We start from the raw sequence: 72089 nt of genomic DNA on the forward strand, positions 1-72089 counted from the left end.
AAATTACTATTTCAGCCATTATAAGTATAAACCAAATATAAAATTCTAAGACCCCAACCAACTGAAAGAACCCCCTTAAGAAGCCAAGAGGATCCCAAAGAAACCTGACAAACTGGTTCACGCCACGATGGGAAAGGAGGCAATGAACAAGCCTCACTAGATTCTCCTCCTTTTGGAGTTTGGCCACAAATGACCATCGTTAACATTAAAATAGAGATCATAAGAGACAAAACAGATTATTTGTAGAAATAAGAGACTCAACTCCAGCCTAACTCTGGTATAGTATCACATGACAGAAAGCAGACCCTGAAGGAAATTGAAGTATTTTACCTCAACATATATTTTCTTTGACATATTTTGAAATGGCCCTGCAAAGCCATTTCTTTGGGAAACGTATAGTCTCCTTTCCTTAGTAGGTCTTTTCCAGAGGGTCTGACATCTTTTAAGTTCAGATAAGAGACATTTACCATCTATTATCTCTGAAGCCTCTTATTTAGAGGCTTATTCTATATAACAAGAAACTTGGCTTTCACAATCCCCATTATTTTAACTCAAGCATTTCTTTATGCTGACTTCAACTGTTTCGGCAAAGCTTAATTCTTTCAACCAATTGCCAATCAGGAAATCTTTGAAGCCACCTATGACCTGTAAGCCCCTTCCCCCATCCCCAGCTTCAAGGCGCTCTGCCATTCTGGACCGAACCAATATATACATATACATATTGACTTATGTCTTTGCCTGTAACTTGTGTCTCTTTAAAATGTGTAAAACCAAGCTATAACCCAACCACCTGGACACATGTTCTCAGCACCTCCCTAGGCTGTGTTATGAGCCATAATCATTCAAAGATGAGGCTCAGAATAAACTTGTTTAAATGCTTTACAGAGTTTGGCATTTTTTGTCAACAGTAGATAGCAAATAGATGCACATTAGTAAAATATAAGGACAATAAAGACATGGTGGCGGCGATGCTGGCAGAGGAGGAGGAGGAGGAGAAGAAGAAGAAGAGGCAGCTCCCTTGAGCGTCCCCAGCAGCAGTAGTCACCGCGGCGACGGTGGGAGCGGCGGCTTCTTCCTCTCACCTGCGCTCCAGGGCTTGCTGCTCCCAGCCTGTGCGGGCTCCCCGGTTTCCCCGCCGCCATGTGGCGGCGGCCAAACTCCGCGGCGTCCCCTGGGCTCCGGCTTCGCCCTCTCCGCCGTGGCCGCGCGGCTTTTCGGCTCCGACATGGAAGACGGACCTTCTAATAATGCGAGCTGCTTCCGAAGGCTGACCGAGTGCTTCCTGAGCACCAAAGCTAATGGTATAGATACAGAAATCATGTAGAATGAGGATAGAAAGGAGGAAATCCCAACATTTACAAGGCTTGACCGATGAAAAAGTGAAGGCATGTCTCTCTCTTCACCCCCAGGTATTAGATGAATTTGTATCTGAAAGTGTTAGTGCAGAGACAGTAGAGAAATGGCTGAAGAGGAAGAACAACAAATCAGAAGATGAATCGGCTCCTAAGGAAGTCAGCAGGTACCAAGATACGAATCTGCAGGGAGTTGTATATGAACTAAACAGCTACATAGAACAATGGCTGGATGCAGGAGGAGACAACCAGCTACTCCTCTATGAACTGAGCAGCATCATAAAAATAGCCACGAACGCTGATGGATTTGCACTGTATTTCCTTGGAGAGTGCAATAATAGCCTGTGCATATTCACACCACCTGGGATAAAGGAAGGAAAACCCCGCCTCATCCCTGCTGGGCCCATCACCCAGGGCACCATCATCTCTGCTTATGTGGTCAAGTCCAGGAAAACACTGCTAGTAGAAGACATCCCTGGGGATGTCTTCCACGAGGTATTGGACTGGAATCAGGGACTCACATCCAGTCTGTTCTTTGCCTGTCTTAGTCACCAAGAGGTTGCAACAGCAAATCTTGCCTGGGCTTCAGTATCAGGTGCAGTATCAGGTGCAGGTATGCAGAGGCCTTGCCAAACAGACTGAATTGAATGACTTTCTACTCGATGTATCAAAAATGTATTTTGATAACATAGTTGCAATAGATTCTCTACTTGAACACATAATGATATATGCAAAAAACCTGGTGAATGCCGATCATTGTGCACTTTTCCAGGTAGACCATAAGAACAAGGAGTTATATTCAGACCTTTTTGATACTGGAGAGGAAAAGGAAGGAATACCTGTCTTCAGGAAGACCAGAGAGATAACATATGCTGACAATACTTGTCATACTGTGATATCATTCCCACCGGGACCCGCCTCCTGAAGGTAGAACTTCTGGGAATGACATCGCAGTCAGTGCCAGCGAAGCAGCGCCTAGGAAGCTTTAGCATCACTCCTGGAAATGCCGTCTTCCAGAGGCAGTCCTTTTGGAAATCATGTTGGAAAAACTTTCTAGTGCTCCCAGATTTTCAATAGAGAAAGGAATTACTGGTCAAGTAGCAAGAACAGGGGAAGTCCTGAACATTTGAGATGCCTATGCAGACCCACACTGTAACATAGAGTAGTAGACTTGTACACAGGCTACACCACGCGGAACATCCTGTGCATGCCCATCGTCAGCCGAGGAAGTGTGATAGGTATTGTGCAAATGGTCAGTAAAATAAGTGGCAGTGCCTTCTCTATAACAGATGAAAACAACTTAAAAATGTTTGTCGTCTTTTGTGCTTTAGCGTAACACCGTGTAATATGTATCATAGAATTCGTCACTCAGAGTGCATTTACCAGGTAACAATGGAAAAGCTGTCCTACCATAGCATTTGTACTGCAGAAGAGTGGCAAGGCCTCATGCGATTCACCCTTCCCGTGCATCTCTGCAAAGAAACTGAATTATTCCACGTTGACATTGGTCCTTTTCAAAACATGTGGCCTGGAATTTTTGTCTGTATGGTTCATCGGTCCTGGTTGAGCTTGAAAGGTTGTGTCGTTTTATTATGTCTGTGAAGAAGAACTACTGGCGAGTTCCCTATCACAACTAGAAGCATGCAGTCACTGTGGCGCAGAGCATGTACACCATACTTCAGACCTTGAGCGCAAAGGACTGTTGATTGCGTGTCTGTGCCATGACCTGGACCACAGGGGCTTTAGTAACAGCTACCTGCAGAAGTTAGACCACCCTCTGGCAGCTCTCTACACCTCCAACATGGAGCAGCACCACTTCTCCCAGACGGTGTCCATCCTCCAATTGGAAGGGCACAATATCTTCTCCACCTTGAGCTCCAGTGAATATGAGCGGATGCTTGAGATCATCCACAAAACCATCATTGCCACAGACCTTGCTTTATACTTTGGAAACAGGAAACAGTTGGAGGAGCCCTACCAGACTGGATCGCTAAACCTTAATAATCAATCACATAGAGACCGTGTAATTGGTTTGATGATGACTGCCTGTGATCTTTGTTCTGTGACAAAACTGTGGCCTGCTACAAAATTGACGGGAAATGATACATATGCAGAATTCTGGGCTCAGGGTGATGAAATGGAGAAATCGTGAAGACAGCCTGTTCCTCTGATGGACAGAGACAAGAAGGATGAAGTCCCACAAGGCCAGCGTGGGTTCTACAATGCCGTAGCCATTCCCTGCTGTACAACCCTTACCCAGATCCTGCCTCCCACGAAGCCTCTCCTGAAAGCATGCAGATATAATCTCAGTCAGTGGGGGAAGGTGATTCGAGGGGAGGAGACTGCAACTTGGATTTCATCCCCTTCCGTGGCTCAGAAGGCAGCTACATGTGAAGACTGAGCTCTGATCACCTGACACGCCATCCCACCCACAGATCCTCATCTTGCTTCTTTGACATTTTTTCCTTTTTTTGGGGGGGGTGGGGGGAACCTACACCTGGTAACTGGGGTGTAGACCTCTTCGAGAAGGTAACATCAAGTAAATAAGTCAAGCAAAGGACTTCCTGCCAGTCTCTTCTGTGAGGCGTCATAGACACTGAACAACCAGGACTACCCCATGTTCAGAAATCAGCTGGCCAAGTGACTTGCAAGCCAGCCTTTTCTAATAGGCTGATATTGTTGAGGCTTTAATGGAAGTGGACAAAAATTCAGAAGGGCAGGCATGCGCGCTCCCTTCTGGGCTAGCAGTTGCGGGGCGCGCGCCTGGGCCAGCCGTTAGCTGTTTCGGTTTGAGCATAAACGGCCAGTCTTGAATACCCAATGCAGGATTTCCAGCGGGGGCGCACAAACCTGGGGAGGGCAGATGGAAGCCGCAGGGACTCTAAAGGCAGCCCCAGGCTGGCTAAAGCGGCCGCTGGTTCAGAAACCCAGGCCTGAGTGCTCGGGCTCCACCTGGCCTGGTTCAGCTCACGACCCACGCAGCTCTGGATTCCAGGCAGGAAGCTCAAGGGTCAGGGAAACACCTCTGCTGGTGAATTATTCACCCCGCATTGAGTTATCGTGACGCCCTGTGGCTTTGGGAAACCTCTCCACAACCAAGTGGAGCCACAGCTCTCCGCTAACGAGACGTCTCACTCTCGCCCAGGATGGAGTGCAGTAGAGCGACCTCGGCTTACTGCAACATCCGCCTCCCGGGTTCAAGTGATTCTCCTGCCTCAGCTTCCCAGGTAGCTGGGACTACAGTCGTCGGCCACTACATCCGGCTGGCCTAGAATTTCTGAGTGAAACGATTGCTTAAGATTTTAGAATCAGTTCCCCTTATTCTTGTTCTCTCTGCAGTTAGAAAAACAATGTCTAACCCAGCAATGAGCTTTTGACGGAATGTCTCATTTTAAAAGGAATATGAGATCATTGAGTTGGACCCAGAGAAACAACTCAAAGAAAACTTCCATTAATGAGAACCCAAAAGCTGATGGCCAGACAAAAGGATGAGAGGAAATGCTGGATCTCCAGTTTCTTATTAATGGCTCAGTTTTTGATGTTGTTGGTGGTGGTTTGTTTGTTTTTGAGCTTTCAAAATGTATTTTAATCTCATTCCAAAAAGAAAATTTCTAGAGACTATATATATATATGTCAGAAGGGGTACTTCTCCATTGTATCTTTCTACTAAGGATTGGTACTATTATGGTATTGTACTCGGGCTCTGACATCAATGTTGCTTTGATGTTGTTGGTTATAAATAGGAATTTTTACACGTTACTATCGTGAATGTTCATGTGTGACCTACTTGTAATTAACTTGAGATGTAACCCAAAGCCTCAGGACAAATGTCCTTTGGTTTGAGGTTATAGAGTAAGCAGTGATGGGAAAACGTCAAATTCTTATTTCAGAGCTTCATGAATTTAGACAGTCAGACTATAAGTTAAAACTAAAGGGCTGAGATGAATACATTTAACACTAAAAGAAGTAGACCTTAAGAGATGAGGTATGCGTTACAACAAATCTCAGAACTTCAAGCATCAGTTCAAAAGATGACAATTTTTAAATTTTTTTCATTGATGTCTTGGCAATTTTACTGAACCCTTTGCGTAAAGAACAAAATAAAAGCAAGGCATTGTAAAATTTTTTTAATAGACAACTCTTATGGATATAAAGTGTAAATTTTTCATAATGATTTCTTTATATTTTCACTGTGTCATTGCAGAATTTTAGACTCATATTCACAATGAAAGGTTTATTCGTAACGTTGTTTAATTAAAGTATCACACATTTCTTTTTTAAACATCAAACCATAAAATGTGTCTTGTGATTTTACTTTGACCTGCTGCATTCACCTCTCATGTATCTCTTTCCACATGCTGCATGGTCATATTTCATGAGCTTTCTGTCCATAGCACAGAAACAAAAGCAGGAAGTAGTACAGTCATGTTGGACCTTCCTTCCGTTCTCTTTACTCTTCTCGCAGATCAAATCATTCCATAGAAACCTGTGGTTTCTTCTATATGGCTTTTGGGTTGACTAGCATTACTATACAATGTAAGTGTTTTGAACAATACAAAAATAATACTCTGCACCCCTTCCTACAGAGATTGTAAGGTAGTCACTTCTGGTGCGTATTAATACTTTAAAGATTTTTAGCACAATGACACAGTAACTTCCAACCCTGTTCTAACCTGAAGGAATCAGAGACTCAGGAAGTGAAAGGCCAATCATAACAGATAACTTACTCACTTTTCATGTGGCAGGAAACTGGAATATCACTTTTAATAAAATAAAATTGAAAAAATGCTTCTACATATTTAATACCATAGGCATTTTGTTCAGATGAGCCTGGTTTGTGCAAAATTAAATCAGAGGCTTCTACAACATGGTTTATTTATGTTGGCTCTACATAAGCACTGTTCTTATTTTAAAATTAACACTATGTGTTCAGTTTTCTTCTGGGCTTCTGAAAGTTGCCATCTTCCCTACATGGAGCTCCATTTGCTATTTTAATTATACACTATGACATAAAATGTAATAACTAAAGAAAGAGAAATACCACTGTGGCTAGATGTATACACACACACATATATATGGAAGGATGTAATATATGTAAAACACATACATAGATGTATATAGGATGCACAGTCATATGTACGTAGACATATACATACGTGTATATATGATACACACATGGATGAGAGACAGAAGGAAAGGAAGAGAGAAGCAAACATGTTGGAAAAAATATAAATCAGCCTGTTCTTCCATTCCTTAAAAACAATGACTTTGCTTGATAGAAAATACATATTACTTGATAGTTGACAAGGAAGTGTCATTTTTTGTTAGTGTATTCATATAATTGAATTTGAACAAGTTACATATTTTTCTGCATACAAATTTATGAAGCTGGATTCTACCAAATACATCTTAATTCACAAAAGTTAATTTAGTCATCTAATTTAACTTGGGAAAGGATATGTTATTTAATATTATTGTTTAATTACAAAAATCTTTAAAGAATATATGAATTCTGTTTTTTAATGTAGAAATAATTATGGAGTTAGGACTCTCATGGCTACTTTTACATTTTTAGGTTGATTATTACAGAAAATTCTCTTAATTTATTATAGGCAAGTGTATTATATAATCTCTGTTTTGAACAGTTTCCCAAAGGAATGTGATTGGATTTACTGGTTGGTTAATTTCTTGTGAAATATTGTCATAGTAGAAGCACAGCTTGAACGAAAGACTGTATTTTGATATAAACTGTCAGTATTGCTTTTACCATGTGTAAGATTTACTTAATAATCACAGATGTATGTAAAATAAAAGGACCCAGGATGCAGGAATATTTAATAATTTGTTTTGAAAAACATGCAGTTAGGAATATTTTTGTATTTTATCAGATATGTTTAGCAGACAAACATCTGAGTTCTATTTCTTGTCTTTTTCCCAGATCTTTTCTTAAAAGAAAAATATGACACCAGAAGCCAAGAGATGGTTTTTACTAACAACAGCTTTGATGAGTTGTTATTAAGGTCATACTGTGTATTGTGCCAAATTTTCCACCAGTGTAAATTTAGTAACCAGCTATGAGGATATGTAGGATATTCAATTTGCAGAAATTTATATTGGCTATGTTGATTTGTAATAGACAAGTTTTATAGTCATATGCAATTATTTTATTACCTTTTGGACATAGCGAATATGTTTTTTATCTAAAAATGTCCTTAGAAACATAAATGCCTGCCAATAACATGAAATATTGAATTTGGGAAATGTGAATTAATTAATTAGAAAAGGGTCAAAGAAAATGCAATGGATGTGGAAACTAATTCTTAAAAACAGCCCTATTAGTAGGGCAGGAACTCTGATCCATTTCCCACCTGTGCTTCTCTCTAAGAGGTGTAGGAAAAACCCATCTTGCAAAATAGACCAAAATATTAAGACACACAAAAAATAAATAAAGACATGGCTAATATTTCTACTGATAAAGACTCTTCCTTTAAAAAGAGCTTAGTAATATGGCAGAATGAACTTTAAACAGTTAGAATCAAGAATTGATGTCCACATATTATATTTGCCCAATACTGGCCTCTATTTCCTGGGACCCCCTAGCTCGGAACTTTGACTCACATTGCTGCAGCTTGGCTTTCTTTCATTTAACAGGAAGTCAGCTCCTTGGTTATTTTCCTAAGCTACAAAGGAGGGCAGATAGCTCTGCTTCCTACTGCCTTAAGTCTTCAACTTGTTCAAATTCCTATATCTAGTTGATGGCATCCTAGGCAAATATTGTATTGTACAACAACCGTTTTGCGTTCACTGTTGGATGAGAGAAACAAACAAAAATCCCACAAAAACAAACAAACAATGCATCATATGACAAGCTGCCCTCCAAAATGTTTTCCCTTTTCTCCAGCAGTAAAATGGGGATAATACCCATACACATCTACCACACTGGGTATTTTCAGATAAAAGACACAATAAATATAAAGGGATTTTGGAATTAGAAGAGATATATAAACACAAAAATTATTATATCACCAGCAGGTGATAGGATGTGCATTAGAAATATCTGCATCTTTATCAAGATAGTAGATACTGGCGATAGTAAATGAGGTTAGTTGGTTGGACCAGCTGAACTTCTAAAAGGTGATAGAGTAAAAAATCAGAGTTTTGGTATACTCAGTTTAGATTAATAAGAGACACTTTTATTTATCTCATAAAATTAATGTATTCAAATTGAATAGGTAACCCTAGCAAACTACTTAAAATACTGGTGCAGGCCAAAAAAGATAGGCAAGAATCTGTGTATAGTTCGTTCACTGTTCATCCTCACTTCCGTAAAGGAGATTCAGAGCTCATTCATTAATTTTTCCATTCATCCAACAACTATATATATTTCAGGAGCTAGTGCTATGTGACAGACTTTCTGCCTTGTCCCAGAGACAGAGTAGTGAGCAGAAAGAGCCACATCCCTTCCATCATGAAAAGTGTAGTCCAAGAGGAAAGCAGACATTAATTAAATAGTCATACTAATGAATTAATTATTTCAAATGGAGTTAAGTGCTTTCAAAAAGAGGGGAATGTGGTACTGTAAGAATTGGTAGCACAGTACATAATGTAGAGGTTGGGAAAGATTTCCCTAAGGAAATGAATGATCAATTCAAAGGCTAATGAACAAGACTTGGCTAGGGAAAGGAGGTGTGTAGGGAGCATTCTAAGCAGGGAAAACGGACATTACTTTCGTACTGGCATTCTTGCCATCCCGAGAGCCAGAGGGTATGTGGGTTAAGATAAGAATGAAGAGAGGCAGAGATGACAGACTGTAAAATACCTTCAAGGCTCTGCCAAAGATTTCAGTCTTTCTCATAAGAGAAATGGAAAGGCATTGAATGGTTTAAGGGTTTGGTGGTGATAGGATGAAGGAGTAATCACTTGGTTTGTGATTTAAAATATCTTCTGATTTGGGGGACAAAATGAATTCGATTGAGCCCAGTAGACATAAGGAAATCAAAAATAAGACTGTTATAGGCAAGAGGTGACAGTAGCTTAGACTAAGGTATTAGCAGGTCATTCAGAGACTAGTTGCCAGATTTCAGGGTTACCTGTGATTTGCTGCTGCATGTTGGATGTAGATTTCAGGAGGAAGATTAAGGAAGCTTCCCAGACCTCAAACACCTCAAGTCCACCGAGGTGCTCATATGATATTATTCTACAAAGAGTGAACATTTGCTGATAGACCTGATTTCTTTGCTACCTGTTTTATAGATTTAATACACAGTAGTGTGCTCTCTCTATGCCAATGTTTGTGACAGTTAAATAAATTTGGTCCTTGCCTACCAACTGCTTAGTTCCATTGGGCCATCATCTTTAAAGTAGTCTCATCTATGTTCCGAGGAAGGTGCACAGAATTCTATTTTGTGTGCACAAGATAGCTATTTCTTCTTCTGGGGGAACACTTTATTTTCAGAGAAAGCCTTATATCTCTTATGCTTTTCACTGAAAAAAACTAAATATGTTCTGATTTTGTAGAAAACTCAGCTACTATTACTGTCTTCAGAAAAGTGCCCAATTTTGTGGTTTATTTCGCAGAAAGGCATAGCTGGATGTAGGAAATGATTATAGAAGTGTAATGTGCCCACTATCAAATTCCAGACCTAAACAGAATTCAAGACATCCACAAAGCAACAGGACTTTTTTATCACTACACCTGATAAGGAAGCAAATTCCCATTTAAGTCTACAAATGCAGGTGTTCCTTGCCTGGTTTTGATTATTTCCAGAAACATAAATAACTATTTACTGGGATATTCATGCTTTGCTATGCCTTGCCAGTGATTTGTGTTGATAAGTAAAGATACACAGTTGGCCATTTGTACTAGATAATTCCTCCTGAATAAGAGTATCTGTTCTTGATATCCAATATGAAGAGACTGTAATAAGTACGAACTAACCATAGGCTACCAACGACAATGAACCAAGTTGTCAAAGACTAGAGTAATTTTATCTTTCCTTGAGAATTACAAATGCTTTTCATAAGAAAAACTATTTTTTATTTACAAACCTGAATTTGTTTGGCGATTTTTGAGGACGTCTGTATGTGCCTCATGAAAAACAGCTGGTATATGTTGAAATAAATGTCAAAATACAATATTTTATTGCTGTTTTAGCATACATGATTGTTTGCCAAAAAATCATGTTTTTCATTTGACAAAATTAACCTTCTTATTATAAATGGAAGATGCTATGATTCCAGATATTTGTTAGATTCAATTCAATAAATACTCAAAATTATTTATGTTATTCAGGGAAGGAGATCTAGGACAGAACTTTAAAAGAAGTTAGGCCTTTGTGCTGAGAGCGCTACTGTCTAAATGAGAATCACTTCAGTAGCAGTTAGGTGAATATTAAGGATGAACTTCACTTCTCTGGCCCCAAAATGAAATATTCTCAAAAGGAAGGCTAACTAAAATGATTCAAATTTCGAAGAAGATTTATTTATGTATATATTAAGGTTTGTGTGTGTGTGTTTCGGGGATATTTTAATATAAATATGCATTTCTAGTGGTGAGAGTTAATTGCAACTAGTACAAACTTCCATTTTAAAGAATATTATGCAGAGAGCACATGGGCACAGGGAGGGGAACATCACACACTGGGACCTGTTGGGGGTGGGGGTTTAGGGGAGGGATAGCATTAGGAGAAATATCTAATGTAGATAAAGGGGTGATGGATACAGCAAACCACCATGGCACATGTATACCTGTGTAACAAACCTGCACTTTCTACACATGTTCCCCAGAATTTAAAAAAAAAAGAATATTATTCAATAACTATTTCTGTGTAACAGTATTATAATATCCGGTATAATTTACAGTAGTTGGCTCTTATGAATATTAGTACATCTATCACATATAGATATGATAAGATCTGTTTAGATTGAATCCTATAACAAATGCTTTCATAAGTCACTGTATGCTTAGCAGTTATCTTTTTATTTGAAGATTTGTATAATATTGAATATTCCCAATGAAATTAGATTTTTGCTAAGTGGCATTTTGATGATACTCTGGTGCCTGCTTGATCTGTTTTTATCTGTTGGCATTCCTTTATTTAAAAAAAGATATCAATTTGATCTTGTGTACCTCCCAAACTTTTGGAGTTATAAGGTGGCCAGGTATGATCTTTAAATAAGTACTCATTCCTAATAATGAAATTTGCATTAATTTTCTTGCATGGCATACTTTGATGTAATTAGTTACACATGTCAAGACATAAGTGGAATATCCAGTTAGTTTCAAATATAGAATAAAGTTGCTATCACCAAAATAAATCACCTACTAATGAAAATGTTTCACTGTTTCAGAGAGCAGATGATTACTGAAACACATTTCATCAACATAGTGCCGGTTAATTTTTCTTAAAAGTTACCAGATAGAAAATAAATCTTTAATTTAAATGAAAAACAAAGGAGCTGAATATTAGCTAGCAAATGCTCTGTTGAATCTGTTTTTTCTTTAGCTCAAAAAAAAACAAAAAAAAAACTCCCAGAAGGTAATAGTGATTTTTCACTTTTTATGAGGTTAGGATCTTTTTCTGAGTACTGTACAATATTCCCTTCTCTTGGATGCCTTCCACTTGTATTCAAATTAAAAATAATGTTAATAATAAATTATTAACATTGGCTGTGATAAGAAAATTACACGATTATCTTTGCCTTGGAGCAATTTATAAATCCATGAAGTAGATTGTCTTGTCAACAGAGTAAAAATCATCAGTTAATGTTTTGTCATCACACGTAAGAGACAGAATATACTTTCTATTCTAAACACACTTGAAAAATCTCAGTGAAACCAAATAAAATAGTAGCACCAATTTGTCATTGAATAGAATTACATGATAAATAAGTTTGTAGTTGGAAATAAGCTTAGTGCTACAAACATCCCAAACAATGTATTTTGGAAATTTTCATTTTAACTTTAAATATTAATTTTTGTTTTTGTTTTCCTCCATGAGACTCAAAATGAAGTAGCTTAGGGGTTTTAGTTCTTGATTCACTTTTCTTTAAGTTATTGTTTTTCACTTAACCCAATTCTGATGATTCCTTCTTCCTTCTCTTAACAATCGCTTCTCTCTGGTCAGATTCTGGCACTCTGTTACATGCATAGTGCCAAAGGAACCATTTTTGGTATTTACAATAAATATTTCCTGTATTTCTCTATTCCTTTTTTAAGATTAAAAAAATATTTTTAACAACTTTGGTCTTGCAGGGGCAGAAAGGTGTGATACTTTTTCTCACCCATCATTAAGTGGGTTAATGTTCCACATCCAACACTCCCATAAACTGAACACAAGTTAACAAGAGAAAAGCACAATTAATTTATTAATCAAAATTTTATGTAGCACTAGAGCCTTCAGAAATGAAGACCCAAAATTCCAGGGAAAACTCTACATTTATGCTTGGATTCTATGACTGGATTGTATCTAAGGGTAATACACTAAGAGGGGGAACCCAGCTAGGCTTGTCTGGTCATATTCTCTCTGGCTTCTCTGTCACAATTCTTTCTTCTGGGTGTGACGTACTACCCCGCTGGAATGAGGGTCTTCAAGAAAGAAGGGAGAGAATGACCTTTCTAGGATTTCTGCTATGCTTTGGGGAAGAGGAGTTCTAGCTTCTGTAACCTGCCTTGGAGAAAAGAAATAACTGATTTCTATGTTTCATTTCCAAGGAGAGAGAGAGGTGGGAGACAGGCCTGGAGAAGATCAGAAAGTCCTCACTTCTGAGGTCTTCCGATCTACTTCAGTTTAAAACAGTCAGTATGCCAAAGTATCATAATTTGGGGTAGCAGGTTCTAATCCCTGACAGTTGTCTAATATGTTCTATTGCATATACTGCAAACAAACAAACAAAATCCTGACAGACTAAGATGAAAAATCTGATGTAGAAGAAAGGTATGAAGGAAAGATAAAACTAAGAAAGAGGTTATGCAAACAGAAAAATAAAATAAAATCTCAGTGTGATGAAACATTAGTAAATGAGAAACTATTTTAAGCCAGAAAGAATATTAGTTTACCTATTAGAAACCTATGTTAGGATGTTTTAATATAAATTAATATTATTAATACTATGAAGTTTACAATACCTGCTTTGAGTTTTTAAAGAAGTTATTTAATAGAGAATAAACCTCACACAACAAGAAAGAAATAGGTGGGGAGGTATTCAGAAAATAAATAAGAGAAACATTACTTCCCCTCTATTGTTACTTTGTTATCCTTTCATTTATGGGTAAAGTACTCCCAAGTCTTTGAGTAGTAGCACCTTCTCAGACACAAAGGATACGCCCAGACCCTGCTTCTAGGCCATCAAGGGATGTAGCCCAAGTCCGAGCAGAGAATTTCTCTTCCCACACAGTATCCAGCCAACATACCAGCCAACATCTGCAGGATATATGATTTTACTCTTCAGCCTTCTTCTATTTCTCAAACACCTTATCAGTGATCTTAAACTCAGTGTCTTTATAGTTCACCACCAACTATTGTATATTTTTAACAGAATCTGAACTCAGAACTTAGTGTCTTCTAAATCGATCTGCCAGAAAGTAGTTACGTTTAGTAGATAATTTTCTCCTCTGTCTATTCAAAAACAAACTGGTTGACACATCTGAATGCATTTATGGAAAGGATAAAATACTTGCAGATACCAAAGGAAACTCATTACTAGGCAACTAACCTAGAACACCAAACCCATGTATTCTTGATAATTAATTTAAATTACCTAAACTTTCCAATATTAATAAAACTTTATTAGCATCATCCATTATTTGTTCTTGTCCCTTATAATTTGTTTTACATTAAGAAATAGGCATATTAATATTGATATGGTTTGGCTGTTTCTCCACTCAAATCTCATTCTGAATTGTAGCTCCCATAATTTCCACATATTGTGGGAGGAACCTGGTGAGAGATAATTAAATTATGGAGAGGTTTCCCCTATAATGTTCTCTTGGTAGTCAGTAAGTCTCAAGACGTCTGATGGCTGGAAAATAAATTTCCCTTTTTGCTTGGCCCTCATTCTCTCTTGCCTGCAACTATGTAAAGACGTGCCTTTTGCCATGATTGTAAGGCCTCCCCAGCCACGTGGAACTGAGTCCATGAAACCTCTTTTTCTTTAGAAATTACCCAGTCTCAGGTATGTCTTTATCAGCAGTGTGAAAATGGACTAATACAAATATTAACCTTATGAAGAAGCCCATTTTGCAAAACAGGCCTATTGTTATGCATTTCCTGAAGCAGTTAAATTGAACATTCACCAGTTAAGTGAGCATGTTGGCAGGTCATATAGTCAGCTCATAAAGTCTTAGTTAAACAAGCATTGTGATTTTTAAAATTCTAGTGTCCTAAAATCTGCGGCATCCTTTAGGAACTTTTGAAATCCTCAGCTGAGTCTTAGCACCTCGTTTAGCAACCACTGACTTAGGCCAGTGATTTGGATGGATAGTGTTTGGATTCAATTACTTTGATATAAGGAAACAAACAGAAGTCAGGTTAATTTTTATATTGCGTATGTTGGGATTCTTTTTTAATTTAGAAAAAAGGGATGGGAACAATCTATGATCAACTCCATTTGGTAGACTTTCAGATACCATGGCTTTCACATAGTAAAGAGTGATTTTGTCTCTGGAATCATCTCCGTGCCCAGGAACAATGGTCTCATCATTCATAACACCCATAACATCCTTCTAAAAGAAGATCCCTGGAGTGAAACACTGTCACGGTTTTCATAAAATCCTGTCCAGTAATAGCAGAATAAGTAAGGAACTTATGAATATAACAAACTGTTGGGTGTGAATTGGACTGAATTATTTACAGGTGTACAGGAAAATACTTGGTTGTAAGATCAAACAGACCAAGTTCAAGTTTCAGTTCCTCTCCTTCCTAGTTACATGCCGAGAAAATTACTGGATATCTACGGCCCTTAGAGTATCTTTCTTCTGTACAATTGGGTTAATCAGACCTCAGGAGTATTGTTTAAGGATTAATATAATGGCAGACGGTCTCAGTAATATCACAGGCACCCAAGATCACAGCTTTTGAGGTTAGCAGTATAAGCAGTAAGGGGAGACATTTTAAATACTATCACAACGTTTTTTGGTACTGAAAAAAAAAAAACAAACAAACTTCACATTCAGCTGTGTACTCAGAGATTTGGTGAGATAAAACAGAAAGCATGCTAATCATTTACACAGTTGAGAACTTGGGGATCATGTACCGTTAGAGGCAAATTAGAGGTTAGAATTGCAAATAACCATCTTGATAAATAGAATGTGGGACTGAAATCAATAAAATAGGATTCAAAGAAAACAAATATAAACTGCACAAACAATTGTTCCACAGGGATGGAGATAGAAGCCGTAATGGAAGATAAATTGACAATAAGTCAACAGTATGATGGTGCCACATAAAATCCTAGACACTGCTTTGGGGTATACTAATAGGAAGAACATGGATAAAATGAGAGGTAATTATTTTGTTCTACAATCACACGTTAGGCCTCAATTGGATAACTGTGTTTAGTATTTGTTCCTCAGTTGAAAAAGAATCATAGATAAGTTTAAATCAGTTCAGAAGAGAGCAACAAAAATGATAAAAGCCCTGGAAAATGAGATCTATAAGGAAACATTAAGGGAACTAGGCATAGACAGAAGGAAAGATAACAGAGAAGCAGAGTAACTGTTTTCATCGAGGATAGAAATACTACAAACGAGATCGTGATTCCCACTAGATACCTGGAGCTGAGTGGATTGGGCTTGAACTACAATAGATACAGCTTAGTTTAAATATTAAAGACAACTTTGTGAATAAAGAGTAGTTTAATGTGGAAATCAGTTACCTTTGGTGATTATGAAACCTGGTTAAGAAATCAATTTGAAGTGTCAAACTCGGAAATATTATTTTGTAGTTTTTATACAGTGGCAAGGAGATGACTCAGCTCATACCCAACCCTGTTTATACTAATCACAGCTCAACAAATATGTCTATTTTATTCCTCCCCTGACATAATTATAGATATAACAATCAATCTGCTTTTTTAGAAAGGGGTTCTTTATTATTTAAATATGTTATTTTGTTAGATGTTTTGTCATGATTTGTGTGGTGGTATGTCTTTTTGCCTTCAATATTCCATTTTTTTATTCTTCATATTCTTATTAGATTCTGATATACTTCTTTTTGCCATCATAAGTGATTTAAAGCTATAATGATACTATGTGACAAGAATACACTTTCGGACTCAAAAACTGTATGACAATGCTTGCTTGTATTTTATAACTTCTTGGTTTGGCAGGTTCAGTAAACTAAGGTAGAGGCAGACAGTGAACTTCCAAAGGCAAGACAATCAATCCTTTTGTATTCATCTTAATTATACTTATGACTGCCATAGAACTAAATAAGCACAGCCATTTATTATGTGAACTTAGACACTGTTTTAGCAAGCTGAATTCAGTCACTTTTTTTTTCATAAAATGAGGATAATACCAGAACTAATAAGAATAAATGAGACTATTTATGCTGAGCTCCTGGTATAAAGTAGGTATTTAATAAACAAATCTTCCCTGTGTTTGCCCTCCTTAAACAGTTCTTAAATGGCACTTCTCTGCACTAATTCAGTAGTAGCCCTCTGTACCCTAAATACATTTTAGTCTCAATGGAGCTGCATTCAAGGCCTCCAGCTGTATTCTTCCTTTCCAGTCTTAGTTCCATTGCTTCTTGGTTAAATAGGTGTTGAATTGCCAGCAGATGGGACCATATGTGAACCAGTAAAAACCTAAAACTATCCAGAGAGCTGGTTATTAAACAATGGCCAACAGGAAAGCGGGGAGTTTTATATACAGATGGCACAGGGGATGCTTAGACACAAGATTTAGGTGTTATTCATAAATCTTTATTTTTTTCTATCGGAATGTTTATACACATTAACTTAAAGATATTGACTTCAGTATTCCACCTAGCTTTTTCAATTAACACCACAAACAGTAACAATGAAACGTTAATTTCAGATTGTAAGTTTTATAAGATTTTGGTACTAACATCACTGATAGGTAAAATTGATGTTTTAATTTTATCTCGCAACTCAAATCTCATTTTCCAGCAGCTGTTAACTGACTGCCTCAGTGGCTCTGTTTCCCATGCTTACAAGGACCATTTCCTACTCTCACTTTGACCACTAAGAAAGGTATCCTGACGCTGAAAACTCTGATAACACAGTATGGGGTCAGTTAACTCACCTCAAAGGATAGATTGAAACACCTAGAAGTCAGTTAAGTTATTTCAGAGCTGGGTTACGTCTTTAAAACAGGAAAGCCATCTTTAGGGGAGATAGGAGAAGTGGGAGGGGAGACAGGGAAGAGGAATAAGTGGAAAAATAGATCCCTTTCTGACTGGACAAATGACAATGGCCTATTCGCTGATCATTCTGCTTCCACTTTACCCAACTGTATTCGGTCCTTAGCAAAACATCCAGTTTTTAGTCTATCCTTCTGTAGCCCTAAATATTTCACTTCCCTGTAAACAATTCCAAATTCCTTACTATAGTCTAAACTTTCTTTATCATTTGGATCCTGTACATTCAAATTTATTTAAAAACACTCCCCTCATTGCTGCCAAACTTTAGCACATGTTGCCTAAACCTCAATTCCTCAAACACACAAAGCTCTTCCCAGAGACAATGTGCTTTTCGTATTTTCCTCTGGAATGCTTTCTGTTGGCCTTGGCATGCTATCTCCTTTTTATCATTTTAGACTCAGATTAGACATTACTTTCTGAAAGTATCCTCTTTTTTTTTCTTAACCTTTCTCTTCAGGTATGTTTTTTCCCTTAATCTCTAACACAGTATGAAAATGTCTACCTTCATAGTACTCCTTTTAAGTTAAATATTTATTGATTGGTTTATCTCTTTATCATCTACCTCTTCAACCAATTTGTAAACTCTATAAGAATGAGGTATAAGTTTTCAGTTGCCCTATTACATTCTAAGTGTCACGTATGGTACCTGGCTATAGATGGAAACAAAATATACGTCTGGATGACTGAATGAATCTCTGAAACTCTTATCCTCACATCCAAGCCCTTGGTCTCTATTCTATGTGGTATGCCTGAACTAGTATTAATTGGCTATTAAGGCTTTTACTTTTTTTTGACTCTGGGCTTTGTCACATTTTATTTCATTAGTCTTTCTCTAATACAGGTGGCCAAATTAAGAGTAAGAAACAAACTCGATGTCTCATCTTGTTTTAAAAATCCTTCACCCACTAATTAAGTACCTATTTCTTCACTGTAGGACTTTCAACTTATTTTTGAAGTGGAAGTGGCTCACATGACCTAGATTCAGTAAATAATTCAAATTATCCATTTAAAAAAATTATGCAAGCTACCAGTTGCATCACTTTTCCAGGTTTTTTTCTGATGGCTCATCATTTGCAAATGTACAGTAACCATAAGAGATGCAATTTGTTCTGCAGTAAGAAGAAATTCTCACTAGAAACCCTCAAATTCTGCTGAAGTTATAAAACCATTTCATTGCAGTGCTAATAATGAACTGATGCTGTGGAAGCTTCTGGTTCTTATTACTTGGAAAGGCTTATGAAACTTAAAAGGAAAAAAGATATTTGCAAATAATTTATCAGTTTGTTTTCTTATCATTTTTCAGTTCAGACATAAACCCTTCTTATTCTTATATTATTCAGTCTAAATAGAAATCTGCAGTATAAACAAGCAAAAAACAAGACCAGCGAGATGCTCAGATAATTCTTGGTATACGAGGTGGTATGGTATGGGCAGTAGTAAATAAAAGTATATTTACTCATTATATATAGCATCTGAGAACTAAAATGTGTTAATGAGTATTTGTTAAATTAAAAAAATCATATATGTGACTTATGTAAGTTCTAATTAAAGGTGTGTAGCAGAAATTTTAGTAGCACTTGTTCACCAAACAATAATAGTAATACGAATATTGGTATATATTTCCATGTACATTTTTTTCTACATATTTTGCATACATACAAAAAAGTTGGCTTGAGTATTCTCTGAATTTTAGAAATGAAGAAATAGGCCGGGCGCGGTGGTTCACGCCTGTAATCCCAGCACTTTGGGAGGCTGAGGCGGGTGGATCAGGAGGTCAAGAGATCGAGACCATCCTGGTCAACATGGTGAAACCCCGTCTCTACAACAAATACAAAAAATTAGCTGGGCATGGTGGCTCATGCCTGTAATCCCAGCTACTCAGGAGGCTGAGGCAGGAGAATTGCCTGAACCCAGGAGGCGGAGGTTGCAGTGAGCCGAGATCGTGCCATTGCACTCCAGCCTGGGTAACAAGAGCGAAACTCCTCTCAAGAAAAAAAAAGAAAAAGAAATGAAGAAATAGAGGAAAAAGAATTGCTAAGAACTTCTCTCAAATCATGTGGCAACATAGTTAAAGTGATTAAACTAGAGGTTTTTCTTGTTCATATTTAAACCGTTGTCTTTTATCTGGCATGAAGAGAGTTCAATTCCTTTTATCTTTTGTTTTAAAAATGTGTAATTATGTATAAACTATGCTGCTATAAGAATGATAGAATTGGTAACTTGGCCAAAATGTATAATATTTAGTATTTTATACTCTTCTCATACATCATAGTTTGCAGTAGAACTAGGACTATAATTTCTAGGATTGAGGCTAACTTGAGTATGAGAGAACACAGATGGATTTGTAGTTAAATAGTAAACCTACTTTATTCAAATGTAAAATAAAATAGAAGAAAGTAAAGCCAATTTATTAAAAATGAGTGAGTCTCTATAAACCAACTAATTGAGCACAAGAGTCGCCACTTGTTTAAAACTGCTAGAAATAGGTGTATTTCCTTTACTCTGTTTAGATTCATTGGACTTGGGGATGAAAAATTTAAACTAAAGTAGCATTTGCATGAGAAATCACCAGAAATGAAGAGATAATAATGGCCAGTCACCACTGCCAATAATAATTATTCATATTTATTATTTCTGCAGCACTATGTATTAGCAAAGTGCTTTATAAACAGTTACAACTCCTTTTGTCTATAAGAGACCTTAGAAGTCCTCAGTTCCCTCCTCAGTGCATGAGGCATGAGTGGTCACAGTACTGGGCAGGTGTCAGTAACATAACAGAACAGTTAAGTCCTAAATTGGTTTGGCTGAGTCCCCACCCAAATCTTACTTTGAGTTGTAATCCCCACAATCCCCAGGTGTCTAGGGAGAGACCTGGTGGGAGGTAATTGGATCATGGGGGCAGTTTCCCCGTGCTGTTCTTGTGATAGTGAGTTCTCAGGAGATCTGATTGTTTTATCAGGAACTCTTACCCCTTTGCTCCTCATTCCTCTTTCTCCTGCAGCAGTCACATGAGAAGGTCCAAGCTTGCTTCCCCTTTGCCTTCTGCCATGATTGTAAGTTTCCTGAGGCCTTCCCAGCCATGTGGAAATGTGAGTTAATTAAACATCTTTCCTTTATAAATTACACAGTCTCAGGTAGTATTTTTATAGCAGTGTGAGAATGGACTAATACAAGTCCCAATCAGAATGTCAGGACTTTTCCTCCATTGCCAAAAAAAAAAAAAAAAGAAAAAGAAAAAACCTTACAGACTGGGAAGGAAATAAAAAGCCCTAGTAAACATCAATAAGGCAATGATCCCTGGTGGTGGTGATGAAGACAGCAAAGAAGAATAAGAAGAGGAACCAGAGAAACAAAAAGTGAGCTTTAAAAAAAATAAATAAAAGCATGGAAGCCAGACAGTTACAGAATAAAACAGTTCAGATGAGAGCAAATATCCTATCAAAGGTATGTACCTAATGAAAAAATAGAATCAAGTAGCAACACCCTCCCACAAAAATGCTGGAAAATATATTTGTACAATAAGTCAGATGATACATAATGCTTTCAAAAAGATATTCTTCTGGCTAGGTACTGTGGCTCATGCCTGTAATCTTAGCACTTGGGAAGGCCAAGGCAAAAGGATCCCTTGAGGTCAGGAGTTCAAGACCAGCCTGAGCAACATAGGGAGACTGTATTTCTACAAAAAAAAAATTTTTTTTTAATTAGCTGGGCATGATGGTGTGCACTGGTAGTCCCAGCCATCCAGGAGACTGAGGTGAGTGGATCACTTGAGCCCGGGAGGTTAAGGCTGCAGTGAGCTGTGATTGCAACACTGCACTCCAGCCTGGGCAAGAGAGTGAGACACCATCTCTAACAAAAAAGAAAAGAAAGGCCGGGCGCGGTGGCTCAAGCCTGTAATCCCAGCACTTTGGGAGGTCGAGGTGGGGGGATCACGAGGTCAAGATATCGAGACCATCCTGGTCAACATGGTGAAACCCCATCTCTACTAAAAATACAAAAAAATTAGCTGGGCGTGGTGGTGTGTGCCTGTAATCCCAGCTACTCGGGAAGCTGAGGCAGGAGAATTGCCTGAACCCAGGAGGCGGAGGTAGCGATGAGCCGAGATTGCGCCATTGCACTCCAGCCTGGGTAACAAAAGCAAAACTCCGTCTAAAAAAAAAAAAAAAAGAAAAGAAAAGAAAAAACAAAACAAAAAGAAATCCTTCCAAAGATGGCTAAAAACTTTTTACTTACTTGTGTTCAAGTTGTCAACTGTTCATTAGGAAGCACGGGAGAGCCTTAAAAAAATAATGAGGAACCTGTATGTTTCTCTTGTCTAAGGAAATCAGCTAGCATTGTCTTCCTAAACAATTACTAAGATATGTTACAATCAGTTACAATAAAATGTGTTTAAACTTCACATGTGTATTATTCCATTCTCACACTGCTGAAAAAATACCCGAGCCTCTGTAAATTATAAAGAAAAGAGGTTTAATTGATTCACAGTCCCACATGGCTGGGGAGGCCTCAGGAGACATAATCATGGAGGAAGGTGAAGGGGAAGAGAGGCAACTTCTCCACAGGGTAGAAGGAGAAAAGCTGAGTAAAGGGAAAAAAGCCCCTGATAAAACCATCAGATCTTGTGAGAACTCAGTTACTATCATGAGAACCACATGAGGGTAACCACCCTCATGATTCAATTACCACCCATTGGGTCCCTCCGAGGACACAGAGAGATTATGGGAACTATAATTCAAGATGAGATTTGGGTGGGGACACAAGCAAACCATTATCAATGGTACATTTGAATTTTTCTTTCCTCAGTAGGATTTATGTTTTAAAAATCTTCCTACTCTCATATAAACAATTAAGAGTATAAAAGTATATGAAATTAACTGCTTTCACCATGAACAGATGAAACAGGATCATCTTGGTGACATGAACTGGACCATCAAGAAAAATTGTGTTTCAGTTCTGCTTAGGGTACTTCTTAGTTTTATGACCATCAATAAGAAAACACTTTTGGGTCTCAGTTGGCCCGTATTTAGAAGAGATGATCTGTAAAATTCTTTCTGCTCTGATATGCCTTTCTTCTCTTATACTCATCTACACTAGTTATTAACTTGCTATTGTCTTTAGGTATAAAAAAATCTGCATGTTTGCCTCTTCAGTTTAAATTCTGTACATTCTACATAACAAGTAAATATTATAAGTACACATGTACTTATAACATTTCAAACACTTTATGTGTAACTCAAGTTTGCTTAAAGTGGTATGTGAAATAATTTGAAATAGGTCATGACATAGCATGGTATCACATAGCACTGAAGGATGTGGTGAAAAAGCTATTCTCTTTTCACCTCTCTTCAACCATTTGATTACACCAAGAAGAGCCTTAAGTTTGGTGCTAAAAAGGCTTTAACACCTTTATAAACAGTTGGTAAATTTCTCTTTAAAAAGAAAAAATAAACAATTGCAGTACAGGACTAAGGCTCAGAGGTTTCAACTGAATCCAAACAAATGATAATGCTATTCTTTTGTTTTTACAGGTTTTTTTCTATTTATTTATAATAAGTGATAATTATTTTTTATATATAACAGTAATGTAATTTTACAATTATGGTATATATGTTAAAAAGTATGTATTTAAAGGAAAATATTAGTTGAGACAGTGTGTGAATGTTGCAAAAATTTGAAAAACATTATTAAATTTGAGCAAAACTGGGCCGCACGCAATGTTCCTCAAAATGGCCTGTTGTGTCACCTCCTGTCAAACACCCTGGATATTTTGAAAGTCTGCTTTTTAAGTTTAATGAGCACATTCTTTCAGAATCCAAAGTGTTTTAACTCAGTGTGGTTGTGAAGTCATTGATTTAGTGTTAAATAAGCTAAGTTTTTCAGAGCCCATGTACCTTATAATCTTGTTCTGATGACAACCATTTACATTCTGAAATCTATAACTATATTTCAAACTGTGACAGCTTTATACCACACAATTTTGGCACAACTGTCTCCTCCTTATAATTTCAAAAGCCTTCACAGCCTAGAAAGTTGATGTCTGTAAATTACTTTATAATCAGTGGGCTCTGCCAGACATGGAGGAATTATGTAAATTAATACACCCGTAGCAAGTAAACTTTCAAAGGCTTAGGTATTTTTACTTATAATAGTCAACTATTTTTAGTAATTGATTCATTTTAAATATATACTATTTATTACATTTAAATAATACATTGTCAATCTTTTTTAATTTTAAACTTTTTATTGAAAATGACTATGGCCAAAGTAAAATTGAATAAGACTATATTTATTCAAGTATTCTTTAGTATGCATATTTCAAAACATCATGTGCACATAAATGCATATAATTTTTGCTTGTCAATTAAAAAAATAAATTTCAAAAAAATTTAAATACTGATGCTGAGAATATAGGAATGACAAAAATATAACCCTGCCTTCATAAGTGCTTATGGTGTAGTGAAGGAACCCAGATAAGTAAGAGGTAAGAAACAATTTGAGAAGTGCTTAGAAGCACATAATGGTGATATCCAAATTTGTCCATTAATGACAAGGCTCTGAAATACTTTTCATATACGTAATTTTCATGCTAGGTCAGACTGTGAAGCTAGTAAAAACATAATGATCTGAATACCCCCAGGCAAACTAAAACTTCCCCAGACAAGTCTGACGTACGCTGAATGGACATTCAGCGACTCTTACTCTCTACAATATGGGATGGGAAAGGAGACCATGAGATTACAGAATGTGACCTTACTGCTCTATTTTTATCTTCTTTCGACCACTTTAAACCTTCTAACATGTTTCCATATGTTATTTCATTTCATCCCTGTAATGACTCGGTGAAAGAGATATCACTCCATTTCTCGTTTTTAAAATGAAACCTAGTAAAGTTAAGTAAATTGGCCAATATGACATACATAGAAACTGACAATAGCTGGACTTAACCTTTTCACTCTTCTGATGCTGATTCTCTTGGTTTAAAATGTCAGGACTAAATAAAGATTCATTTATTTTTTAAATGAAGAAACTTAATCTCAAAAAGATGAATGATATATCCAAATTCATATCCCTGCATTTTAGAAAAAAACATCGTATTTAGATAAGAAACATTGGGAGGAATTATCTGGCCTGCTAACTCAACTGCATAGAAACAATGTCTGGATGGAACTCTGGATGTGACTGGCGTCGAAAGACCTGGGTTCTGTGCTCTGCTGGATTGCAAGTTATTTGTGGAAGATTGAGCACAATCATTGCTTTTCTATTTATCTACCTATCTATCTATATCTATCTATCTATCATCTATCTATCTATCTATCTATCATCTGTCTATTTATCTGTGGAGACAGAGTCTCGCTCTGTTGCCCAGGCTGGTGTGATCTCAGCTCACTGCAACATCCACCTCCCAGGTTCAAGAGATTCTCATGACTCAGTTTTCTGAGTAGCTGGGATTACAGGCATGCGCCACCATGCCCGGCCATTGCTTTCACTCTTACAGAATATCTATTAACTTCATTTGCTAGAAGAGGGGATGGGGTACCAGGTGGTGATTGTTAGCTTTTGCTGTAAGACAAGATTGAAGAGCTACACTCCAGGAGGGCACAAATAGAGAGATGAATGGTTATAGAGGGTTCTACAACATCCGTTATCCAAAAAGAGACCAGAATACAGGAATTTAAAAGAACTACTTTCAGAAATTTCTGGAACATTTGTACATCTTTGTGATTGTCTTTTTAATCATCCAGGTCTCTTCTTGGGTAGCTATTGTCAATAAAATCATTATGTATAAAAGGGGATAAGTTTGTATTTCAAAAGCAGTAAGAAAATGGAGCTTTCTGTAATTCTTAATGTCCAAGATGAAGGTGGCAGCACGGTTGGTTCCTTCTGAGGGCTGCGGGGGAGGATGTGTTCTCTGCCTCTCTTCTTTCTGCCTGTGGTTTGCTAACGATCTCTGGTGCGCCTTGGCTTGTAGAGCATTGCTCTCTGCCTTCATCTTCACATGGCATTCTCCTTTTGTGTATGTGTGTCTCCAACCTTTCACTTTTCATAAGGACACTCATCATATAGGATTTGAACCCATTCTAATGACTTCAACTTAATTAATTATATTTACAATGATACTACTTTCAAATAAGGTGATAATCTGAGGTACTGGAGATTAAGAATTCAGTTTATAGATTTTGAGGGGATTATGACAAATCTAACCATAACATATTCACTTAGCTGAGCAAATTACTGCACAGGTACTTGACCAATTTCACAGTCAGATTTCCACCAGAGAAACTGAACAAATAGGAGTGTGTGTGTGTGTGTGTGTGTGTGTGTGTGTATGTATGTGTATGTGAACGCACATGTGCGTGTGTGTGCATGTGCATGTGAGTGGAGAGAGAGAGAGAAAGAGAGAGACAGAGACAGAGATTGATTTGTTGCAAGGAATTTTAATGTGCTTGTGAGGGCTAACTAGGTAAGTCCAAAATCCACAGGACAGGCCATTGGAAGGACAATTTGGAAAGACTGGTAGGAGCTGATGTCCACCAGGGAGATTTTTTCTTCCTCAGGGAAGCATCAATTCTGTTCTTAAGGCCTTTGAACTGATTAGAACAGACTCTCCAAGATCATCCAGGATCATCCCCTTAACATAAGCCAACTGATTGTAGAGGTTAAGCACATCGACAAAACACTTTTACAGCAACATCTAGATTAATGTGTAACTGGGTAATTGAGCCCTACAGCCTAGCCAAGTTAACGTATAGAACCAACCATTTCATAAATAACAAGGAAGGGGGCAAGGGGTATTTACTGTATTATATCTTGAACCCAAATGAACTGAAGGAAACAATCTTGGATATATATATTAAGTATCACTGGGCTGACTGATTCCTGTTGGAGGGGCTAGGTGTGCACAGAGTTTTCCTGCTCCTTTGCCACAGCCCAGCACCATTGGTATATTTCTCCTTTCACCGCCACCTTAACCTCCTCTCTTCCAGTGTGCATTGTGGAGCTCCAGCTTCATTCATCCAATTCAATCCCGTGCTCTCTAAAGAAAAAAATGCCCAAAGCAATTTTCACCCCATCACACACTGGTAATCATTTTATTTTTCTGATTATGTTTCCCTCTCTCTTTCAGCCCTTTCGTAAATTACGCGGGACCCTTTTTTCTCATTCTCTCTTTTTCTGTCTCTCTGTGTGTCTATGCTAAGTGCCAGCTGTCATTGCTTGGCAGATAATTACCATTTTACAAACAGTATTTAGGGAAATGACATCAGTTTCTGAATGTAGGGCTGTCATAGCTTATTCATGGGGCTTTCCTCTGTTAACCACCTTCTCTGTGTGCAGGCAGGGTGGAATCAGTGGGGAGTAAGGGGAGGGGACAAGGGAAGACTTCTGTGCTCCAAGCTTTCGGAAAACAATTGCATCCCATTTGTCACTGTTAGTCTGACAACCCTTATTTCACTCCTCCCAAATTCCCCTTGTCATATTCTGCTTTTTTTGGATAAATAAATGAATGCTTGCATGAGTTCAGTGGACTAGCGCTCGCATTTGCAGTGTTTAATGCAAAGCTGGTTGGTAGAAAGGCAGAAGCAGCTGATTTCTTTCTGTCCTGGATGGTAGCTTCAGTTGAGCGATGTGGGGCTTATTCTCTTTTAATGTTCTCAATTGTTCTGTTGAGCAAAACCTCCTAAAATATTATGAGGTACAAACTATAATAGTTTAAATTTCTTAAAGTAGTTCAATAATCTACCTCCCAGTCATGCTGGTAAAAAATCCTGTTAAATGTATAACTTCAATTAGTTACAAGCAGGCTAAGAAAATGAGAAACCCATGTATTAACTTTAGTTTGAGAGTCGACTGGTGTCATAAAGAGCACTAGATTTCAACTTAGGTAATCTGCATTCTATTCTGAGCCCTAAGTTAAGAAAGATAAGTCATTTGGCCTATCCGGCCTTCAGTTTCTTACCATAAAATAATGACAACAGCAGCATGCTTTATATGTGTCAGATACTCTTTTAAGCACAGATACTTCTCAACTTATGATGGAGTTACATCCTGATGTAAGTTCAAAATACTGTAAGTTGCAAGTGCATGTGATAGACCTAATGTACTGAACATCATATCTGAGCCTCACCTACCTTAAATATACTCAGAATGCTCACATTAGCCTACAGCACGCTGTGGAGGATAAGTTGTTTATCCTTGGGATCACATGGCTAGGAGCTGTGGCTCACTGCTGCTGCACAGCATCGTAAGACAGTATTCTACTGCATATTGGTAGTTTAGGAAAAGATCAAAATTGAAAGTACAGTTTCTACTGAATGCATATCACTTTTGCACCAGAACAAAGCTGAAAAATCCTAAGTCAAACCATCGTAAGTCAGGCCATCTGTACTTTATTTATGTTAATTAGTTACCACTATATAATGTTATGAATATATTATCCATATTTTACAAACCAGGAAGTGAAAACACAGGGAGGTTTACTGGGTTGGATGTTCAGGTCTTTGGCTACAGTAGGGGATGACTAGTTCAGTGTTTTCGACAAGCAGAGAAATTGATGAGAGTGGTATAAGAGATCTTGCGTATTAGTTGTCAGAGGATACTGTAACATTAGGTAGCATGCCTGTATCTGCGTCACCTGGCATCTCTGTGATTCTTCCCCAAGTGAAGTATCACTAAGAGGGGAAGGCTATAGAATTCGGAAATGCTTACCAGGTTGATAACTACTGACCTAGATGGTTCCTGGCCTTTCTGAGACCTAAGGAAAAAGATTCTGTGCTGGCAGAAAAATGGGCTGAATAGCTAATACTTTGTGAAGTTGAATTACAATTTTTACTGAATCAGAGAAGTGATATGAATGAACAAGTATTGTGAGTTCAAGCTTGTGGCAAGTCATTTGGGGCATTTTTACAGTAGGAAATCATAAGCAGTCTCTGACTCATTAATTACCAATTTTCCCACGAAGATCTCTTTAGTAAGAACAGCCCCTTAGTGTATAAAGCTGCAGCCATGGTTGCCTGGTTCCTCCTCACTACAGCTGAAGATGCTTTTACCATTTTTGATTCTACTGGAATTCCACATTTGCTTTCATTCCTACAACAGTTATATCCTTTCTTCCCTTCCTCTTTCCCCTTTCTTCAATGTTACTTAAGTGTAGCCAGAATTGCATCAAGGGTAGACGTGTTTCTGTCACTGTAGCTACAACTGAGAATGAGATTGATATAGAATAAATCTGATACGCTTGGCTTAGGATTTATGATTTTATAAACATTATGACTTAGTGATGTGATATTAAATCAGATTGTACGGGCAGAACTGCAACCCCAAGGAAGCCTCTGGTTTGGTGGACAAAACACAGACCTGTTAGACCTGGGAGACTTCCTTTTAAATGCTGACTCTGCCAGTGTTCGGTCACACAGCATTAAGAAAGTCATGTAATGTTAACTTTCCTCATTCATAAAATGGAGATAATAATAATTTCTCTGCAGTATTGTTAAGACATAAAGAGAAAATATGCCACACATATGTTGAAATTTTGTGAATGGTAACCATTATTATCAATTATGCTCTCATAAATTACTTCTATGAGGGACTATAGATCCACATCCCAATACACAGCTTTCTCTCATGGTATTTGTAACTAGTTTTTTTAATTTTAAATTTTCAAAATTATTTGTAGATTACTACAAAACATTCCCCTTTAATTTTATATTTATGAGTAAAAGATAAAAACAGGAAATAATTTATACTTGTCTTAGCAACTAAGCTAAATACAATGATTCAGAGTTTGTATTTATTCTACATAAAAATAAGTCACATTGAACATTGTGGTAGATATTTGGTGAAACGACCACAGTAGACATAAGCATACACAAACACACATACACACATACATGCAGGGACACACAGATACACACACACACCCTGTGCTGAAATAAGGCTGTCCTAAATCCGTCCATTTATGGCCTATCTTAATGCAACTTCTCTCTGTTCTTGATGTAAAGTTTTCATTTAACATCACTTTATCAACTGAAGAGCGAAGAGGTTCATAGATTTGGAGAGGAGAGCTTTATTTCTTATGAAGGGCTGTAGCCTGCAGGGTGGCCATTCTCACAGGCTGGGAAGCACAGCCTCCAGGCCAAAAGCCAGAAACAGGCACTTCCCTTTTTCTTTTTCTTTTCCTTTTTTTTTTTTTTTATTTTGATTTTTTGAGACAGGGTCTTACTCTGTTGCCCAGGCCAGAGTACAGTGGCATAAGTCTCGCCCTTGACTTCCCAGGCTCAGGTGATTCTCCCACCTCAGCCTCCCACGTTGCAGGAACTACACGCAGGCACCACCATGACCAGCTAATTTGTGTATATTTTGCAAAGACAGGATCTCACCATGTTTCCCAGGCTGGTATCAAACTCCTAGGCTCAAGTAGTCTACCCGCCCAGGTCTTCCAAAGTACTGGGATTACAGGCATGAGCCACGGTGCTTAGTCCACTTCCCATTTTTCTATTAGATCACAAAAGCAAAGAAAATGGCTCCACAACAAACAAACAAACACACACTCTCAAATATCTTTTGACAGTTAGAACCTAGGAAAACAGAGATAGCCCACAAATAAGCTTTTCTAGACTTTTTCCATTAACACGTAAACAGGTGTGGGTTTATCAGATTAGCTATTTATATGGAAGTGTTGAAATGTGAGGCAGTTAAAAAAAGGGGGGGAATTGGGCATTGAAAAAAAGGATTAGCACAGAATACAAACGGCCTTCCCTTACACTCATGCCTCGGGTAGAGAGACTGCCAGCCTGAGTCTAGTGCGTTAGACATTTTTTATCCACTGATTCAAATTTTCTCTTTATAACTTTTCATATTATTAATATATGGCTCAATAACAGAAGGTCACAAGGTGTTTTGGCTAAAAAAATTCTCTCTGATAAAATAAGGCATTCATGTTCCACCGAAATATTTTATTGAGTAGATAGAGTTTTTACACTAATCCTGTGACTGCAGGGGGAAATGAGATATAAAAATAAAGTTATTATTTATTTATAGTCCACCTTGTTCTACAGAAAATACGGAATAAAAACTGAGGTAATTATCCTAATATGCAAGCAAAAGCAACAAAAAGTAAATAATCCAAATTTTATGAAACTAAGCTTTATATGTGTATTTACACATACACATTAATCTATATATCTCTCTATACATATATATTTGTATTTTAAACTTAAAATTTTGGGTTTATATTTCATACACTTAGTTTAGAAGTAATAAAATTAGATAAAGAAGAAGAACTAATGAGATGATAAATTATCCCTGTGATTTGAAGTAGAACGTTTATGTAAAAAGTTGGCAGAGATAAAGTTACAGTAGGGTGAGGAAATCTGAGGGTGTAAGAACAGTTTATCTTGGCCAGGCATGGTGGCTCACACCTGTAATCTCAGCACTTTGAGAGGCAGATGGATCATTTGAGGTCAGGAGTTCAAGATTAACCTGGCCAACATAGTGAAACACTGTCTCTACTAAAAAAAAAAAAAAAAAAAAAAAATCCAAAAATTTACAAAAATATTAGCCAGGCAGTAGTGGCCTGCACCTGTAATCCCAGCTACTCAGGATGCTGAGCCAAGATGAAGGAGAATTGCTTGAGCCTGCGAGGCGGAGGTTGCGGTGAGCTGAGATGTTGCCACTGCACTCCAGCCTGGGCGACAGAGTGAGAGTTTTCCTCAAAAAAAAAAAGAGTTCATTTTTTCTTCCTCTTCCTCTCAAGACTCACAGGCATTGTGTCCTTACACTCTAGACCCCTCTGCCCAATACAATAATCACTTGCCACATGTGACTCATGGACTGTTGAAATGTGGTTAGTCCAGTTGAGGTGTACTATAACTGTAATATGCATACCACATTTCTTCATCTTGTATAAAAATGTATAATAGCTCATTAATGTTTTTTATTGATTATTAGAATAATATTTTATATATATTAAGTAAAATATGCTTATGAAAATTAATTTGTCTGCTTATTTTTACTTTTTGTAAAATGTGGCTAACAGGGTCTTAAAAATTACATATGTCCCTTTCATTCATTGCTTGCATTACGTTCCAATTGGAGAGTATTAGACTAGACATGCAGTTCTAAGCACAGAACTCCATAAAGGGTCATAAGCAAATGATGGAGTTAAAGAGAATGAGAACATTCCTGTTGTGGATTTGGTGTGGGCAAGCTTCTAGCTTGACGGTAGAGTGGAAATCAATTTCCTCACTGTTATCATACTGATCTAATTAGTGAAAACACTTTCACCAGCTCCAGGCCCATAGTGAGACTCGCTGAAAAGGATGAAAGTGAGCATTGTTCCTTTCCTACTGCGCTGGGCATCTCCACAAAGGTTAAAGGAAAGTGCAGCAAGTAATTCCACCTCCAGCTCTACTTCCTACGTTAGAAGGTTTTTACTGTGTTGAAACACAATTATGTTGGTGTGTTATTGTAAACTTCGGGCTGCGTTTGGGACACAATTGCATTAGTTAGTAGAGAGGCAAGATCGTTTATTTCCTGTACCAGATCTGCTGTTGCTTGCTAGATAGGTCACTTAACCTCTCTCAGCCTCAACTTCCGCATGTGTTCCAGAGTCCAACATTTGATGATTCTATGAAGCACATTGGGGTAGTTTTGTGCTCCCTTGTAACTTACTCTCCGCCTTGTTCAGCGCAAGAGCCTATACCTGAATTTTCCCACCTACCTATTTTCTGCTTGTTCTACATCTTAAAACCACAAAGACAGTGGGAATCTAATTCACTCAGAGCTTTTATGGTTGAGGAAAACATATCTAGTAGTCTCTTGTTAGCCCCCAATTCCCCTTCTCCAAACTAGGCCTCAATGGTTGCTATAGCAACTCAAGCCCTGGAAACTTGATATGTCTTCTTTAATACATCTTACTTTGAGAAACTTATAAAAACAATATTTCTATGTGATGCCAGTATCCAATTCATTTTAATTTAAGGCTGATGCCAGTTAGGAAAGAAAGATTCATCAAAATAATATTAAATACACACACACACACTCTCCTAGGAAACAAGGCCCTAGATACAGTAAAAAGTCAGAAAGGAACAGCTGTATTAGAGAAATACCTGCAGAGCTGTCAATCTACAAGTGTCTGGCAGTGGGAAATTTTCTTGGCAAAGAGAAAAATCGAGAGATTTAAAGATTCTATTGAAATTCACACTGTGAATTGCCATTTCCCACAAAGGCCCCTTAAGCTGAGACAGTGAATGAACACAAGCCTCCCTAACTGGGCCAGTGCTGACAGCCTTGGCACCACTCTTCATATTCCAGCTGCCTCTCCTGTCAGCTGCTGAGTGTGCGGGATCCGCAAAGGCCTGGGGAGACGCAGGCAGGTTTGTTCAGGACCTTGTGGACTCCTGGCTGGGCTACAAGCTAAGATGTTCACTCAATCAGATTCCCGCTGTGCTTCAAAAATAATAATAATAATAAAACAGATTTCAAAATCACTTTAGAATTTAAAATCTAGTATATCTTCCGTTTGAGTTCTCTGCACACCTACCTGATACTCCCTTTCTTTAATCATCTTTCCCCAGCATTCAAATACCACTGGTGGATTGACCAGCAAGATTGTTCTTTGTAGCTAATGCCACCTGAGTGTCTTGTTTTTATTGCTTTTCTCATCAACTCTGTATTTTCAACTCTCACCTGATTCCCTTCACATACACACCCTTTCAGGTTTCATCTTTTGTTTTCTTTTCACTCTGTGTTGTTGTTCACAGTGTATATGAAAGCACTAGATTGAGAACCCAATCAAGAACAGATCTGGGTTCTGTGTCTTGATTTTCTGCATTCTCTATCCATGACCTTGAAAAAGAGTGCTTTTGTTTTTCTCCCTCTGCTCAAGATTTAGGAAAGATTGATGCAATATAAGTGATTATATCTGAGATGGTAGTAAAATTGGGCAGGACTAAGTCCTTGCAGAGACCTCCCTCATTAGGGATTAGAAGACCTGGTTACTATTACTAGCCTCAAACCAAAATGAGGGACATGCTAGCAGTTGAAATAATATAAGAATGAATATATAAACTTTGCTACTATGATAGAGATTAAATTTAAGGGAGAATTATAAATAGCATGTGTACACATAAATAGTATGTGTAGATATATATATAATTCTACTATTTATACATATATATATAATTTGTATAGCATTTATGTAAGATTTTACACACGTATCATTGTTAATGCTTTGGTATTATTAAAAGACCTTGTTTAAAATATAGTTATACTTTAAATCCTCTCACCTGCTTGGCCAGAGTTCTTTTATTGAGGCTGAAAACTGGCAAGTATAATAATCCATGGCCCCAGGAAAAGGCAGATATGGCAAGTATCAGGGCTTTGTGCATTCTTACTTAGTGAGGGATTCCATGCAAAGCTCTAAGCCAGTCTCCCTTAGCAGCACTCTAGAGCTTCGGAGCAGAAAGACATCCCTGAAGACAGACATGTCTTACAGGTTATAGATTATGTCAAGATGTGCGTAGCCCACCCAACAGTTGCTGCAGAAATTGCCAGCTACTTCCCTCCACAAGAACAAATTGCAAACACTCTAGAGACTTAATTTTTTTTCCCTGTCATGCTTACTGAAAGGAAAGCAACATCCTGCTCAATATCAATAGTTCTGTGCAAAATCTCGCCCTTTTGAAGTCATTTTGAAAGTACAGAAGTTAAGTTTGTGTGTATAGCAGACCTAATTATTTCCTTTTGCACTGGGAGTGTTGAAGCATCTCATTTTGGGAATAGATATGCCTCTAAACAGTTGTCTCTAAAGTGAGTTTGCCAATCCTATATATGAAATATTATTTTTCTCATTATGTATCATTTAAATTAAGTTTAATTCAGCAAACATTTGCTGAGGGCTTATTATATGCCCAGTACTGTGCTTAATGTATAGGTTTTGGAGATGAATGAGCTGCAGCTGTTGCCTTCAAGAAGCTAGCAATCTAGCTAGTGAATCAGACCTCTCAGAAATTAACTCTGGAAGAATGTGATGCATGTTATAATGGTTGGATGAAAAAAGTATAGAAGCAAAAAATAAAGAGTAATTGATTCTCCTCGGATGGGTCAGGGAAAGGTTCACAGAAATGAACTAGATCTGGGCTTTCAAAGATGTTGTAAGATTTTTTTCAAGAGTGAAGAGTTAAAGGAGTGTAGTCCAGGCAAAAAGACTGCAGATCAGAAGTCAAAGACAAATTATAGATAGTGTTCATAGAATGGAAAAATTATAAAAAAGAAAAAAGTTCTGTATCTGCACTGTATGGTAAAGGATTAGCAGAATAGTGGAAAAGTACTAAGTGGCCATATCTTGAGCATCCTTGCTATGTCCTGTTAGCTGGTACCAAATGAATCTTTTAAAATGGGGGATGTCATATTAGATTGTTTTTAGAAACATAACTCTGATGGCATATGGCGAAAGCACCAGATGAGGGAAGAGACTGGAACCAGAGAAACTAATTTGTAGTGACGCTGTGGATCAAAGCTAAAGACAGGAATGGTAGTGTGGATGAAGACTGGTGAATGAAAGGCAAGAGCCATTTTAGAAGCAGTGTGGAGAGGACCTGGTGTCTGATTTTGTGAGTAAAAGAGAGACAGGCAAAGAGCAACCTCTTCAAGATTTCCTGACTAGAATAACTGGGAGAATGACAACTTTTTGACAGAAATTTAAAACACTGGAGGATAGAATAATCAGAGAGAAAAGACACTTATTCTAGCTATGGATATTTGCAGTTTGAGAAGTTTGTGAAACACCCGAGTAAGAAGTCCAGTAAGAAGGTATAAGGCCGGGCGCAGTGGCTCACACCTATAATCCCAGCACTTTGGGAGGCTGAGGCGGGTGGATCACGAGGTCAAGAGATCGAGACCATCCTGGTCAACAAGGTGAAACCCCATCTCTACTAAAAATACAAAAATTAGCTGGGATGGTGGCACATGCCTGTAGTCCCAGCTACTCGGGAGGCTGAGGCTGGAGAATTGCCTGAACCCAGGAGGCAGAGGTCGCGGTGAGCCGAGATCACGCCATTGCACTCCAGCCTGAGTAACAAGAGCAAAACTATGTCTCAAAAAAAAAAAAAGAAGGTATGGAATTCATGAGAAAAGTCAGGACTAAAGACACACGTTTTTAAATCATCAGCATCAGCATGTAGGTGAGAGTTGCAACTCTGGTAACAAATGGCATTACTAAGGATGATCTTCTCATAAGGTAAAAAGCGATGAAGACATCCAGACCTCTGGTGTATACACCACCCTTTAAGGAGCAGGTAGGGGAAGAGGAGGAGGGAATATGATGTAAGACAATAAGCAAAAATATAAAAACTCAGAAGAAGTATGATTATTGAAGCCAGTTAAGGAGAGAATATCACAAAACTAGAAGGCAAGAGATGTGGAGTCTGTTTTGTATTTTGTTGGATCAGCCTAGATAACCAAAGCCGTGCAAATTCAGGGGAGGGGAATGGCTCAGGAGCATCCAAATATGGCTTCTGTTTTTCCATCTACCACTTGTTCTCTGTGGGATCTTAGAAAATTGCATAAGCTTTCTGAGCCTCGTTTTCCTCTTCTGTAAAGAAGAGTTTGTTATGGATATGATTGTTTTTAATCTACATAAGTCACCAGGAATAGGTGGCATACAAGAAGGCAGTTGACAAATGATAGTTCCTCCCAGTACCAGGCAAACAGCAGAGGTCATGGTGTGAAGCAGGTAAGTCTGAGCATCCCAGTCAGGGAAGTACTGCAGCAAGAATCCTGGTGGGAAACCTAATCTCTTGGAGTTTCAGGAAAAGGCAGTAAGCTAGAAAGGCTGCTGCTTTTGCTCATAGCTGCAGAGGGTACCTTCTAGTCAGTCTTTTCTTAGAAACTGGGACATTTGTTGACCTTATGAGCCAGAGTGCATGGTTATGTCAGTACCTGCAAAAGTTATTGAATAAGGCAGCAGATATGACTAAGACACTAAGTGCTTCGTATTGGGCTAGGTACCAAGGACACAGTGAAGTTAAGGAGTTAAGGCAATGTTCTGCCCTTGAAGAACTTAGGAGCTAGTAAAGATGTGAATACAGAAAACAATTAGGAAATGGTACTATGCCCAGTGGTTAGATACTATAGGGAATTTGGATGTGGTTAGATACTATAGGGAATTTGAAATGTGGAGTAGTCAAGTGAGAAACAGGAAGTATCTGAAGGCTACCTTATACTTGAAGAAGACAATTTTCAAAAGTTCAGAAGGAAAGGTCTGTGCATCGCCAACTCAGAGACATTAAAATGGAAGACCAAATAGGAGAGTTCTGAAATTCATATTCTATACCTATAATCACAAATCTCAGTGAGGCAGAAAATGAAGGCACCAAAAGAAACCAAAATGGCAGATTTCTCTTTAGAAGGCACTGTTTCCAGTTTACCTGTCAGAACCTTCTTTTACCCTGATATAAGGTCCAGCTGCCTTGAGTTTTCCTCTCTATGAAGATTCAGAGGCAATGAGCCTTGTGCAGTTCTGAATAAGCCTGAGTGGGTGCAGCTCAGGGAGACCAGTGTTTCACAGTGCACTTTACAGCACTTGGGAACAGGAAGGACATTTACATCACATGGGAAGCGGACCCACAGCCGTGCCACCGAGTGCTCAGACCCACTGAAAGCAAAATGCCAGGCAGGTCACCTTCAATACCTCCTGTGTCAACTCATCTATGAGGTCCTGAAGTCACTGAGGATAAATTTAGTCCCCATTTTATGACATAAGTATCTTGAGTGTTAGATACCCAGGATTTATGAGGCCTATGAGGATAAGCAGATGTAGATACCCCTAGAGTGATAAAAATGAGGTGACGAAGCAAGCAATAGTTCGAATCTTCGCTTCATAACATGCTAATTTTGCTACTTTAGAAAAGCTTGTCTACTTTTTCAAAGCTCACTTTCTTATGTCTTTTCTTATGTAAAACTTCATCATGGGTTTATGTAAGGGTGAAAAAAAATATTCGAAGGTGCCTAGCATAGAGCTTGGCATATGGTAGGTGCTTAATCAATATTCATTGACTCTGACTCTGAAATAACGTTTCCAAGACCTTGCTGTGCTGACATTTGCTGTCTGGCTCATGTGTCCATCTAAAATGCCAGTGAATCCCAAATTTCAATTTCCAGCCTAGACTTCTCTCCGACATCCAGATTTATATATTTCAATGCCTACTTAATATCTCTGTTGGGTTGTCTTCACACATGCTTCAGACTTAAAATATCAAAACGTGAACTTCCGATCTTCCCCCAAACCTTTTTGTTCCATATCTGTTCCCATCATAGTTGGTGGCAAGTCTCTCCTTCCAGTTGTCTGCCCCTAAGGTCTCTGAATAGCCTGGCTCCTCTCTTCCCCTCATGCCCTACGTGTGAGAGAGCCCACAATATCTTGTGGCTTTCCCTTCAGTGTATGTCCAGAATTTGACCACCTCTCTCTACTTTTACTGATAGAATCTTTATCAGAGCTACTGTGAACACTAGGCTGTAGTACTTATTGCAAGGTCTTCCTAACGAGGTTGTTGGCTTCCTATAGTTATTCTCAGCAGAGCAGCCAGAGTGGTTCCATGAAACCTGTAAGAATATGGATTAATCATTTCGGGTCACAATGCAAGCTCATAAATGTGTGCTCTTTTTTTGCTTTCTTTTTGTCATTTGGTGAAGATCTTCAATAAGTGAACAGAGAGAAAGATGGAAGCCAAAGTAGTATGGGTGAGATTTGAGAAAAGGGGTAACATAACTACAACTGAATGTTGCAGAAATTTAAGAGGCATGAAGCTAAAAAAGGGTCACTGAATCTGGCTACTATGGAGTTACTAATGACACTGAAGAATGCAATCTCGAAGGAGAAGTAAATGTTTACAGGCTATGTGACCAGAAATGGAAAAAAGAGCTATTGGTAAATTGTTTAGCTAGTTTGGTGGTGAAGGGCAATGGCAAAAATGTGATAATATTTCAAACATTCCCTGAATGAACAGTCACCAATCTTCATAAAAATTGTGACTATGGATAAATGCCAGGTCAGAACTCTCTAGGCTTTGCCTGCTACCCCATGCTCCAGAGGATCTTTATCTTTGTTTTATTCTGTTCTTTTTGTGTTTTTATGCCTTGGTGGCTGTCTGCATGTGATTCAGTCTGCATGTGGTTCGGTTCATCCCTCAAATTACCTTGCTCCATTTTGTGTGACCTGTTTACAAATTGAGTATTGCTTGTTCAAAATGCTTGGGGGGGAGCAGAAATATTTCTGATTTCAATTTTTTTTCCAAATTTTGTAAAGCTGCACTATACATAAACATTCCCTAACCCAAGGATCCAAAATCTAAAATACTCCAGTGAACATTTCCTTTGAACATGTCAGTTCTCAAAAAGTTTCTGATTTTAGAGCATTTCAAATTTGAGATTTTAGAATTAGGGATAATCAACCTATATTAGGTCCACCCACCATGCTTTGCTTAATTCCACACCTCAGCACCTGTAACTAGTGCAGGCACTCAGGACTTCAGCCCTTGCCCAATGCCTTAGATCCTGCTAGTGGGATAATTCAGTCAGGAGGGGGATAATATAATTATTTATATTTTATCTTTTGAGAAAGTGAAGGCCAAAGAAAGTACCTAGGAAAACCAGACAAAATGAAGATGCAGGAAACAGCAAGTTATTGATAGCAGATGACAGAGGAAGTGGGGGATGGGATCAGGAATGCAGGTAGAAAATGCACTTTTCCCAGCTGAGAAATTAAGTTCATTCTGGCATTTGAGCATAAACTGCAGCAGGGAAGGCAGCTCATGATGACTCCTTGGTTAAATCTCCAGGGTCCTTCCAGCTGCCAGACCACTTCTTCAGGACGATACACCTACTGATTTGACTCTTCTCTTTCACTCTCCCTCCTTCCAAATACCTGACTCAAGCTTGCCTGGCTGTACTGTGGCTCAGCTTGTTCTTCTAATTGGAAGCAGAAGGTTACCAAAGTCCCGGGTCCAGCAACACAGACATCTTTTGTAGTTTGTGTTTGCTATGCCATTAGTGGCAGCTTCAAGCTGAGGCAAAGGCTTTCTAGAGTCACTGTTCCTCTCCTAGAAATATTTTAAACCTGGGAAGAGGTGAGATTATGATATCTTTTTTTCCTACCCCCACAGCAAAGGCTTCGTTTCACATAAACTGAGCTTCAGACAAAGAAAACTAAACAAAGAACAACAATAACTCCCCTTGGCAGCTACTCCCGGACCATTTTATTGCCAGGCCATTATCTAAAGCCTCCTGTGATTATAAAATAGCTTTTGAGTTGAAATCTTTTTTCATATTTCTCTTCTTTCATTAAGTGATTGTTGCTGCCAATATAATTTTTGTTCTGGACACACTTCTACAAAAGACACTTGAGCTTCCTTGTCCTCTCCTCTCAATGAACACTTCCAGTAAATGCCATAATTAAAATGCAGAAATTAGTCTCATCAGACATGATCATATCTCAAGATTCAAGTTCAAAGGCATTATGCTTTGAGAATTGCAAAGTGTTTTTCTTACTGTTATGTATTTCTCTATCAAATTTTTGTTGCAATTTGTAGCTTACATCAAAATATAAGCCTCACTGCATTGTAAGCAACTTTGAATTAGGTTAACTTTTTTTTTTGAATGCCCACAATATTTCATGTATAGTACATTTCTAGTATTGGATCAAATGTTTGTTTCATTCATAGAAAAGATCTACTTCTCCTGAGAATTCCTTCAAGCATTGGCTGTCCCATCAATAAAGTCTAGTGACCCTGGCCATGCAACTACTTTTCTTTTCCCTGCACTGTTTTGCCTCACTGGATACAGAAGCCTTCCTAACATGGCAAAGGTGCCCCATTTGACTACGTTCTTTATTAGCTTACATGCAATTGGACATTTGTTGCTGTCTTTTGAGAGGCAATTCTATTGCCATGAAACCTCAATGCAATATTGAATCAATATAAACTCTGCATTTGCTGAATTTATAGTTCCAGTTGTATGTTTGTGATAATAAAGACACTCAGCTCTTGGAAATGCTTTAGACTCTCAATTCTGTTCTAATAGTTGTGAGGTGGATGATTACTGGCAGAGAGTCATTTTTCATTTTCTCTGTGAAAATATAATAGAGGAAGGACAACTTTATGGAAGTATGCTGTAGAATAAATGCAGGAAACATCAAGGACAATTAAGGTAACAGGATATGTTCAAGGTGTGGCAAGATTAAGAGTGGAAGATGAATAGAGATTCTGCAGAAATAGACACAGAACTCTCAGTTGAGCCAAAATTCTTCATATATGGTGCTTCCAGGTGGTCAAACAAAAGTTTTCTTTCATAAAATTTTCCAAACATCAAATATTAGAGAAAATATAAGAGGTCTAACAAAGGTATTTCTCACATGTCACAATTCAGAGCTCTAGTTAAGTTTGTGACCACAGCATTAAAACAAAGTATTTGTTTAGAAAATTAATGCTTTAACCAAGACTATTAGGGAAACTTTTGTAAATTATTTTTAAAATGGTTTATAAGGATTTTAACATATCCATAAAATGGAAATTCAACTCCTAATTATAAATTAGGCTTCCCTATACAATAAACCAAAGTCAAGTGAGATCTGTAATTTGAAAATGCCTTAGTAGTCATTAGTTGAATTATTATGACTTCTTCTAAACCAAAACTGCCTTTCATTTTAAGGACATGTCTAATTTAGACATGATCTAATTTTGATGAGCTTCCTCTCCTGAGGTCAAATTCATGATTCTTAACTTTTTTCCCCATCATCATCAACTTACTTATCAGTTAATACTTATCAATGTCACTGATATCCATGTCTTTGCTCATTTGTTTACCGAAGAGAACTTGATATGGCTCATCACATTTAAAACTGATTTCAGATCATGTACAGATATTAAGGGTTCTTAATTGATGTTGAGTATTGAATTTTTCTATTTTTTAAATATGGTATTAATTGGAAGAGAGATTTCCACTGTAGCTTCTCCCTAACCCTTTGGCATTAAAAAATAAGATTATTAACTTTTAAAACATTTATGTATCTGTGTTCTGTTCAGTTATACAACATCATAGGTAGGTAGATAGATAGATAGATAGATAGATAGGTAGATATAGATGTATATTTTAAGGCTTTTTTCATATATGAAATTTCAATGTGTAATTTTTTAAAAATTGGGTTATATTTACACAATGGTATACTATGCAGCAATTAGAACAATCTATGACTACATGCAATAATATTAATTAATTGTGAAACGTAATATTGAACAAAATAGCACCAGGTACGGTGGCTCATGCCTGTAATCCCAGCACTTTGGGAGGCCGAGGCAGGTGGATCATGAGGTCGGGAGATCCAGACCATCCCGGCCAACATGATGAAACTCCATCTCTACTAAAAATACAAAAATATTAGCTAGGTGTGGTGGTGCATGCCTGTAATCCCAGCTATTCGGGAGGCTAAGGCAGGAGAATCACTTGAACTAGGGAGTCAGAGGTTGCAGTGAGCCAAGAATTAGCCACTGCACTCCAGCCTGGATGACACAGTGAGACTCTGTCTCAAAAAAAGAAAAAAAATTGAGCAAAATAAGCCAGCTTCTACTGCTTTTAAACACATATGAGACAAAATTAATATATGCTGCTGGAAGTCAGAAGAGAGGGATAATGACTGTAAGAAAACATGAGGGAGATTCTGAGGGAGGTAATGTGCTGTTTCCATATTGGTGCTAATTCAAATAGGTATGTCAAATTTGTGAGAATTCATCAAGTGGTATAATTATGATCTTTGCACTTTTGTGTATATTATGCTTTGAGGAAACCATTTAAAATGTAATTTTAGTAGGAATATAAAGATTTCTGATCCTGTAGCCTCAGTCAGGTCCCTTAGAACTTTATTCAGATGCTGCTGGGAATCAGAAAAATAAGAAGTAAAATACAATTTTTAAATGTGTTTTCGTGTGTCTGGAGACTTTAGTTAGAGAAAATAGTTTATACATCTAATAGATGGTGTGAAGCAAAAATAGAAATATATTCCAATTGTCTCTCACCATCAAACCTTGATTATTTTGACCTCTCTCCTCTAAAATGAGGTTATATCCCCTCAAATATGCATCTTTTCTATTAAAATATATTCACTAAGAAAAATGTAATTATCAGATTTAATTAATATTTCCTCATTACTCTTGAAGAATTGAGACAATTTGTTGGTTTGAAAAGAAAAAATACCTTACATAAATATAATTAACATAGTTAAATATACATAAGCTTATCATTTACAATCATATTTCATATGCCTATAACCTGTTATATATCAAACTTGGTTTTGACCTAATTCCACTCTTGGTTTGGTATTTGTTTTTAATCCCGAGCATCATAAATTATTCTTTGACATGACCACATTTATTGAGTTCTCTTTACTTAGGGGATAAGACTGGGTTGGGCAGTTTGAAGACCAAAGCCTTTATTTTAGAGATAGAGCAAGGACTAGGGAAAAACAGCCATACTATCAGCTTCTCATACATATCTCTGTACTAGTGTCCTGTCTCTGAGAGTACCGTTGAAGAAAGACCTAGCTAAATTGGTTAAATAAGTGCACTCAAAGAAAAAATATTTGACATTTGCTCCTGGTTGCTAGCCCCCAAAGTTACTTTAAATCTTAAATAGGGCACAGAATATCAAACAGATGATTTTCCACAGATTCTTCACTCAGATGTGCTAACTTAGGGGATGCTACACTTGTCATTTAGCTCAGAGAGGCTGCTTCCCAATAAGATTTGCTCCGTACCCTAGCTACAAGGTCTTCATACAAGTCTCTACACGTTTCCACCTCTACTCAAAGCGGATCAAGTAAGAAACCTGCAAATAGTCTGTATCCCCAAATCTATCTATTATCTCTATATGCAAAAAAAACCACATTTAAGATCACGTCAAGAATTAGCATACTTGTGTCTCTTTGGTAGCGTATCCATTGTATTGATTCGTTGATTGGTTTTGCCTGAAGTATAATATCAAACAAATTAATATTACCAACAAATTTAAAAAATCGTGAATAACTATATAATTACTATGTTTTAGTTAAATGGCAGTCATTTAGAAGGAGTGGGCTTGTATCAGAATCATAGTTCCTGATCCAGACCTGAAATCTTATAAATACATGAAGATGTCTTATTGAAAATGAAGTTTCTATTGTTTTCAAATATATTGACATTGATTTCTTGCTATTATATTTGTTATTAAAATTTAGCTATTTTCCTAGTAGAAACAAGTAAATGTCCATAAGACACATGAAATAATAATACAGTTTCACAAATTGCAAAACTTAGGTCTATCTGTTGTCTTAAACTTTCAGTTATTCAATGATTTTGCATCTATATAATTTAAACATTTAAAATGTAATTTTAGTAGAAATATAGATTTCTGATCCTGTAGCCTAAGTCAGATCCCTTAGGTGCTATCCAAGTTTCTGACAGAATTTAAGTGTTTTCTTTTATGCAAGTGAATTTTCTTCCTATGTAGGTCAACTATGCTATCAGTATCTCAAATAAAGCAAAAATGAAAAAGTCAAAAGAGGAAAAGATGATTATTTATTATTTTATTTCTTCCTTGATAGTTTATTATCTAGGTCAACCTCAGGAGGGAATTAGAAGTAGGTCCAGCCTCCTTGGGGTCTGATTTTTCTGTAATTACACAGCCTTTATCCTTGGTTCTAGGTACAACTCTGAGACTCTCACTTAAGGCTCAGGCAGTCCCCCATGTGTCTTACATCTCTTGACTTATATAAAAGCACTGTGTGGTGTGAGAAGGTTATAAGAAACATGTCAATTTAAAAAATAAAATTAAAAACTGTAAAAAAAAAACTTAAGAAACATAACACCTATTAAAGTGCTACCTCAAAACATCTCCCTGATGAGTATATTAATGTGGTCTTATGATACCAATGGTTTAAACAAATAATTTTAAACCAAGTTGTAGGTACCTTAAGAACTAATAGAAAAATATTTATAACTCAGGAAACTTTTCAAGCAACAGAGATCCCATCATGTAGATAGCTGGTTTCTGCCCATGGCTACAGTCAATCCATTTTACTAAAAATTTAATCTTAATGCTATTCATCATCATTAACTCCAGCAATTGGCCAATATATTTAAATGAAACAAATTTTGAAGATTTAGGAAGCAATGACAGTTCACGACACCAAGAATAATATTTGCAGTTTAAGAAAATTTGTGTACATCCAATTTACAAGGAATAAAAATGTCATGAGTCAGATTATTTCATATAAAGTATTTTATGTCATCCTGAACCCAAAGACTTGCAGTGGCTTAATAGAGAAAATAAATTAAGGTTTATCATTAACAAATGAAAACATTATTTCAGTCTCTTAATGAGTCCTTTGCATAAATTGAGATTTCAATAAGACCCTACCTTTAAGAATATAAAATATACTTTTTAAGTATTCCCCTGTGAAATGTTTTTGACATATATTCTGGATGGGCTGATTGCTAGACTAATGCTTGTGTGGGAAGAATGGCATGTTTCACCTGTTTATTTCTCTGAGATTTCCATTTTGACTTTCTCTCTTATGCTCTGGTTAATGGGTTCTTAAAATAAAGTGGTACCCATTTTGCTTTATTACTTTAATTTCTTTAAGAGTGAGTTCTATTCCTTCTCTATTTCCAGTTCAAAGGCAGCACAGAGTCTTAATAAACTTTAAATGTATTTGGGTAGCTAATAAATTTAATGATCTCATCAACTTAAAAAATAGCAAGTAAAAGTAAGTGATCTTGAGAATAATTAGCAGGGCAATGATGGGAGAGGAGAGAATAGATGACAGTGCCCTTATTTCTGTCTAACTTTTCATGGAGAAAATGTCATCATTATTTTGCCTCTGTTATCTATAGCTTGAAATGTACTCTATATATACAGTATATTTTATCTTAGCAGTTGAAAATAATTTATGAATATAACATTGTCTGTCCTATTTATATCTCACTAAACCAGAAAGAAAATGCTTGAACTGAGAGTTGGCAGAGAGAAAACAGAGTCAAGGATGGGTGCATAGCAGTTTAATGATGGCGAAGGAATAATTAACGTGGAAGTGATACTGTTTTCCTATATGAGATCAATAGTGAACCTAAAGAGACTATTAGTCTTTCTACAAATGTCTATGGTTTTATTTCAAACAATGTTGGTATGATAAATTAGAAAGGATATAAATGTCCTTTATTTAATGCATGATAATTCTTAGCACATTTTTATCATGTGAATTCAGTGTTATATGCTAAGAGGTGGTGGCTGGGAGTTTCTGCCTCTGAGTGCAAGAGTGCTTTATCACTGGCTCTGTTTTGAATTAACTATTACATGTTTATAGCAAAAAGTTGACCAACTTTTTGTTGATTTCACAATTGTTTTTTTTTTTTTAATTCTTTGAAGATAACCCCCTTATTCTCTGCCCTTGTGAAAGAATCCTCCTACTATGTTGGCCTTGGCCCATCAAGGACAAGGCTGACATTTCTTGAGGTGCCTAGTAATCCGGTGAGAAAGAGGATATTGTCTGTATTATTTAACAGATGATAACACAGATAGAACATTTTAACTGGTACAATATCTTGTTGCTTGTAAGTTGTGAAAGGAAACAATCTGATTTCAGACCTTATTCAGAAGTGCCACATTCTGCTGTCAACATAAACATGTAGTGTCCTCACTGGATTATGGCATATTCAGCCAAGGTTAGCCTTATTTTCCATTTTCCTTTAAATTGATAGTTTTCAAGATATGTGCATATTTCAAAGGTAAATTACAAATTGTAGTACATTAATACAGGTTTATACATTTCATTTAACTGATTTTCTCATTTTTTTTTACATCATTTAATGAGATTCTTATGGACTTGTGTTTTCTGTCACCAACTCATTAGTATGGTAAATTGAGTACAGTATACAGTACATCAGGCTCATATAAGCAAGCCCTTTGGTCAGATGACGTCAAGTGGTCTTAAAGTTTGAAACTACCCCAACAAAAACTTCAGTGATACCAACAAGTAGTCATTTTATTGGGCAGATATTTGCCATTAACTTATAAAAGTTGTCAACTTGTCTTCTGGATCAGGTTTTAGGGCACACACAGAGGGTGGAAAGAATTCTCATTTTTCATTGTAAACTTGGTTTCTATCAAATTGTATCTGTGCTGCCACGTACCAGTTTATATCATTTCAGCCGCTATTTCATGGTCTCGTTATCATCATCATCAATACCGTTCATACCCTTTCTATATGCTTTAAATTCTGTTCCTATTTTGTATTTCAGGAGATTTTTTAAGATATCTTGAAAATCTAAAGTAAAAAAAAAATACTCTGAATAAAAGATTTAAGTCCCTTGTTTAATTGGTTTTGTGGATACTTAGGTGGTTTTAAAAACTTAGAGAATGCCATTGAAATGAATATTAATTAATGCATTTAGCATTTATTGAGCACTTCCTGTTAACCAATAATCTATTAGGTCTTACGTACAGAGCCCAAGTTAGAATCTTTGCATGAAGATCAGGAGTAGTGAAGTAGAGTGAGAGCAGTGCACAGATGTTAAACATGACACGGTGCTCTTAAAGGACCAAGCCGCAGAAAGGTTTCTGGACACTAAGACCATGAATTCAAGATGTCTTGGATTATCTATTGATGTTATAACCATGAGAGAAGAAAAAAAATGATTCCCATTTGTCCGTTTGGTGTGGTCTTAGGGTTTTCTTGCTACAAAGGACAGAGTATAGGGTCCTTTAGCCTTACCTGTAACCAAGTGTAAGGCCTAGGTCAGCAGTGAATCTTCTCCTGTATTACTTGTAGAATTTCTACTGAAACACTTAATAGCATTGCATTCAGTTGTCTAGAAAGTGAAGCCTGGGAGTGAGGAGTATAAAAGTACAGTAGAATTGTAACCGCAGTGTTGGCAGAGGAGAGAGAAGGCACTGAAACCATCAAATGGTCTGCCAACTGCAGAGTTTATGGAAGAGCAAACACTGCCTATATCACTACTTCCTGCACTCATGTTTCTTTCCTTCTCACATTAAGAGTAGATAAGACCATTGGCTTCAGCAACTTATTATTTGAGAAACAGAGACTCTTTCCCTTCCATATGTATAATACTAGGATGACTCTTCTTTGTTTTTTTTTTCTTAAATGGTAGTTACTTTTTGTCTATAGATGGTACCTAAAATCATCTCTACCTGAGGAATAGATATTATGCAATGCTCGCAGCCAAAGTCCTGGGACCATTAAAAATAGAAATTACTGTTGCTTCACTAAGCAGTGTTTGTTTGTTTGTTTGTTTGTTTGTTTGTTTGTTTCTGTCTTCTTTTGTTATTTCTTTCTTTTTTTTTTTTTTTTTTTGAGACAGAGTCTTGCTATGTTGCACAGACTGGAATGCAGTGGTGCTATCTCAGCTCACTGCAACCTCTACCTCCCAAGTTCAAGTGATTCTCCTGTCTTAGCCTCTGGAATAGCTGGAATTACAGGCATACATCACCATGCCCAACTAATTTTTATACTTTGGTACAGATGGGGTTTCACCATGTTGGTCAGGCTGGTCTCGAACTCCTGACCTGAAGGGATCCGCCCACCTCAGCTTCCCAAAGTGCTGGAATTACAGGTGTGAGCCACCACACCCGGCCCCACTAAGTACTTTTTATTACTGATAGTGTTGCTTCTCCTTTCAAATTTTACTCCATCAGCAAGACTTGTCCCGGGACTGTTCATGGTGAAGACAATTTGTATAGCACACTTCTACTCCAGTATTGACACTTTGGTACAGAAATAAGCCATCTAAAAGCATTTTAACAACTAGAATTCTGGTTAATTTTAAATGTCTAATTTTTTTATGCTTTGGATATCCCAAAGTTGGTTTTTGACTATCTCCTGTTTTTTCAAAGCCGATGTAACCCACTTATATTTTTCCAGACTTTATGAGCATCTTCTCCTTCTATTTCTTTACCATGACTATAATACAAAAGTAAGAAAAATGAGATTTCATCCTGGTCCTTGATGCCAAACATAATCAGTTTCCAAAATGATCCAGATGTTCTAATGATGTTCCACTGTCCATTTTCACTTTGATTATAAGCATAGATCAGATTTTATGCCCTGAACCTATGTTTCATTACCTTACTTTAACTTAAATTTCTTGACATTTCATTATATGAAGTATTATTTTTTTGTCACCACAGTTCCATTTCACAGTATTGGGATTCTAAACAACTAGCAGAACGGAGATATATCACCATGAAAGTAGGCCATAAATAGGTTTGTGTTCATGGTGGACTATTATAAAAAGCAATTGTGTAGATATATGGCCAATATTGCTATAGTCATAGTGTAGGCAGGCCTCCTAATCTTCAATTTGAAATGATTTTTTTCTTTTCTTACTCCTAAGACTGCTGATATCAGTCTCATATAATATCTTTTTTCCTAATATGGAACATCGATTTTCTTATATTTTTAATTGAATGCTGAGTCACCATCATTTTGCAGCAGGTGATAGGTATACCACATAGAAGATTTGCATGTTATATATCTGGTGGATATTACTTCTTTGGCCGTGCAGCTATTACAGAGAATGTAGGCATTCCTAGGATACCATTAGAGAATGTCTTGTGAACTAACCATGGGTATCAGCGTTTAGAAAGCACACAGTGACTCCAGAAATACAGGTCACTTCAGAGCATGATATGAATGTATTGCAAAGTGACAGGAATTTCCTTCTTTTTTTTTTCAGCCGCTACTGAATATTGATTTCTTTTCCCTGCAGCTCTTTTACCTATATCCTCTGATTTTCTCACAGCTTCTAACAACCTCCAGTGTTAAAGTAGGGGAGAAAGTACATTTGTATTTATGTTTTTGGAAGAATGTGCCTACATTATTATATATAAATATAGACTTCTAATATTCATACAGAGACATTTGCATATTATTTGCTGCAGCCTCTGCTAAACACTGTAGCTTACTTTAAAACCTAACTGATGTAGCTCAATATGACTTATCATGTGACAAGAATCTCAGCAGGTTATTGAGAAATATTTGTCTAAAATGTTTTCCTTCTAGAGGGCCTGAGGTACTCTTTTTGGCTATCCCATCTGATGCCATTCTTTCAACTTATCCCAGTGATACCCAATGGGTCAATGTAGGCAAATGGATGAGTGCTGGAAAATAATTATAATTTTACCATCTTCTTCTAACTGTGTACGCCCTCAGGCCAAGTGGTAAAATACCACCTCCGCCAGCCCGGACATCCATCATTGTAATGAGCTACAAAATCAATCTGTAATTGACAAAAGCATTTTTAATCAAAGTATGAGGCATTTAGAGTCTCCAGATACTGCTATTTTGTCTTACGTCAGTATTTACTTTATAGCAGGATGGGAGATATCTGATTTTGTTCAAGAGCATGAGCTATTACTGCAAAGAAACAAATATATGCTTTTCAGAAATTCCTCCCACCCACGTCCCCTTCTACCCCCACAAACATAAGATAGCATTATCCCTGAGTTCTGTCACAAAACATCATGTTGAGAAGATCATAATTTCCTGTTTTAGAGGAAAGAAAGACTTGTTTTTGTGAATGATTCTGCCGGTGCTTTCTGCCAATTGCCTCTCTACAATAAATTACTACTCTTTGTCTTAAACTACCACCATACATGGAGAAACTGTAATCCAAAAGGCTACTTTTTTTGGTCCCTACCTCCCAGTTACTTGGATTTGTTTTTAGGAGTTTGCAGGCATCACAAAAGATTCCTTTTAGTAGTACTGTTTTCCCTTGGTCAGGTGAAACTCCCCAAAGCATAATGATATTTGGATATTTTAGATAACTACCCATGAAAAGTTTTAATATGTTTCCAAGCGGCGGTAATTATAGCCAAAGGCAACATATTTATGGGTGCATGCAATGCTTTTCTGGGCATGAGTTCTTATGCTTTTATGGGATGTGTTCCAGATATTTAGTATCAACTCTTCAGTTTGGGAACCACATTAGTATCATCTGTTGGAAAGCAAAATTCTTGGATACTGAACCATGCCCAGAATCTCCTGGATACTTTGGCCTTGCTGTTTATATATGCAAGAGAAGCTACCTCACTATCTGGCACAGAGACCAGTGTGTTTTCAAGGAAAATTTTCCAGAGGTTGCAAGAATAGCTGCACCAAAGTTTGTATAATCTGATGTTCTCAGGTACAGATGTTATCATTAATTTTGTCTGTGTGTGTGTAAGTCTGAGCTAGCAATTTAAAATCTAACAAATCTTATCTAAATGGTTTGAACATTCCTGGAAACTTAAATTAACTATTTAGACCTTTCTTCTTTTTTTTCTTACTTCTTTTTTCTTTTTCTACTTTTACTTCAGGTTCGGGGGTACATGTGCAGGTTTGTACATGAGTAAATTGCACATCACTGAGGCTTGGTGTATGAATGATCTCATCACTCAGGTTGTGAAGATAGTATCTGATAGGTATAGCCTTTCAACCCACAGTCCTCTCCCATCACCCTCCTGCTTCAAGTAGTCCCCAGTGTCTATATGGTACCCATATACCATGGAATACTATGCAGTCATAAAAAAGAACACATTTGTGTCATTTACCACAATATGGATACAGCTGGAGGCCATTATCCTAAGCAAACTAACACAGTGACAGAAACCTAAATATTGCCTGTTCTCACTTATAAGTGGGAATTAAACATTGAACATACTGATTTTTTTTAGAATATGTTACCTCTATGTAAATTAATAAATATTGCTTATAATGTAATATATAAGGAGTGCTTACTCAGTGTCAAGCATTATGCTGAGTACATTTGACTAATACTACATATAATTTTCTCAACAATTCTCTGAGCTATCTCTTACCATTGTTCCCACTTTATAGGTATGGAAACTGAGGGTTAGGGAAGTGTTATAATTTGTTCAAGGTCTCATAGCTTAGAAGTAGTGAAAATATGGTTGAACACAGACTATGTGACTCCAAGGCCCAAACTTTTATCTCCTACTTTGATAAAGGATTAGTAGACGTATCACCTCATGTTATTTGTGGGTGACACCCCCCCGGGGCACCGAAGAAGAACTGTACAGACCCCAGGCACAATTAGTGCCTGAGGTATAGCTCACTGCTTACTTATATCTAGCTCATATATATAATCATACTTAGTCCCATGTAATCTTTCTATATCATCATGTAATAACTTATTGCTTACTATACTAGCTTATATATACATATATAATCATACTTAGTCCCATGTAATCTTTCTATATCATCATATAACTTACTGCTTACTATACTAGCTTATATATATATAATCATACTTAGTCCCATGTAATCTTTCTATATCATCATATAATAACTTATTGCTTACTATACTAGCTTATATATACATATATAATCATACTTAGTCCCATGTAATCTTTCTATATAATCATATAACTTACTGCTTACTATACTAGCTTATATATATATATAATCATACTTAGTCCCATGTAATCTTTCTATATCATCATATAATAACTTATTGCTTACTATACTAGCTTATATATACATATATAATCATACTTAGTCCCATGTAATCTTTCTATATAATCATATAACTTACTGCTTACTATACTAGCTTATATATATATAATCATACTTAGTCCCATGTAATCTTTCTATATAATCATATAACTTACTGCTTACTATACTAGCTTATATATACATATATAATCATACTTAGTCCCATGTAATCCTTCTATATCATCAGGTAATAACTTACTGCTTACTATACTAGCTTATATATATATATATATATATAAAATCATATTTAGTCCCATGTAATCTTTCTATATAATCATATAGGTATTGTAGTCATAGCTGTACTGACACATTTTGTGCTGATTTATATAATCCTTCCATATAACCATATAGTAGCTTGTAGTAGGAGGAATGCCTAGAGCAGTCACAGAACAGAAGCAGTACATGGGAAAACAGCCAGACCAGGACAAGAACCAAAGACCCAGGCGTTCACGTCCCTGCCTAAAAGGGCATATGCTGTATGGCAGGCTTGGAGCAAGAGCCTCTCCTCCTGATAAAGGAGTTGTAGTACCTTGCATCCAGTTCCTTTGAAAAGTAGGCCTCAGGCCTGAGATTCTGGAAATAACCGAGGGAGAAGAACCCCTCTGGTGTCACCAGTCACGGAGACTGTACACCCGGTCAGGCTTTTCTCACTCCTGTGCTAGCTCAAATCATCCTCCCATAAATATGTTAAGAGAAGAGCACAAGTCTGTCAATTCCCACTGCATTGGCTTACAGTATCCTTCTATTAGAAATCCTTTGAAGTGTCCAGACCCCAGATAAGAAGTGTTGTGCACGACACCTGTTACACACAGCCCACCTCCTTGCCTTGGTGACCTAATGGGGGTGGAACCCTTTTCTGTACATGACCCTCTACTATTGCACATGGCAGGGCCCCCGACTGCACATGGCTCACCTCTCTGCCCAGGTGACATAATGGGGTGGCCCCCTTGCTTGTGACTCAGGTGATTATGTATGCCCTATCACTAAGCCTATAGATGATCCCCTCACTTACGACCCTTCCTCCTGCCTATACCTAATAATTACAGACGCTTCTGCACATTCAGGGCCTCGCTGATCTCCACTCAGGTTGGTGGCCCCCCAAGTCCAGCTGCTCTTCACCAGTTCTTCAGTGTCCTGTTTCTTTACTTCTTGGATCCTGCACCTCAGCATGGCATAAGGAACACCCCACGACCCTGTGGGGCCCAACGGCTCTACAGTTATTCATCATCTTACACCTTCTTATTGGTTTCAAGAAAGCCCATTCTGTTATACATTTTCTGTAATTTTGTTCATGGAAGCACTAACCGATTTATTTCCATTTGTTTTCAGTTTACTTAAACTTGTGCAGATATCAGTAAAGAAACCATTTTACATCCTGGGTTTTAGTTGGGTTTTAAACCTAAGAGATAAATATTAATTATTAAAATTAGAACTGTGTTGCTGGTGCAAATATACTAATGAATCTACTTTTGGTCTATTGATGCTTTCACTTAAGAGAGAAGCCACATCAAAGAAAACTCACATTAGACTAATAAATCTTAACTTTTCCTTGGAAAGAGCAGCCATTAAAGGGAAGTAGATGTGAAAGTAGAGTTGCAGCATAGAATGCCCTTGCTGTGATAGCTCCGCTAATGTGTTTGGGAGCAGTTTGGTGAGCTCTTAAATGAAAAGTGAGATTCAGTATGTCCTTCAGTCTATGAGTTTATGAGATACACTTAGTAGCAAGGATGGCAGCTTTCGCCTGGAAGTTCATGTTGTATAACACCTTGTTCTCACTTACATAGCTATTGCTTATTAATAGATAACTGTTATTTTTAAACATATGTTATTCTAATAAATATGTGTCGTAAGTGCAGCATGGGTAATTTACACAGTCATTCACACCTGAAAATTCCTAACTCCTGAACATTCACCAGAGTAACAGATACCACAGTCTCACATTAATGAATACTTATTTTATTCTGATGCTGTCATTAAGATAAAAATATGCCTTTATACCATTTGATGCACATTTGGAGAAGTATTGATTGACCCAAATCAATCAATTGACTGATTGACTTGCTAATTAATATTTAACAGTATTCTATGGTGCATATGGACTACATTTTCTTTATTCAGTCTATCATTGATGGGCATTTGGGTTGGCTCCATGTCTTTGCTATTGTGAACGATGCTGCAGTGAACATACCTGTGCATGAGTCTTTATAATAGAATGGTTTATATATTTTGGGGTATATACCCAGTAATGAGACTGCTGGGTTGAATGATAGTTCTGTTTTTAGGTCTTTGAGGAATTGCCACAGTCTTCCACCACAGTTGAACAAATTTACACTCCTACCAACAGTGTAAAGGTGTTCCCCTTTCACCACAGCCTCACCAGCATGTTATTATTTGAAGTTTTAAAAATAGGCATTCTGACTGATGTGAGATGGTGTCTCATTGAGGTTTTGATTTGCATTTCCCTAATGATCAGTGATGTTGAGTTTTTTTTTAATATGATTGCTGGACACAGGTTTGTCTTCTTTTGAGAAGTGTCTGTTCATGTTCTTTGCCCTCTTTATAGTGAGGTTGATTTTTTCTTGTAAATTTGTTTAAGTTCCTTTTCTATGATGTATGTTAGATCTTTGTCAGATGCATAGTTTGCAAAAAATTTCTCCCATTCTGTAGGTTGTCTGTTTATTCTATTGATAGTTTCCTTTGCTATGCAGAAGCTCTTTAGTTTAATTAAATCTCATTTGTCAATTTTTGCTTTTGTTGCAGTTGTTTTTGGTGTCTTCATCATGGAATCTTTGTCTGGGCCTATGTCCTGACTGGTATTGCCTAAGTTGTCTTCCAGGGTTTTTATAGTTTTGGATTTTACTTTTAAGTCTTTGATCCTCCTTGAGTTAACTCTTGTATATGCCTTGGTTATTCTGGCTCTTTTTTGGTTCCATATGAATTTTCAAATAGATTTTTCTAGTTCTTCAAAGAATGTCAGTCCACACACAGGCTTAAAATAAAGGGATGGAGAAAAATCTACCAAGTAAATGGAAAACAGAAAAAAAGCAGAGGTTGTAATCCTAGTTTGAAATAAAATAGACTTTAAACCAACAAAGACTTTATATAATGGAAAAGGGTTCAATTTCACAGGAAGAGCTAATTGTTCTAAATATATATGCACCCAACACAGGAGCACCCAGATTCATAAAGCAAGTTCTTAGAGACCTTCTAAATGATTTAAACACCCACATAAAAATAGTGGGAGACTTTAGCACCCCACTCACAATATTAGGCAGTCTCCCATAACAGGCACGCCTCCTGCTGCACAAATGGATGTATATAAGATGATGCAGAAAGGTTAAAGGAAGACATTGATTGACATGCCTACAAAATATGAAGGAAAAATCTGTATTTTTATTCCCGTAGAGGTAAGTAGTATTGTTCCTATCTAAAACCATCATTGGAACTGACAGGAATTAGAACTGTTGGCCACCTATTGACCTGATTTAGACTCTCCTTAATGACATTCGGATCAGAATAACAACAAGAGTAAAGGGCACAGGCTTCTGATGTCAGTTCCAATGGAGTCTATACTAACTGGGATATGCATTATCCTTCTCTCTTAATATTTATCAGCACTGATTTGGCACATTATGGGTTTCCAACACATATGACTGCTAAAAAATTGATTATGGTGCATCTGGGAATTAGTGAGTATATCACAGGCAGGCCTCGATTATTCAAGTTGATGGAAGGAAGACCTCAAAACAAAACTACAATATGTTAAAAATCCTCACATAGCTTTATACTTCCCTCATATTTCTTTACTTCCTTCCATTTCCAGGAACAGCTTGCAGTCAAACTGATGAAATTGATTTCCAAGAAACTGGAATATAGATTGAGAATAAAGTTCAGGAGTCCTGTGGCCCAATCATAGACTCACTGCTGACAGTTATGGGAAAGCACAGTTTTCCAGACCGCAGCTCTAATATTTACAAAATGAGTAAAAGTCTTGCTCATGTGTGTTTCGGGGGTATGTTGAAACAGTAAATAGTACATGAGCGAAGATATTACAAATAGATAAGCAAACTCTTCAGACATGTTAGCTACCTTGGAGACGGTTTTAGAGAAACAGTAAATCAAATATGTTATTTCATTGTTTTACAATTTTGGTAAGTAAGATTCTCTATAACACAAAAATAATTAGCTGAGATGATCTTATATTTTATATATAGTCCCTGGACCAAATCTCTCCCACTATCCACTCTGGGATCTTCTGAGGTGGTCCGCCTAGTAGCATACTATTGTAGAAAGAATGTTGATTTGGCATTTATGAGATCTGGGTTCTCATTCTACCTGAATCACTGAGTGGTTATATGATCTTTGGCAAGTGTCTGTATTTATTTATTTTTTACCTGAACTTGATTTAACTGGCATTTATGAAACACTCCACCCAACAACAGAAAACATAGTATTTCCAAGTGCACATGGAATATTTATCAAGCTTCATTAAATTCTAGTCCATAAAATAAATTTCAATAAATTTATTTTTATATCAACAGTTTTTCAGGAACCAGGTGGCATTTGGTTACATGGATAGTCTTTGTTTCTTTAGATCTCAGTTCCTCCATCTATAAAATTTGAAAGTTGAATTAAATGTAGCTTTGGTATGTTCAACACAAGGAGTTCTTTTTATTACTTATTCCCATATATTTTATTTAGAAATATTTGGCTTATGGAAATCAATCATTTAAAAAATTTTATTCATTAAGAATGTTTTTAATGAATATATTTTAAAAGAGTAAAAACAGCAGAAAGGCAACAAAAACATTATTTACTCGATAATATGGTTGCTCTTTTCATGATCCATGAGCGGCTTAATTTCTTCTATCCCTTTGAAATATTATTAACAGATTATGATCCTCTTCACTACCCTAGTAGGCCTTTTGTAAAAATAGGGATCCAAGTTCAGAGTCGAGTCCTCTGAACCACAGGACTTGACTATCTTTAAGGTCCCATCAACTTCAAACTCCCTATAAGTATTACATCTTAGTCATCCACCACTTATTCTGATTTTAAGCTAGGTTTTTCTTTCCTTCTAAGTGACCATAGGTTGCCATTTGGATGTTCTGAAATAAGGCCCATAAAGTAGCAGTCCTCCAGTTTGGTAGCCAACTCTTTCTAGGTATCTTAGAATCTTGGCCTCATTCATCCCGCTAATAGTATGATAAAAGACACTGAGATTGATGGTGAAATTAGTCAAATGGCCTGGGTGGAAATATGTACGAACCAACCTGAAAGATAATTTCTATAACCATCATTTCATCAACAGAAAATGTTCTTGAAAAATAACATTTTAGGAATAAGTGTTTAAACTGATGAAGTCTTCCTAGCAAGAGAGTAGAAGAATCCAAGCACTGGGAAGTTTTCACTTGCATTGTAACGGACTGTGTTAGCACTGGGGTTGCCTAAGTTAAAGGATGGATCCCCTTTCTTTGTTTCTAGGTCCAAGAAATTCTGTGAACTCACCCCATCAGACCTCAACAGTCTTATCTACCTTCATTCATCATTACACGCTGGATTCTCAGGCCAAACTAAATGGCTTATTGTTCCTCAGGAGCAGGAGTGCCTACAGGCCTTGCCTCAGTGTTTTCCTTTATACTATTCCCAGTACCTAGACACAATTATATGTCTAAATTCAACCCACTCTTCAAAGCCATGCTCTAAAATGAGTTATTCCATGAAGCGTGACTACCCTACCCCACCCCAGCCAAAATCTGACTGCATCATATCATACGATGTTCTGTACTCATAGCACTTTCTGTAATCCTCTTGCACTCGTTCTAGTTGATATTTCACTTATATTCTCAGTAAGGGTGCACCTCGGCTTTCTCTCTCCTACCAGGCTCCAGTCTCCTTTATCATGAAAACCATTGAATATTACCATGAATATTCATCTTCACATTATCATAGTGGGACCTTGTGCTTATGAGTCACACAGTTAATATGCGTTGAATGTCTAAATGCATGTTATTCAGTCAGAAAGTTAAGGCATTATCTGATTATTGTTACAATGATTTAGAAAAGAATCACCCTAGATTCTGCGCTCCTTATGTGTGTACTTCTTTTTCTGATGATAATTAAAGAAGACCCATCAATTCCCCTTCTTGTTAATTCTATTCCCCACTTGGGCAGTTTTGTTAACAAGAATTTGCCAACAAAGCAACAGAGCAAATTCAAAAGATTAAGAAAAAAAAAAAACCACATCAGACTTACGGCAGAAGAAAGAACAAAGATGTTGACATCATTCATCCTCTGGACACTTTCTACTTGCCATTTTGGTATAAGGACAAGCTGTTTGTCCTATACTAATGCACCGCATTATCTTCCTTGTAAGTGCAAGGAGAAGAAAGGCGAGGAGGTAGTTCACACTTAAGATAGTTTTGGAAATGCAGTGACAAATTCACAGTTACAGTCCATGAAGATAATGCCAAGCATGTACGCAGCTGAAAGGCCATGCTGGGTAGGCTGTTCTGATATTTTTTTAAAATCGGAAGCAGTTCTAGTTCTTTTTATTTTCTTTGTGATTGAAAAATCATACAAGCCTGGCTTAAAAATCATCTTAAAGAAGTAATTAAAGGCTACAAAAATACAATATCTCATTTAAGAAAGTAATAAAATCACAATCAATCAAGTTTTTGGATCCCAGAGGTGTGTGGGAAAAGGGACAATAAAAATGTTATTACATTATCAGTTTGGCTCCTCTATAACTTTTTAAAAGATTATTCTTTTTCTCACTGTGCTTTTCTGTTAGTCCCTGAAGATTGGCCATTTGCTCAAGCAAGTGCTCAACGGTTATCAGAAAGCCAGAGAAAAACAGGACCAATCACCCCGTGACAGCATTCTCAGATTGTATTGCTCTCCCCTCAGCTGCTTTTATTTTGTCTCAAACTTACCTATCATGCTCACTACCACCTGATATAGTACAGTAGTAGTGGCTAGCAGTGTGGCCTCTGGAGTTAGAGAGCCTGGGTTCAGGTTTTCTCTCTACTACTAACAAGCTGCGAACATAGTTATTTAACCTCTTTGGACCTTAGGGTTCTAGCTGAACAATGCAGTTACCAATAGTATCTGCCTCATGAAGATGCTTTGAAGATTAAATTAAATGGTGTATATAAAGTGCTAACCACAGTGGTTGGCAAGGGATCACTACTTCAGGTAAGCTTCAGTTACTCATATGTTCTTCCTCAAGAAAGAATCCAGTTAAGCTTAGTTGTTCTTCCCCTCTACTCATTTTCCACAGCCTGAATCTACGTTTGGTAGTGCTCCCAGGTACGTGTGGCATGCACATTCTCTTTCTTCCTGATCTGAACCGTCAAGTAACAGAAGTGGCAGTCTCTCTCATGCTAACCCTCCATCATGTGTAATCTATTTCTCCCCTTTTGATGCCTCTTTTCTTGCGATCTGAGCAGTAGCGTTCATGTTGCATTCTCCTTGCCTTTGCATTCCCTGTTCCTACCGAAATCATTCTCAATTGTCATTGTTCCTTGTTGGAATACTTGATGGGCTTACCACCCCCAAGGCTGGAACCAGTCCCACCTAGCTCTGCAGTCCCCCAGACAACTCAGGACAAAACAGAAGTCATCTTCAGAGGAGTTTTATTTGGAAGGTTATAGAGAGCTCACTGGCACAGAGGGTAGGTGAAGCTGAATCCAGGCAGCAAGTAGCAATGAACAGAAGGGGGACGCAGCAAAGCACGAATATTCCAGAAGGGGAGAGAGCAGAGGAGATGAAGAGATATGACAATACGAGGAAAGATGCAAGAATTCTTGAAAAAAACTAGAGAAGCTTTACTGCAACGTAGGGATATAGGAGCTAAAAAGAAGAGAACATATGAGAGGAATATATTGGAAAGTTACTAATGGACAAATCTGAAAGATACAGAACATAGTCAACAGGGGAAAAACAATGTGAAGCTATACATAATGATAAAACAAATAAGATGGGGGGAGGTAAATAAGATGTCCAATTTTATAATTTACACGTTGCACTCCATCAGCACGCTATGAGATGTGTAATCTGGAAAATTCCTACGGGGACAAAAGCAGTGTTGGCATGGCCATGAGGTCACTAGTTCTAAGAGAACTTTTTGTTTCTCAGAGTTTCTGTTGGTAATAAAAAATTACCCTATTTTAAATTAGCATACAAATAGCAAACACTTTTATATTGTGAGTGAAATGGGTTAGATGCTTTGAGGTCTTTCAGAAAAAGAACAGCACACTACCACAGTGGGCAGCAGAATAGACCCTACAGGGGGATTAGTATAATTATTGTTATCTTCGATGTTGTTGCTCTTATTGTCATTGCTATTCTAGAAGTTATCTAGCATTGTGTAATTGTTGTTTTAAGCATCTTGAATGTAGATGTCTCCTTCATCTATTGTTATATTTTACACTATAATTTCATTAGTTTCTGTTAGTGTAAGGTGATAAAATATTTCTCTAAAAATTTAAGTCATTTACATTTTAAAACCTAACTTACAGATTGACACCATGCCCCATGTTTTGGGCAGTGGCTTGATTCAACCCCAGTTGGGGCATGGGAGATAGATGTTACCCAGAGCATAGAAAGCAGAGAAGATGCATAGGATCACATTAGGAGGCGCTACCCATATCCTGAAACCATCATAAGGCACCAGAAGGAGAAAGCCACCTTGTGTGTACTGGTGCATACTAACACATCACATAGGCCTGTAACTGGGATTTGGGCAGCTCAGCTTTCCACCCTTCTGTGCTTATTTAGCTCCATGCAAGCATTTGTCAAATATCATTTGAAGGAAACTTCAATTATCTGTGCCCTCTTTATTTCTAAACAAGAGGCTCCTTTGAATCCCAGCTTCATTTTTATTCTCATAGCCTTGAACATATGCCTGTATGGAAAAGGAAAGGACTTCCTTTCTGGACAGTCAACTTTTAGTTTCTTTCCTGGGATCTATCTGGGCTTTTCAATACTAAGAAGTCCAAAGGGGTCTATAAGCAAAAGCAATGCTAGGAAGAAAAACCTCCAAAATCTCAGTAAATTCCAAACTTCCAAGTTCTAAGGTCTTCCTCAGGCAACACATATACATACACAGCTGTAGTCCCTCAAAGTTTTGAAACCTTCCACATTTCTTACCGAGCCTCAACCCTTTTCTTATAAAGTGTTAGACCCCAAAAAGGTGAGTTTAAATATTGTTGTACTTCTCAGACATTTTCAGTCTATATTATTCGATTTTTAAAAATATATGGCAACCTCTGCTTTATGTGACAAAATTACATCTGACTAGCTTAATTAAACAGAGTGTGAAACTTACAATTGGGGCTCAATATTTTAATCCCATTGTGTGTTAATTCCCACTGTTGGTTTTTCCCTTTGTTTTCTGTTGGCTACAATGCCTCAAAATACACTTGAATTGATCACAGAGTACCAGGAGACATAATGTTCTTGAATTAATGCATTTGTAATACATAGCACACACAGACAAAAATAACCCTTCTTATAACAGCATTTAGAGAGGATGTTCCTTGCCTGATTTTTCTTAGTTTGAATATCCGAATTTTGACTCTAGTAGAAAAGGATTAAGTCGTGCTAGTTATTTTTATACGGAAAATGCTAAGACAGATTCTCATCTTGGGACCCTATGGAAATGTGAAAATAATTTGCTAAGAATGACTATTAGAAAAAAATTTGAAACACACGTTACTCTAAAATTGTATGTACAACAACAGAGAAAGAAAAGCCTGACATTGTCTCGTTTTCGTTCTCTCAGAAACAAATTAATAATTGGCCACTGGTTGAGACATGAGAGTTTTCTCATGCTTCGTCTGTAGCCTCATCTTTGTGTTAGCATTCAAAGTGAAGATTCCAGGCATTTCATTCTTGTACTGTGATGCTGTGTTTTCTCTCAAGGCTCCATAACAAAGTTTAAACCTTTTATTGTTCAGTTTTCTAAAATGTATTCTTTAGTACTGAACTATAAGCTCATTTATTTAGAAAGGCTATACAAGGCTTCAGCTCAGTCCTCTAATCTGTGGAGGCCGAGGCTTTTATTTTTGTTTTCAATGATAACGGCATTCTGTATTCAGGTTCTGATATTAGGAAAAACAATTTTTCAAGCCTTTAGGTGGAAAGACCCTTCCTGCTTAGGTTTGAACTGAAAACAATTCTCCTATTTTGTTTTTTTCAGTGCCTTGTCTCTCCCTAGTTAACACCATTAAACACTGCCCTGGTCACAATAGCTCAGGACGCTTCCGTTGCATAATTTCATACTGAATATAGAACAGATTAAACACAGCTGTGAATACTACACTAAAGACAACCTACAGCATTGGATCACCTTTCATTAGTAGCATTTTTGGAAAGAAGGAAGAAGAATTATTATTAGCGTAAAATGGTCCAATTAAAGCCATCTACAATCCCACCACCTAATGATAACTACGGTTAATAATATTTTGGTGCATCGTCTAGTCTTTTTTAATAAATAAATAAATATAGATAGATAGTGTAAATAAGTATATAGTGTGTATAGAGTGTAAAGTATATAGTATAAATAAGTAATAAATAAGTATATACATATTTTTTAGAAAAATTGAATCCTTTCTGCATAAATTTTGCTGCCTGTGCTTGAAAAGAAAAAACGTATCAAGAATGATTTCCTAGGTCATCAAATACTCTTCTACATCTTTTATCTCTTTTCAACTTTCATATGCTTTGACCTCTGTTCAAAAAATAAGTACAAATTAAAGTTGAGGAACAAAACTGAAACCTACACACCTTGAAACTTTCTACATTGATTAAATAATCAGATTACCAGTGGCAGAACATTTTGTTACCCAGTCCCAGAAGACTGTTCCAAATTGAATCTCTAATTAGGTCAACTAATTTTTGAATAAACAGGGATACCACTGCATGAAAGGGCAAGATGCTGGAAACAGCAGAGGAAGGGTTAAATAGAATAGATATATAGTTTTAATGAGCCTCTTATATTTGTCCAGTTTTTTTTTTTTTTTTGCAGAAAATACAATCTATGCCAGATCATTTATGTGAGAAAGGCTCTATCAAAGAAAAAATGCAGGCTTATGAATCTCATGAGTGGGTTGAAATAATAGATTTTAGACTGAAGTTTCAGTTTCACTATATGCCTTTAGGACATACCATTAAGTCATCACACCAAGGGAGGCGGTGTCTCTTCTATGATGAGTACGCCACTGGCTCTAGAAGCTATTATATCCAGAAAATTTCCATTGCTGCTGACTGGTTCAAAACCATGTTACATCTGAACAAGATGGTCCCATGTAGAGGAAGCTTCAGAGGAATGATTCCTCAGCCTGCTTCTCCATACCCATGAAGCTAGTGTAGGACACTGGAACCTCTGCTAACACTGCTGTCAAATAACCAAATGCCTCCACATCCTTCCTCATTTCCACTTTCCAAATCTAACCGAAATGCTCTGATTAACAAACTCTAACTGATGTCTGAAAATCTAGTGATAAGGAAGTCTTGGAAATATAGTTTTTAGAACTTTGGCATTATGTGAAGGTTTGTGCTAGAAAGAACACTGAATACATGTAGAATATCAATCCATGCTGTCCACAACAAAAATCTAAAATACTTTGGGAAGATTGATTCACTTATCTCCCTTAAAATGCTTTCCAACTTGCTGGATGGTAAGAAATTTTTAGACCAGTTTTGTAAAAGACATATGTTTTTTGTTAAACTGGAGATTAATCTAAATCCAAATCTCTGGTCAAGATCTGAGGATTCAGGTACTCACAATTAGGTAATTTTGGAAAACAGCGACTTTTAAAATGTAAGGTATTAGTACTGCCTCATAAAGTACTTGTAGAGCATTTTTTTTCTAATAAAAGTACTTGTATTAAAATACTACCTTTAGGCTGGATGCGGTGGCTCATGCCTATAATCCCAGCACTTTGGGAGACCAAGTTGAGTGGAGCATCTGAGGTCAGGAGTTCAAGACCAGACTGACCAACATGGCAAAACCCCATCTGTACTAAAAATACAAAAATTAGCTGGACGTTGTGGCAGGTACATGTAATCCCAGCTACTCGGGAGACTGAGGCAGTACAGTCGCTTGTACCCAGGAGGCAGAGGTTGCAGTGAGCTGAGATTGTGCTACTGCACTCCAGCCTGGGTGACAGATTGAGACTCTGTCAAAAAAAAAAAGAAGAAAGAAGGAAGGAAGGGAAAAAAAGAAAGAAAGAAAAAGAAAGAAAGAAAGGAAAGAAGAAAAAAGAGAGAGTTCTTTTAATCTGGGGAAAGTAAATCTGAAAGTAAATTCTTGTCTTATTTTTATTTTTAATGATTTTTTTTCTCTTCTGTAAGAAACCAAAAGCATCTTATTTCACTATGATTAAGTTTAAATATGCGCCCCAAAATTAACAGAGCAGTTTTAAAGACATCCAAGACTTCTAGGCCTCATGAAGCCTATAGCTCAAAATGATTCCAGTGACCTATTACTGATTAGCCACGTATTGTTTGAGTTGTTTTTCTGTTATTGAGTAATACCGGATTGCAATGCTCTATCTACACAGTCTTATGCAGTCTCCTTGAAAAGTTACAGGAATACAAGCTAAGATTAGATATATACTTTTTGGCAATGAGACAAATTAAAGCTAATTCCCGTGCAGCCTGATGAGAAAACCCCTTGGATTGGTTAACCACATACCAACCAGAACTCACTCACTTCAGGTAGAAGTGAAACTAACATGTCCTGCTTTGCAAGGGTTCTGAAAATTGTGTAATAATCAAGGTTAAAGAATTTTTTTTAAATCTTTCCTGAAGTGAATGAGGAAACCCTTAAGTTTACATTTTAGAGTTTCTTCAACCAATAATTAAACCATTTTACCCTTTGTCATCACTGAGAGAAAACTGAGATAAAGATCTTGGGTCTTAGCTATCTGGTCACTGAGAGCCACTATTGTGAACATTTGTTTGAGAATACCCTAGTTAGATGTCACTGAAGCAATTAATGTGGTGGATAATAACCATAGGGGACTACTAATTTTAAAGGTATGGCTGAACGTGGTTCAAGATAAAAGAAGAAAAAGGGAAATAAAAGGATGTATTTCTACTTTTAGTCTATTGATGTCTGGTAGACTAGAGCTTCTTTAATTCTTCCCTGCTTCCAGCTAACCACTTCCCCACTCCTTTCACACACACTTCATCTCTTCACATCTCACTCCATGCTCATAGGTATCTCTGTCTTTCCACATGTCATTTTGTAAAATGAAGTGTAACAAATAAGTAGTGCATTTTTTCAGTTGAGGAGTACTTCAGAAATAAGGGGAAGTTTTTAAAGTGGTAAATAAATAATCATTTAGAGATATAAGATTACGGAAAAAAAGTTCCTTGTTTGGTTGAAAGTTCCTCATACTTTTTAAAGTGGAAGTTCAATTGAAATTTAACAGATGATTAGTTCATAATATAGGTTAATTATTAGTAGTGAGATTTGCCTCTAACAAATTGAATATTGTATCTTTGTAAGATTTATTTCCTAGACTCTCTATTTAAAAATTGATTCAGAATTAGAATATTTCTAGAGTTTGTTTCTTCTTGAAAATTAACTCTTCCAGCCTAACCTAGAAATAAATTACTTCCAAATATAGCCTAGTATTATACATGCATGTGAAATAAAAGTTGAGCATTCTGTTTTGTCCTCAGGGCTATAAACAAGGCCAGATGATTTTTCATTGTTTTTCCTTGATTAACTAGAAGTTTCAGATACTAATTTACCTCTTTGCAAAGCATACTGGATACTTCTTAAACTTTTTGTTTAAGAAGGCCAAAAAAAAAATTTCTTCTTTTTTGATTTCGTTAAATGGTGACCTAAAGAATTACAGTATCTGGGAACCCTTCTGTGATATCTTGTTGACTTCTAATATTTATTCAGTAAGACTCTCTTCTCCTAGACGCATGATGTCACATTATTATTTTTTCTCATAGTTTGTCTCTCTTTCTCTTTTGAATTAGGTTTCTAATTGCTGCTGCTTCAGTACGTTTTTACTTCCTCTCTCCAAGGTCTACTTCTGATCTCTTTTGTTAGTTATAACTTTTAGCAATATCAGAGACAGCTTCAGTTATTATTTTATTTGTGGTCCTTTATAATTCTGACATTCCACAGTCTTCTCCCTTCAAATAAATTATTTTTTAATTAAAAATAATTTTTAAAAAAAATTTTTTAGACGATGTCTCACCCTGTCTCCAGGCTGGAGTGCAGTGGCACAATCTCGGCTCACCGCAACTTCCAACTCCCTGGTTCAAGCAATTCTCCTGCCTCAGCCTCCTAAGTAGCTGGGATTACAGGCATGCGCCACCACACCCAGCTAATTTTTGTATTTTTAGCAGAGACGGGGTTTCACCATGTTGACCAGGATGGTCTCAATCTCCTGGCCTTGTCATCCGCCCACCTCAGCCTCCTAAAGTGCTGGGATTACAGGTGTGAGCCACCACACCCGGCCAAGTCAGTGTTTTTAATCCTGAACTCTAAGTGAAGTTCAATCGGAACTTCTTTATGCATTTAGTCATCAAATATTTACTTGGAAAGTATTGTTAGGCACTGTGGGAGGCATTTAGAATACGGATGAAAACAAAACATGTACACTTTCTGTTTTTGTAGAATTCAACTAGACTAAGAAAGAGTCCTCTGTCTGCTCCTTCAGACAGTTTGTGTGTAGCTCTGATAGCTATTTGTCTTTCCGAGGGAAAGAAATAGTTTTACACAGAAAAGAGCTTAGAGAGACCCACTAAGGAAAGAAAAAGTGATATTGGAAGAGAAAACATGAGTAAAGAAAGAGAACAATAAACAATGAGAAAGACAAATGGGCAGAGACTGAAGTTTTGAACAGATTTCAGCAAATGCTGTGATGTGTAGAGCTTTGAGGAGAGAGACGTGGGAATGGAATACTTTCAGGAAATCTATGCTGTGTGTGTTTCAAAGTTCAATCCCTTCTTTGATATTCTCTTAATACAATTTTCAGTAAAGAACTACAGCACTAGTCAGGAGTCTGGAAATAGACATGGTGTTTAGATGGGATGTGTCCTAAGTGATATGGTTTTGGGATTGGGGCCCTATTTTATGAAGGTTATTTCTGTAATAAAATTACACCTTGTGCCGCACATGTATATCTCTTTACCTGGTTAGATTTATGTTTATTTAACATAGTTGACCCTTGGGAGTCATAAACTAAGACTTGGCCCCTGTGTCAGAGAAGAGAGGCAAGTTAAATATCACTGCAGGGAATGTATATTTCCCAGGTCAATCATCTGCAGATAAAAACAAGCCTTAAGCCAGAGAAGTTCCTTGCTGCATCTCTTAAGTCTCTTCCCACCTGCCCCCCCCAACCCTCACCACCCCCGACCAGTCTGGGTCTGGAATTTGAGTAGGCTCTTAGAGGCTGTGTGAAATTATATGTGTATATGGAGAGATTCCTCACATTCTCAATGCTACCCAAAAAAGGTTAAAAGTCATTTATCTAATTACACACTATATACTTCATGCTAATTTCCCTTTTGTTCCTCTGAGCACTCTGAGCCTTTAGCCTTTCAGAAACAGCCTGGCCTCAACTCCTAACCGAAAATTAAAGGAAGAGATGTGCATTCAGGTTCATGAGAAAGTGTTAAAGTGGTGATGTGTCCTGCCCCAAGCCAGTGCAATAGCGACATTATTCATTTATGATAACTATCCAAGGAAAAGATGCCTCGCAGGGGTAGGTGTTAAGACTTTCCTCTCCTTTCCACATGCCTTGGAGATGGACCAAGCACATTGCTTACCTTGAAGGATTTAGTTTTTGTCTGATCTGGAAACCTTCAGTTTTCCTTATATTGGTTGCCACATGTTTTCCCACTTAAATCCTTCACCACAAATTCAACATGTTCAGAAGCAAGTTAACAGGCAACCCATCATCTTCCCAAATAAAATATCATTACCTCCCCCAGTGTTTTCTCTAGTAAAAAATTTCCAAACTATTTAGGGTTATAACTACTTTTATTTGTTCTTTTTCACCTCAATATTTTCTACATTTTTGGTTATTTATTTAAATGGTTACCTTCTTCTCCTCTTCAACACTCTCACCCTTAAGCACTCCCCAAAAAAAGGATTCCTCATTCAAAGGATTTCAGATTTATCTGGTACACAGAAATAACTTGAAATATTTTTCTTCTTTTACATCCAAAATGTTTATTTTTTATATGGAAGAATGATATTTGTTTGACACCATTTTGATTTTCCCAAATAAACATATTTCAAAACAAAATGAAACTAGAATATTTATCAAAAGATCGCTGAAAAGTTTAAGAATTAGCACTTGTTTTAGGACAGGAGTTTGGAAAGCAAACCACTGACCTGTGCCATTTACTATGCATGAGGGCTAAGTATTTCTACCCTGGAGTCAGACTACTATGGGTGTCACCTGCTAACTCTGCAACATTGATGAAGTTGCTTCACTTTGCTGATCCCAATCTGTCTTAATCTACAACAGCAGAATTCATATATAACAGCATATATATGAATAGCATTTGTTTTGTAGATTCAAGGTATAGACAAATGAGTTAATAAACGTTAATAGCTCCACATAGGATTTAGCATACAGTGAGCTACCAATAAATGAAAGATATAATTTTAAAAGTTGCTATTTTTGCATTTATATTATGTTTTTTTGTTTCAACTTTTCACTAATGGTAAGTTTTTTTCTTAAATATATGTGCTTATTAATTAAACTAAGCCAATCATTTGATTTAGATATCTAGTTTATCTTACAGGATATCATTAATACACTAATTTTTATATTGAAAAGCGCTTGCTATTTTAAAAATATTTATGGTGAGAAACACTCAGAAAAGTTGTGGCTTCATAGGATTTTATTATTCTTAATGTGAGAATTTTAACTATGTGACTAGTTTCAAAAAATTGACTTCAGTTTGGTCTCTCTGTTACTAAAAATGAATGGAGATATTACTGTCTGATCCAGGTCTAAAAAAGTCACTTAAAAGAATCCCCTTTGGGCAAGACTGCAGATGGGTTTTCTGCACCAATGAATTCCACATTTCCTCATAATTAAAAAGGCAGGTAAAGCCCTCCTCACTTACATCTTAAACCCAAGGATGTTTACCTATGTATATCCAAAAAAATGCTGGCCTTAATCTTCCTTCTCAAGGGGAAGATTAAATAATGATTTATTAGTAATATTCCTTAGTGTGATAAAAGATTATGAAAACAAAGACTCTTTATAGCTGAAAACCCTTAGCTTTCAGGGCAGATGTTAGAACAGAGTTAGTGAATAGTGATGTTTAACTGTTTTGGTGAAACTAACACAGCTGAGTAAAGGGCATTAAAAAGCAAATGTATATTAAATCATACATTTATTCCTTATACAACTTATTGAATATAATACACTTATTTGGTTAAATAGGAATTATCCTTGCTACATCTTGCATGAATCTTTATTTTATGGGGAGGATAAAGGAAATAGTGCTCCCTGATGCATAACTAGTTCTCATGAGGAAAATATAGAAGAGATCATCATGCTCACATTAACTCATATCACACATCTAGGCACAGGGGAGCTAAAGCATGAATGAATTGGAAAGTGACATGGGGTAGTGAGCAGAGATTGTCATGTGAAGAGTCACACCTGGTTCTAGCTCTTCCTAGCTGTCCAGCCTTGTATTCAACTAACTCTTATATGTTTGAGCTTTAATTTCTTCATCTGTAAAAACAGATTAAGGATGGTTATTTTAAAGTGTCTAGCATAAGGTATTTCATTAAAGCAGAGCTAAAATTTGTAGAGCATATCCTAAGTATGATGAAATTGAAACTCAATATTTCATACATACAGAGAAGAAACAAAGAAATAATTGGTTTATCAGTTATTATTTAGCATTTACTATTGATGTGGACAGGAGGCAGGGAAATACTATGTAGAAATGGGTGTGGTCCCTGTCAAGGGTTCCATCCTCAAGCCTGGACCTGAAGCCCTAAGTGAGAATTTTACATCCCTGTTTTCCCACCTGAATGTCACCTTTTGGCCCACCATGCCCCCTTTCCTGTGCCCATATTAACCCCAGGCTCCACTGGCAGAGGAGCAAGGTGGTTCAACAGAGAAGGAGAGGGAAGAAGAAGCATCTGAATGTCAAAAGGAGAAGAGGCAGCTGGACATAGGAGACTATGGTCAGAGAGGTGTTCAGCCAGGGTCAGCCAAACTCAACAGGAAGATTACCTTCCCACTCTATCCTCTCTTCAGCTCCCCATCCTAATGAGAGCCACTTTCACAACTCAGTACAACCTCTGCATTCATCAACCTTCAAGTCTATGTGACCTCATTCCTCTTGGGCACCAGACAAGGATCTGGGTGCAGTTGCAAGAGGCTGTTCCAGACTCTCTACTGAGCTGTTTAACACTTAGTCTTCCAAGGTTGGAAAATGCTAAAAGAGCACTGATTATAATACATGCTCTCTGGGGCTCCAGAGGTCACAGACAACCGCTACTGGCTAGTACAGAGTGTGTTCCAGCTGGTGCCCAAAGGCATTTGCCCCACCTTCTGCACCTGCTCACCTGCATGCTCCCTCTTCCACAAGAGCTTTGAGCACAGCTGCCAGGTAAACAACCCATCCCTGTATCAGGTCCTGGAAGGGGGTGTCAAGGAACTCTCCCATCTCTTATGTGCTAGGCTGTGTGCTAGGCATTAGTGGTAAGCAATACAGGCATGTACACTGAACTCATGGAGCCTTCAACTGCTGACTGCAACTAGATCACTAGATGTGGTTTTTTTAATATGCTTTATTAAGTCAATCAATGTGTATATGAATCTATGTAATTGTTTTTGAGGGCACTTTTTTTGGTTAGTGATTTAATTTATAATTTCCTAACATAAACTTTTCTCCTTTTCTAAAAGTTCAAGTCAGTAATGCAATTTTTACGCAGACCCGAGACAAAGCATGACTCTAGTGAAACCACACTTAAAGGCTAATGAAACTAAAAACACATGAGCTCAAGTATCCCATTTCGTGTTTATAACAGTCATATGTATATGTTTTATATATAAACATGTTTTATATGTAATTTCTACTTATTTGTTTGTTCCTGGAAATAAGGCAATAGTTAAACCATTTCATGAACATGATTATCTTTTTGCAAAGAAATATTTTCATTTAGAGTGTAAAACTTCTCAAATCGTTGTATCTTCTATAATCATTCCTCACAGGTACCAACTTAAGTAACTGCTGCTATTCTTCCTTCAATTGAAATAGGTGATATTTTGGATGTGGAAATAGTGGCATCACAAATTAGAAGGTGCCAAACCATGAGTATTATTAATAGTAATAGCATTTATTAAATACATATCATGTGTTAAGAACTGTGATAGTGATTTAGGTGGAGTGATTCATCTCTCTCTATAACCGTACAAGGCAGGCAACATTATAAACATTTTATATAAATAAACCAAAGCTTAAAGTGGTTTAGCGACTTGGTACATTCCCACAGCTCATAATTGGTATATATGAAATTACACCAATTTAGAGCCTGCCCTCTTAACCATCACTCTAAAATGCCTCCCATGAAACTGAGGTATCTGTTGGAAACCAAGTTATCTTTCATACCAGGTGTTCTTTAGATTTCACTGTATTTATTTCTACTTTTCCCATAACCTCTGTAATCATCCACTTATTGAGTTGCAGCTCACAGTATGTGTGTGGGAGGTTTCAGATAACACACCAGCGGTTTGTGCT

General features: G+C 37.1%; 1 pseudogene across 1 annotated transcript; it reads left to right on the forward strand.

Annotated features, from left to right (window-relative positions):
* Window positions 1-992: 992 nt before the first annotated feature.
* Window positions 993-33193, forward strand: LOC100404705 (cAMP and cAMP-inhibited cGMP 3',5'-cyclic phosphodiesterase 10A-like; annotated as a pseudogene). Its single transcript, XR_008476891.2, has 3 exons — window positions 993-1301; window positions 1363-2216; window positions 2416-33193. The product of XR_008476891.2 is annotated as a cAMP and cAMP-inhibited cGMP 3',5'-cyclic phosphodiesterase 10A-like (transcript).
* The last annotated feature ends 38896 nt before the right edge of the window (window positions 33194-72089 follow it).

This window comes from Callithrix jacchus, chromosome 15 (assembly GCF_049354715.1).
Source record: "Callithrix jacchus isolate 240 chromosome 15, calJac240_pri, whole genome shotgun sequence".
NCBI lineage: Eukaryota > Metazoa > Chordata > Mammalia > Primates > Cebidae > Callithrix > Callithrix jacchus.